Source organism: Onychostoma macrolepis, chromosome 24 (genome assembly GCF_012432095.1).
Source record: "Onychostoma macrolepis isolate SWU-2019 chromosome 24, ASM1243209v1, whole genome shotgun sequence".
Taxonomy (NCBI): domain Eukaryota; kingdom Metazoa; phylum Chordata; class Actinopteri; order Cypriniformes; family Cyprinidae; genus Onychostoma; species Onychostoma macrolepis.
In genome coordinates, this window is record NC_081178.1 from 22,664,916 (window position 1) to 22,718,663 (window position 53,748).

Below are 53,748 nucleotides of genomic sequence, written 5' to 3' on the forward strand. Positions count from 1 at the left end.
CGGTACAGCTTCAGGAGTATGCATTCATTAGTTCTTGTCCAAAAATCTAAAAATGTTGGTGTCATGCAGAGAAGGAGAGCACGAGTCTTCCTTCAAAAAAGCACAAAATGGCTCTCAAAGCTTTGATGATTCAATTATAAAGACAAATGTTCAAATCATAAAATCTGGGTCATTGCACATGATTACATACTGGTCTTGACACAGTTTTTAGTATATATTCTTTGGAAAACTCCTTCAGCCAGAAATAAATACTGTTTACAGAAAAAAGGCAGGCTCTTCAAAGGGCACAGGGTTGCTTCAATCAGTCATCCAATTTTTGGTTCCTCATAGCGGTTTGTGGTAAAGCATCGCGACACTGGCCTGTAATGCTACCTGAGCAATTATAATCCACGAAATCTCGTGACTGAATATAGTGCACACAGACCAAGCTTCACCCATATTTGACAGGAGCATCCGAGAGGAAACCTTCATGTCAGTATCCTGCTGGGCCGACTGGTTTGGCTCTGTCTAATCTTGTTATTTTGAGGAAACCATAAAAGCAAGTTGATCTGATTGACTTAAAAAATTCTTCCTTTTCATAACAAGACTGCTAAATTTGATCCTCCAAAAGTCTTTTCAAAAGAGATTATATTATTTCATCAAGTCTAAAATCCATGTTGCTCCCTGAAAGCAGTTCTTGCAAGTGAATATAAGCTCCCAGTGTCCCATAGACATGGGTGATTAAATATACATGGAAGTGTAATGGACTATAAAATATCATTTGCTACATACAAACAGTACAGGTAGCATTGCAATAGAACATTACAGTAAACTACCTGTCTGCAGTGAGTGTCATCATTTACCCTCAGTCTTCACACGAGTACCTTTCTACTCTGGAACACAAACAGGAGACATTTACGACAAAATATCTAAACTGCTCTTCTCCGTTCAGTGAAAGCCAGCTGTTGAGCAAAATGTTAAATGCAAAGAATAGCGCGTTTCCTATTTTCATTTGAGAATAGCTCAATCTTTTTTATGTTCCATGAAAGAAATAATCGATTTAGAAAACCATGAGGGTGAGTAAACGATGCTAAATGTTCCATTTTGGGTTGAACTGTTCATTCTGATAGTTTCCAGAAATAGTGGATGCTGTTACAGTCTTTCTAGTTTGCAACTCAATATAATTCTGTTAAAAAACAAGCGTTAAGACATAATGAATGGCATATGCGCAGTATTTGCTTTGATGCACTTGGCATTATCCTGTAGGACGCAGGATGAGAACTGAATATCAGAGCCCAGGAGAACTGAATCCTCAGCTAAATAATTCTCTTTATTGCATTCCAGATCAGAGTTCAGTGTCTCATGTGTTTTCATCACACTAATACCGTTTTAAAATGTTAATTTCTTCACAAGCCGCGGTCAGATCAAAGCCTAGGCTGCATTGATGACATGCTTTACTGAACACTCTCTGCTAAATGGTAATAAATAGAAATTCTTCTCAAACCTATAAACAGCTTTTGTATGACGTAAAGCCATGTTCTCTTTCATCAGCATTCATAACTCACAGCCCATTAGGACGCATTATTTCCAACTTGTTGACTCCTAGCTTGAGGAGAAAAGTTCAGTTTTTACCAAATATCCTTTTTTTTTTTTTTTTTTTCAACAAATACTGTTTTAGTTAAGGGTTTATGCAAGACACGATTGTGTGGTTTCTGTTTCTTTTCATTTTTTTTTTTTTTTGGATTAAAGACAAATTCAATCAAAACGTTGAATTATAACTAACAGCACACAAATAACAGTACATTGCCTACACAATGATTAGACAAATATGTGCAGTTTATAAAATTGTTTTGCACTAGATAATATAACACTGGAATTAGTAATGTGTCAAAATAAATATTAAAAACGAACAGTGCCCTGCGAAAAATACATTCTGTGTTAGTCAGACATCAACTATAACAGGCATTCGTGAAGTGTTACATACAGTAGATATTTTTAAATTGCAAACCCAAGTCATAAAAAAAAAAAATTAAATATGGACAACACTTAGGAACTAAAACGTTGAAGATGTTGCGCGTACTTAAAGATCAACATTGCCCTCTTCTGGAGACACTGAGTACTACAAAATATAAATGAATAAAGCTCACAAATTCTTAAAAAACATATTCCTATTTTTAAGTTTTTTTTTGTCTACACTAAAAATCAAACAGATAAACAATATATAAGCTAAGTAAATCATACAATAAATAACAAATCACTAGATTTTCATGACTTTTCTTTTTTTTTAGACCTTTTTGGCTGTTTGCAACATATGTTTGCATGCAAACTATGTATATTTTTGGGAATTATTGATTAAAATGAAAAGTGTTGAAAAATACTGTTTCACAATAAAATATAACTTTGTATCGTAAAGGTGTATATTGGTCATTCAGCGTAGGTATTACTGCAAAAATTAATATGCATAGTCGTACAGACAGCTCTTAAAGGAATAGTTCACTATTTAAATTTAAGTCTCTTCTTCACACAAATCTGTCATATGGCTTCTTTTATGGTGTCCATTCACTTTCAAACATGCTTTTAAATTGCTCCTTTCATGTTAGATGATGGAAGACCATGGAGGAAAAAAAAATGTCATATGACTTTGGAATAAACAATGGCAGATTTATTATTCGTTCATTTATTTATACATAATTGTTTTGGGGTGAGCTATTCCTTTAAATGCAATTCATGGCATTAATAATTTTCTATTAATCTGTTAGGTAAAAATAAAACACACTTTAATCAGTATTACCAGTTCAACACACACTTGAATCTACTTCACAGTTTCTAAAATCACCGTTCTTCTTCACTGCTGGCTTCATATTCACATGCATTCCGTTGGATTTCACAGATGTATGATGTGCAAGGGTAAACATCTTCTCTTTTCACCCGTTTCCACAGAGCTGGACATTACGTAGCACCTAGTTGTTCGTCTCAAAAAACATGAAGTCCTGAAAAAAATGAAAATAAATCAAATATGTCATTCATAAGCTATACTATCAAAAATATTCTATGTACGCTCATACTCACAATGAGAAAGCAGGCTCCGATCATCACTGCCTTCATTCTCACATCAAGATCCATGGGGAACTGGATCCCAAAGTTGTCTGAATCCGTGAATGCCTCCCGGAGAAGTCCTGTCCACTGTTTGCTGATCTTTCCAATGCTGACTTCATCCATGGTCAGAATCTTCAAGGGAACACGATAAGTAGTAAACACCATTTAAAAATACTGAAATTGTGGGAAACTAATAAGTCAATGCAAATCCATGCTTATTTACTTGAAATATTGCATCCGCTGAACAACAGTTCCCCCTAGTGGGCATTTATAGAAAGAGCCGGATAGCCAGTAGACATAAATAGAAAGACAGAAAAAGTACAAATCTGAAGATCTCCAGTTAAATGCTATTGTTTTAACAGAGCTGAATTATTAATCACATATTTACATACTGACATATTCTTCATTAAGATGCTTCAGTAGTACAACACAAATAATAACAGTTGTCTATGGATGAACCAACGGTTATAATTATGATTATTATTATCATAATTATTAATTTATGCAATTTTTGTAGTATTTTCCTGACAATTAAGCACATTTCCCCATACAAATTGTAATGAATTTATTACAAAAAAAGGGTATTAAGAAAAATATAAAAGAAAAAAGGTACTGAGTTTATATCTCACAATTCTTTTTTTTGTAATTGCAAGAAAAAAAGTCATACATGTAAGATAAAAACAAATTCTGAGGCAGAATTACGAGATTTAAATTTAGAATTCAGAGAAAAAATAATAATTCTGGTTTAAAATTCAGAGAAGAACCAATTCTCACTTTTTTCTGAGTTTATATCTCACAATTCTGTCTTTTTTTTTTATTTTATTTTTTTTAAATTGCGAGAGAAAAAAGACAGAATTGTTTGTTAAAAGGCTGCAATTGCCTTTTTAATTTTAATTTTGTGGCCGAAAAAAAAAGAAAAACAGAATTGTGAGATATAAATTCATAATTCAGAGAAAAAAAAAGTCAGAATTGCGAGATACAAAAGGCAAAATTGTGCAATATTAACTTGGAATTGTAATAAAAAAAGTGAGTGTAGTGTTTTTTTGTTTGTTTGCTTATTTATTATTATTATTATTATTATTTATTTTTATTAATTTTTTTTTTACAGCGAGTTTATATCTTGCAATCCTGAGTTTAAAAAAAGGGGAAAAAACTCAGAATTGTGAGGAAAAAAAAAAACAAAAGTGTAAATTGTGAGATAAAATTCTTCCATAAAAACTTGCATAAATTAAGGATACAACATATAGTATAATGTTGTATGAATACATTGCAAGTTTCACATTACAGTAAATACAATTTGAGAAGACCATGTGCCTACTTGAAAATAATACTAAAAATAGGCTATAAAAATAGGCTTTATGTTCTTTAGGTGAAGTATAATTAGTTTTGTTTTTGGTAAAACATCAGTCTCAACTCACCAGCCTAAACAAAGCTTTCAAGGGAATTAAGGGCTGTGTGATACAGCAACAAAGCCATTCATTTTCAGTGAGAGTTACCAATTGTTGTTGTCTGTGACCGTTTGATCACAAGGTGCTTGAGTTGTTATACCTCAAAGTCCACGTCTGGCAGGCAGCTCCAGCCACAGAACGGCCCCTGGAGCTTGAGAACCGGCTCTCGGTGCTCATTCTCTATGGTGAACTTGGGGAAGAAAGGGTGCCACTGCTGTAGAATATATCCCACTGTGTTTCCAGGAGGAGCCTGGATCTCCAACTGAGACAGGAGAAATAAAGAGAGAGAAGAGGGTGAAAACAAGGAATAAACAAAACTGCTCCCTTAATCATACATATTCCAATATTTTCTCTGTGGTCTATATCAAAGCGACTCTCAGAACTAAATTCGCTTTTCAGAGCTGTTTTTGCCATCCAGGCAGATCACCTCTTGCAGACAACATGGGAAGCAGCAGGACATGCATTTCAGAGGACGGCTGACTGTGATGATCTCCTGTCCGAAGTTATCCAGGACACGGATGGTGAAGGATCGCAGCGGGCCGCAGCACTGACGGGTGAGACAGTCGTTCTCCTCCACCGCGTAAAACACGTTCTGACCCATGGAGTTACGGATCTCATATTTATTGTTGCTCTCGAAGCCTGCCAAAGCTGCATAAACCATACAGGTCTTATTCATTACATACCACATATTTGTGACCCTGGACCACAAAACTTAAGTCGCTGGGGTATATTTGTAGCAATAGCCAAAAATACATTGTATGGGTCAAAATTATCCATTTTTATTTTATGTCAAAAATATTTAGGGTATTAAGTAAAGATCATGTTCCAGAAAATATTTTGTAAATTTCTTACTGTACATATATCAAAACTTCATATTTGATTAGTAATATGCATTGCTAAGAACTTCATTTGGACAACTTTAAAGGCTATTTTCTCAATATTTAGATTTTTTTGCACCCTCAGCTTTCAGATGATGTATAAATCTCAATTAAAAAAAAAAAAAATGACACTTAAGACTGGTTTTGTGGTCCAGGGTCACATTTAGTATTAGGGCAAAAATAGGTATGTCTGTAAAAAAAAAAAAAAAAAAAAAAACTGTTATACATACCTTCAATAAGCTCAACTTTCTGTTTGATAAGAAGTTGATCTACCTAACGGAAAATAAATAAGATAGATAGATAGATAGATCGATTTTGAGTTATAGAAACATATTACATTCATAACCATGATCACATGATCACAACCATCATAGGGCAATATGCATTTACTTTTAAATTGTAACGTCTTTAGATATGAGTTTATTTTGTGCAGGATAAAAGATGATGATGATGATGATGCATGTGCTGTTATAGAAAATATATATAATTAATTGCTAATTCGGTTGTTATAGAACAACATGTATTTATTCACAGATGCTATCTTACCCGACTACTGGGGTAAGTTTTCCCCCAACCTGGGGCAAGATTGCCCCCTAAATATACAGAATTCATATATGACTTTTCATATAATTCTTATTAATATTTATTTATATTTAAAGTGTCATTACAGTAGACAAAATTAAATCAAATATTGTATTTTAAATTGTATTTTGAATTGTTTCAATTAATTAGCCTATAGGTTTTAATGAAAAGCAAAGACGTCTGAAATATATATCTAAATCATGGAAGTACTGAATAATAACCCCATTATGTATTAATCTTAATTTAACTCCACAAATCTAAAAACATTTATGTGTCCACAAATCTCTCATTATTAAATCATCAAATTAATGATGAAAAAACTATGAAAATTTATCAACACACACACACACACACACACACACACATACATATATATATATATATATATATATATATATATATATATATGTATATACATAATAATTATTAAATAAAATGTTAATTTACCTGTGTCAGGTAGTCTAATCCCGGTGGACAGCCTGGTATTCCTGGATTGGGAACCATATACATATTCGTCGGTTGCATGGCTGCCTTATCCTTATTGTGAAGACGATAAATATTTGTATATTGGTCAATGAAATTTTAGCAAATAACATGAACATGAACTTAAATTGTCTTAAAACATTGCAAATGATTTTGTACAAATTAAATGTAGGGTAGAGTGGGGGAAAACGCCCACCTACTGTTTTTCTCAAAATAACCACTAGATAAAGTCAAGATAAATTTTTATTGTAACTATGAACTACATTGGCAAGAGTGATGCATAAGTACTCAACATGGAACTTACACTGGTGATGTACTGAAGAGAAAACACATTTCACAGTAAATGATCTAATTTTCAGCAGTAAGAAAAAAAAATAAAAAAGTGTTTAAAAGCTTGATGTTTTGTAGAACATCACAGTTATATATGATATGAGAACAGTAGGGCCTGTAGATAGGAAGTATGTGTTATTTAAGAAAAATATTATTATATTTTCAGAATGACACATATATATATATATATATATATATATATATATATATACACACACAGTGCAGTGAAAAGGTTTTTGTCCCTTTACTGTTTTTTATTTATTTATTTTTGCATATGTGTCACACTTAAAAGATTCAGATTATCAAACAAATTTTAATATTACACAAAGATAATGCAAGTAAATACAAAATGCAGTTTTTAAATGATGATTTCATTTATTAACAGAAAAAAGCTGTCCAAACCTACCTGGCCCTACGTGAAAAAAATATAAGTGAACCTGTCTGACAAAGCGAAGCATGCTTAAAGAGCAACACATCATGCCACGATCTAAAGAAATTTAAGAACAGATGAGAAACAAAATAGTTGACGTATCAGTCTGGAAAGGGTTATAAAGCTATTTCTAAGGCTTTGGGACTCCAGCAAACCATGTCAGAGCCATTATCCACAAATGGAGAAAACTTGGAGCAGTGGTGAACCTTCCCAGGAGTGGCCGGCCTACCAAAATTACTCCAAGAGCACAAAGACGACTCATCCAGGAGGTCATAAAAGAACCCAGAACAACATCTAAAGAACTGCAGGCCTCACTTGCCTCAATTAAGTCAGTGTTCATGATTCAACAATTAGAAAGAGACTGGGCAAAAACAGTTCCAAGGCAAAAGCCATTGCTGACCAAAAAGAACACAAAGGCAAAAATATCTTGATTATCCCCAAGACTTTTGGGCAAATATTCTGTGGACTGATGAGACGAAAGTTGCACTTTTTGGAAGGTGTGTGTCCCGTTATATCTGGCGTACAACCAACACAGCATTTCATAAAAAGAACATCATACCAACAGTCAAACATGGTGATGGTAGTGTGATGGTCTGAGGATGCTTTGCAGCAGCAGGACCTGGATGACTTGCCATAATTGATGGAACCATGAATTCTGCACTCTATCAGAAAATCCTGAAGGAGAATGTCCGGCCATCAGTTTGTGACCTCAAGCTGAAGCGAACTTGGGTTATGCAGCAGGACAATGATCCCAAACACAGCAGCAAGGCCACCTCTAAATTAAGGTTTTGGAGTGGCCAAATCAAAGTCTGGACTTAAATCCAATTGAAATGCTGTGGCATGACCTTAAACAGTGCATTCATGCTCTCAAACCCTCCAATGTAGCTGAATTAAAACAATTCTGCAAAGAAGAGTGGGCCAAAATTCCTCCACAGCGATGTGAAAGACTCATTGCCAGTTATCACAAACGCTTGATTGCAGTTGTTGCTGCAAAGGGTGGCACAACCAGTTATTAGGTTTAGGGGGTAATTACTTTTTTTCACGTAGGGCCAAGCAAGTTTGGACAGCTTTTTTCCCTTAATGAATTAAATCATTATTTCAAAACTGCATTTTGTATTTACTCGGGTTATCTTTGTGTAATATTAAAATTTGTTTGATGATCTGAATCATTCAAGTGTGACAAATATGCCAAAAAAATTAATAAAATAAAAAACAGGAAGAGGGCGAAAATTGTGTGTGTGTGTGTGTGTGTATATATATATATATATATATATATATATATATATGACTTAATTATTGTAGTTACTCTGTTCTGAACGTCAAATCCTTTGTTTTTCCATCAAATGTATTCTAACTAGTTGGTTGAATAAACATATTTGGACTTTAGCAATATTTAATATTATTAATTTAATATTTAACAATCACTTTAAGTTAGCATCAGGTAGCTAGTCAGGTAGCCAGTTAGCATCATCTAACCCAATTTTTCAAATAGGCTATTATAATTTTGTAATTTATAATTAATGATTATATTATTTTTAATTTTAAGCTAAAACTGTCTGTACTCTGATTTTGCTGTAAACGTATCAAATTGTTTTGTCAGACTGGGGACATTTTACCTCACCCGCACGGGGGCAATTTATCCCACCTGTGGGGCACAACACACCTTGGTACAAATTTAATTTTTGTTAAAAATCCTACTTGGTTTATAATGTCATTGTCAAAACTATGGGAACTTTTATGAACACATTTAACTTTTGTTTAAAAAAAATAAAAATAAATCGCTTAATTAGTATAAAGTCATCAGATCTGTATGCATAAGCATTCAAGAATTAGAAAATAAAGTTTTGTGACAATAATAATTATCAAAAATATATATTTTCAGCAGTGTAACATTTAAACATTTATCCACTGAGAGAAAATAGAAGTCGTCTAAATTTAGACGACTATGTCTAGAAGACATAGAACCAGGCAAACATACAACACTATTTCATTCTAAATATACTGTATGGTTTTATGAATAGCCTGGAAACAAGAGAGTTATATAATTCATCTAATTTCTTAGTCTTTAAATGAGTATAATATAGCAACACGACCTGAAGAAACACAACAGTTTATGTCATGCAAGCAAGTGCGTTCAAGGCTGATCTGCCTGTAGTGACTGACCAGATTTTTTCCTCATACAAATAAAAATCAAACGCATGGTTTATAAGCTGCATGATGCTCGCGGTTGCCTTAAATCTGCTGTACAAATCTATTTACAGAAGATCAAAACTCACCTGCGTCTTCTTATGATAAGGACTATAACGGGCTGACTAAGAGTCTCGGCCCCATATTATGCACCACATCTCATTGGCTGGCATGATGCTCACGTGCTCCAAAGCTCTCTTTACGTCAATACGCTTCAGTCGAAATTTCCCGGAAGCGAATTAACAAATCCTACTATGGTAAGCCTTTTGCTCATGAATATTAATTACGTAATGTACAGTCACCGTGTAATACTATCTGATTGGCTGAAAGGCAGACGTTTGTAAGTGAGCGCCAGGAAAGTCTTGACTCATGAATATTAATTCGGTTAACGTCAGCATGTGCTAATTAATATTCATAATGGCTGGTTTTCAGCATAGTAGAATAAATAAATAAATAAATAAATAAAAATCTATTGCAGGAGGCAGTAGAGATGTTTGACACCTCCGCGAATCATAATGAGATTTGTTTCATGAGTTAAATGGATATACCACAGAACTGAATTTTGACCTAGTCATATATCGTAAAGTAAATATATTATATGTTATATTAGGGAATTGAACGCGTGCGTTTATCGCCAAAACCGTGTGTTAATCCACCTTATTTTTCAAAGCTATTTCCTGTTAATGCGCCAGACTTCTGAATCATTAGCCTAAATAAATAAATAACAAAGTGCAGTGAATTGTGTTATTTCTACGCCAGAAACCACTGTGTGTATAATTACAATCATAAAGTAAAATAATATGCTAACAAAGATCAGCTGCAATATTTAACAGCCTAACAAACTGTTTTTGAACAGCTAAAATAAATCAAACAGTTGACACCAGGTGAAAATGGCCTACGTTAAAAATAAGGTGGATAGGAACAAACAAAAAAGCCTACTTCAAAAACTCCCACCCTTTTTTCTACAACCATATTCTCCAAAAAATACGTCCCTAGCTTAAAGTCATTGCAACACAACAGGTAGCCTGTTGGTCAAGCTAGTCAATGGAACGATACAGCTTCAGGTGAAATCCCCGCTGTTATCATTTATAACTGCAAGACTTTTCTGCCGGGATACACTGAAAGGTTGATGAACCGATCAATTTGTGTGCAAGAGTTCATCAAAGAGGAAGGTAGATGGCAAAAACTGCTGTGAAGTCTGGACCATCACTTTACAGTATACCACGTGATAAACAGACCTTATCATGGCAGAGACTGCAAAATTACTGTAAGCCAATCTGAAAAGGTCAACTAGAGAACCAATTCAGTCAAAATCAGTTAGTCGGTAAAGGTAGTTGACAGTATAGTGCAATCACTCACAATTTGTACAGTACAGTTTACAGTTCTTGACCGTAAACTCTGCTCTACTCTCAGAATTTAAAGAATCGTCAATCATCACAAATTCATCAATCACACCTTTTTATACACACTAGAACAATGGTTCTCTACTTTTTTTTTTTTTAGCATTTTAATTAGAATATTTTAGATTATTTTAATTATTTATTTATTTTTGTTTGTTTATTCATTCATTAGTTTGATTTTAGTTGAATTATTTTAGCCACAGTCCCCTGGTTAAGAACCACTGACCTAGAAATGTCAGAAAACATCTTAGTTGCAGAGGCGGACAAAGTACACAACTCCATTACTTGAGTGAAAGTACAGATACTGCTGGTCAAATATTACTCCGTTACAAGTAAAATTTGTAAAGACAGATTTTTACTTAAGTAAAAGTACAGAAGTACTTGCTTTTAAAAGTACTTAAGTACCAAAAGTAAATTTCTTTTTTTATGTCAATGCACTGTTTTATTATTGTTGTATGTAATACTTGCAATACCTCTGAAGCAACTTAAAATACATTACACCTACTGAATACACTGACTAGCTTGTAGCATCTTTGGAATAAAGAGCTTTTAGAATGTTAAAACCTATGGGGAAAATAAATAAATAAATAAATAAATTATTATTTAACACCCCCACAAAAGCAGGATGGTAATGATCTCACACAGCTCTGGCAGTGTGTGCACACATCTATGTGTAGCCATTCATCCACATTTGAACAGAGTGGACAGTGAAATCCTGTAAATACAGAGTGATAAGGGGGACAAATTACACCTGCTTTAAAACCCAGCAACTGTAGCTGTATAACTTTACTACAGAAACACTGCTTTAACAAAAAAGCAAAACAGCAAGACTTATTTGACATCAAAACAAACATTTAAAAAATGCTGTCTAATCGCTCTCGCGGTACTTTGATGTCACACACAGAACGGTCTGTGCAGTGCTGCTTCAAGTCCAACACCTGTTGTGTTTAATTAGGACACGCACAACAGTTCTTCTGTGGCTTTATAGGTAATATTTTCAAGTACACAATTTAGCAAAATCAGACAATATTGTGTCTAATATACTGTATATATACCACATTATTGTATTATTGTACATTTATTGTAAATAAATATCACATTTGCAACTGGTCAGTGTTAAAAAATGCTGGGAAATCACTTCATGTAGCCCTACAAGAGTGATTACTGATAAACTGTCTGAAAAAAAGAAAGTCACGTTTTGGAGAAGAAAAAAATCACCCACTGACTTTCAAAGCTGCTACATAGTAACGACTTTCTACTTCGAGGACCTTGATAGAAATGTAGTGGAGTCAAAAGTACAATATTTGTCTTTCAGATGTAGTGAAGTTAAAGTCATAAGTTTCCAGAAAAAAATAATACTCAAGTAAAGTACAGATACTCAAAAAGTGTACTTAAGTACAATAATCAAGTAAATGTATTTAGTTACTGTCTGCCTGAATTCAGCCCACAGTCTGTGCTTTTAAAATTTTGGATGGCTTAATGCTAATATAAAGTGACACAATAGTGAGTGCCACACAATTTTACAATATTTTAATTTGAGTCAGTTCATGTCTTTTTTTCTTTTTCTTTTTTCTTAGGTATGTGATGATAATAAAAGTGGTATAATACATTTTATGTTATGTCATGCTATCATTTAATTAATTAATTAATTAATTAATTCATTAATTCACTCATTTTTTGAGGTGTGTGATGGAAAATATGGCAGTATCTGTATCAGTATCAAAATAAAGTGTTACACTACAGTGGCCACAGGAGTGCAGTATTGAGCTAACACACAGCCATGGCCACAATCAGTGGAGAAACTGTCCAATAATTGTGTGAGTGATCTGGTTGTGGGACTACTTGGTTCAAGTCATGGCTCTATCTGAAACTTTCCCGTATGCCCATAGTGCAGTATGTGAGGCAACTGGCATTTGCACTTGTGTCCAACACTATAATGAACATTATCGAGTGTACTCATTCACCTGAAAAAAATAGTATACAATTGATGTACACTAAACTGCTAGCTACTAGACAATACGCATGCACTGTGAGCTTCACACCAAATGAATTTCCGCATCTTGTCTGAAGTACTTCTGATGTTGGAATTTGCTCACTCATTTCCATTCACTCATTCAAATGGACTATGTTAGAGGAGTAATGTAGGGAAGGGTGAAAAGAGGGTATGGGGGTGATTTAAGATACATCCCAAAAGTGTGTCTGACTCAAGACTAGTTTGACCAAATTATTACAAAGAATAAAACTATTACCACATATATTTATTATAGGGAGGGAAAAAACAAACAAACAAAAAAACACATTAACCCTTATAATTGATGCAAAGAGGATTCCCCCCCCCCTCAATGCTAGTTTATGTTATTTGTATTTATTTATTTATTTTTTGTTCACACAGAGTATAACAACTTTCCAAAAACATTTAGAAAATTTGATGATTTTGAAAACCTGTGCTAATTGAAAGAAAACAACTTGAAATAAGACTGAATCCAAGATATAGTGATACTATACCATAATGAGAGATTTACAAGCAATTTTTAATTGCTTGGAATGCCAAATTAGGTAAATGCCATTTGTTTTTTAGGTCTAGATTCAAGTTGGTTTAAAGCAGTGCTTCTCAGCTGGTAAATACCAAAATAGGATGACAAGTCTGTTGCAATAGGACAAAAGAGAACTGAAATATGGTCAGGCTATTTAGTTACAACATGATTTGTGTAGTCCACAATGTCACCCAGCAATTTTTAAGCATGCTTAGACTATTACCACCTTAGTTACTTACAGGAATAGGCTGCATTTAACCATGACTCACATTCGGAGCAAACACTGTTTGCCTGTCCTACATTGTACTTGGTAGGGCATGATAACTTTTCAAAATTATGAGGTCAGAGAGTGTTCTATTACCGAACAGGGAGAATGTGGATTAAACCTGTCTGGCTAAAAATGATCAGTAAAGTAGGCTAAAAATCTTCTCTGCTGGTGCTGAAGATGTAGACAATGGCAACTTTTAATCCAGTGTATTAAATTGTGGGAATCTGTCCCTGTTTTTAGCTCAAAAGACAAATCCTGCATCACTTCCTGGAAAACGTGAAGGACTTTGGTGCTAATTTAAAAAGGTTTAAACTTTCACTAATAATAATAATAATAATAATAATAAATAAATAAATAAATAATAAAATCTTGCAGATAATAAGCATGCAGATCCATTTGCAAGCTTTATTAGACAGAGACGTGGTCAAAAACACAGGCAGGGTCGAAACACCAGCAAACAGGTATGGCACGGGCAAAAAACAAGAGCAGTCCAGTGAACAGAAGGGGTCGATCTGCGACGAACGTGATCCAGAGAGCAAAACAAAGAGAGATAATCCAGGTACACGATAATAGTCCAGCCAGGGGCAAACAGAGTCCAAACGACAAGACGAGAGAGAGATATATCCAAGGCAGGCTATAAACTTAAGGGAAGGCAGAGAACAGACAAGAAACGAGATACACAGGCTAGGATCAAGACACAAATGACTCAGGCAATAAACAGGATAAACTTGACTCAGACTCAGAAAACATGGAATAGCTCCCTAATGTAGCTATCACTAGGAGAGTGATAAACGCTAAACAATACTTGGCAGTTTGAGAAGGACCTGAGTGGGTGTAATATAGTGTGTGTGTGATTGGTTACAGCTGTGTGCAATCAGTGCAATGGATGATGGGAAATGCAGTCCAGAGTGACGTGCAACAGTCTGTGTGGTGTGATAATCATTATGATGGAAGGGCGACCTCTGGTGGAAGTCCATGAACCGGATAAAAATGGTTGCAAACAAAGTCATGTGGTTATTTGACAAACCAGCGCTGGGTAAATATTGGACAGAACACATGCTGGGTTATTTTGACCCAGCTGGTTAGGTTAAACATTTTTACCTACCATGCTGGGTTGTTTTATTTAAGTCAACTAATGTTTAAAAAATATATTATATTGCTGGCCAGAGCCGATCCTCCCTATACACAGGGAGGCCCCCTTGCTCTCAAAGATGTTTTAATTTTAGTTTAATTTTTGAATTTGGCCAGCGGTTATGAAAACATGAATAATCATTTATTTTAATGCGGTGAGCTGTCACCCTCTCTACGTAAAAATCAGTCAAATCCTGTAAGGTGACTGTCGTACAGTCTCTTGCTCTAGACAAAAAAAAAAAAAAACAAGTTGAAAGCGTACCGAGCTGCGGAAGAGATTTCTCGAGCGCTTTCCCTGAGCGTGATTCGAGACGGAGTGAAACACGGACAAATGCGTTTCATCCATTCTTTCAAAACCTGCCCATAAACAAACAGTTCTGAGATTAGAGAACATATTTTAACATCACATTAAATTTAACTCAGTATTATAACGAAATAAAATTAATTTATGTTATGCAGGGCAAAAGTCGTTTCCATCATGCAAAACTACCGCTGCTGACGCTGCTTACTGATATCTCGTCCTTATGTTGCATTGCGTAAAATAATACAATTTACAGCACAGTAAAGACTTTATAAATTAAATAAAATGTTTGCAAACCTTTATTTAGCTTAAGAAGTGCACCAAATTGGTGACGGCGGTGGCAGCGGCAGCGCTGAGAACCGCTCTCTCCCGTTGGACTCAAAAAGCCCATGCTCTGACTGTAACTCAGCAGCTGCATTGCTTCTTTGAAGACCAGCTCAACAGTGGTTGGGTAGAAAAGAAAAAAAAAACTGCATTAAAAATGACCCATCAACTTATTTACAGAAAAACTGCAAGAACCTGGGTAAAAAAAATAACCCAATAAAATAACCCAACAAGGTTATTTTTTTTAGAGTGTACAAGTTTCAGAAAGTTTTTTCATGACGCCATGAAGGGTGGAACTCCTTGTATGGGCAGTTCTCCCGGAAGAACGTGCCCGCGCACACATTGACCAGCGCGAGAGCAAGAGCGCACCCATCAACGTGCTTCATTCAGCTGCGCTGCATGGGACTTGATTGGGAAGAATTTCTCCAAAGAAATATGTTTTTGGTTATGAGGAAAATATATCCTTGTTCAGCTTCCCAAAGAAGCCAGCGTTACGTGGATGCTGTTTGTTTTTCTGGTGCAGCAACGGAGTTTTGCAAATGTATTTGTTGATGAACATTTTATAAACAAGGCCCAGTTCAACGCTGAATTTGCACATCATATGATACTGAAACGGCCCCAGCAATAACAGATCCCTGCCATAAATCGGAACTGCAAACGGTAAGTGAAACGGCATCAAATGTCTGTGTTTTGTTGACAATCGGCACTCAAGTGCTCATCACCCTTTAACTCCACCCACAGCATGCCTCCAGGAGCTCGGCTGTTTTCAGAGAGAATCGTAAAACTGTATCTTTCTAAATATGCTAAAACTAAAGACTCTTTGGAGATATGAAGGATTCAATACTACTTTATAGGTACTCAAGATTAACATGAGATTGGGTGAATTGAGTGTGTTATGAAGTTGCAATTTTGAATAAATTTGGTCTGGTGAGTCAATGATTCACTGATCCGTTCATAAAAACAGTTTCTCCCTGCGTCCTAATGTGCATACTAGCCACCCTGTCTGCCCTAAATAGTATTGAAAATTACTAATATCACATAGAATTTAGGACACAGGCTCTTACTTCGTTCCTGAATGAATCAGCCATTTTGAAAGAATCAATTGAATAAATGACTCAGCGACTCACTTATTAAGACAGTGGCTGCATCCGAAAAACTGGAAAATGCTGCCTTCAGATAGATTCTTTTCTGCCTTTGATATCCCACAACCCTGTGCGATCCATTCTGTGACAGTTAAGATAAAAAATAAAGATGGCGTCTGAGAGTTGCGGTCGGTGGTCAGTTTCTGTGTAAGTGTACGTTTTTGATAAACGTTTTCCACTTTTGATGTCATTTCTAGTGGGAAATTACTATTGCAGTAATTAAATATTCACCCAGTTATCACCAAAGCTCTCTATATTTTGCTGTAGATCATTAAACTGTTACGCTGCCTCAGAAATCTGTCCGAAATCAGTTTTGTGAGGTGCCTTCGTGCGCAAATGCTGCCTGCAAGTCATTGCCTGATAGGGCAGTGAGGCAACAAGTCAGCTGCCTAAGTTTTTGGATGCAGCCAGTGGCTTGCCACCACCTACTGGCAATTTTAGTTTCATATTTAAAAGTATCATTCTATTTTTGTCTCTCATTTCATATTTCTGTATTCCACTTTTTATATTTAAAACATTAGTGCAAATATATATTTATATTTAAAAAACAACTGCCAAAAAGTGTATAGCCTTGGCTTTTTTTTTTTTTTTTTTTTTTTTTAAATAAAGGCATTTAGACAAAATAGCTTTTAAACATTATTATTATTGTATTTATTTTTATCCTGTGTATTCTGACACATACATGGATGTCTCAGCCCTGATAAGGCCAACACAAGGTGGAAGATTTGATGACCGAGAAAGTCCTAGTAGTAACGCCCAAGTTGCTTCTTTTGTGGTGAACAGGTAAGTGAATTAATTATTGTGCAGACCGCTCTCAAAAACTCACTTGTATTGGTGTAATTTACATAAATCTCAGAGACAATAATGCTGAATCAGAAGTCATTGTAAGTGAAGCGTCCTACACCATTGTGGTATTGTTGGTACATGAATAACAGCAACGCTAGTGTAAGCTGAAGAACTACTGAATGCACCTTTAGAGGAGCCTTCTGAATTGTTTTTTTTTTTTTTTTTATAAAGCATATGAAAAATTAAGCTACCATTGACTGCTAATTCTCCCCTCTAGCTCAAATATCATTCATGGTTGTGCACATAGCCTATTATAAAGCATATTAATGCACCATCAAACTATTGTATCAATGTGTCTACAGCGGGGAAAAAAATAAAAATAGAGCCCATATAATCAGTGATGCTAATTACACTTCATGCAGAGCAATGCCACAACTTCAGTAAACGAATGCCCCCATTACATTTCTGATGTACTCCATGTGCTTGTGCTACTTCCGACAACAGTAGAAATGGATTCAGAACTTCTGCTTTGCTGCATGCAGTGCACACAGTCGATGTAGACACGCTGTATGACCTCAGACTTGGAATGTAGTGCACAGGTTGTTTTTGAATGGAAAAGAACCAGGTGAACATTCTTCAGAATATCTTCTTTTGTGTTCCATCCATAGTTGGAAATACATTTTACAGGTGTAGAAAAAAAACAACAACAACAACAAAAAAAACATTAAACACTTAAAACAATTCAGAAATAAAATGTTCCATGAACAATGTATATGTGCTAATGTTTTGAGAACAAAATACCAAATAACCAAAGTTCTGAGAACATTCCTTGATAGTAACCAGCAAAAAACACAAAAGCATCAAATTTAAAGTGAGCAGTCGGTGAGAAATCACCAGTCTGTTCTGTTTACAACTATATTAACGTTCACAAAAAAACACACATTTACATATGTGGAATTAGATCTGTTTAAACATGTAAATGAACTACCCAAGCTCATTAAAGTAAGTTAAATGAAGGTGTCCTGAAATACAAATATTGATCCCTCCGCGTATCACTAATGAGAACATATGAGCATCTTCAAATATGAGCATATTAAACTATATTCAATAACCATATGCACACTTGCTTGCAAAGTGCCACTAAATATTTTATTCCATTTTGTATTCGCAGGTGCATAGACAAATAAATGAATAAAAGTATAAATTATTAATTAAGCTGTCAAGGTATCCTCTGTATGTTTGCATCATTTGGAGTAAGATTCCCTCGCATTGGTGTCGCGGAACAATCAAACAACATTTACGCACTGTGTTTGAGATGAACCCAGACACCAACTGAACAAACACACAAAGTCATTGGGTGTCATTAAAAGCATGAGAGGTTGTCTGAGCACACATTTCTGCACTGATCCCATAGCGAGTGTGTGTTTGTGTGTGTTTATTGTGTGTATTTGAGCATATGAGGGTTCTGTGCTTTATTCACTTGGGTAATCTGGCGGCCAGTCCTAACGAGGTTGTCACAAACCCCTATAATGAGCCTCAAAAAGATGAATGTAAAAATGTATCCATTACTGGGCCTTCATCTTCCTGTTCATTAGCTTAGCATAAGGTTACAATACATTACTCTAGCGCCTAACAACACCTCTCGCTACCCTAAGGAAGAAAACCTCCATTGAGTGAGTAAGTCTAGTCTCATGAAACAACAATATGCACATTTGGGAATTATCATAACGGTGCTATGCAGATATGCTGTCTCTCTATTTCTCATCTTTCTATTGTATCTCTTCTTTCTTTGTCTTGGTGTCTTCTTTTGCTGAGCGGAGACAGTATGGTTCGTTTTGGCAGGCGGCCTCTGTTTCCACGGCAACTTTATAATTGCTTTGGAAGCAGTCCAGACGCTACTGGATGCCGAGGAATTATTGATGTCAAAAAGAAACATGTATGAAATGAGGAAATATGTATGCAGCCATATGGTCCTGTGCACATCCGTGTACAATGAAATCGTAGTGTTGCCTTTGCGATGTTTTTCAAAGACAATTAAAATGTCACAACACATGCTCTATAAAATGCTTAAATGATTGGGTGTATTATAGCTCCATTAGGGCATTTTACATGTCACAATATTACTTCACCTGATCTAAGTGTGAAATCAAATTCTTGGAGTTCTTAATGACTGCTGAATCTTTGAAGCCATAAAGGTGACAATCTGTGTGTGGAATAATGAGAATACTGTATAAACATGCACCCTTTTGTGCCAATCCAAATTAAATTCAATCAGATTTGTTTAGAAAAATCTGTATTGTACTGCACTGTGCATGTACATGAGATTAAAAAAAAAAAAAAAAAATCCTTGAAGTTTTTATTATGCTTCTATAAATAATCTAACATAAATTTTATAGGTTATATTAAATAATATTTAATATTAAATTTATAATTAATTATCAATTGAATTATATTTTTCTGTTAATTAATTATATATATATATATATATATATATATATATATATATATATATATAGTTCTATATAATATACAATTATAATTTAATAATACACTGTTTAATAATAAGTAATTTGATAATAATAATAATAATAATAATAATACATTTAAATAAGTATGAACTAAAATCAAATGAAAAAAAATAGATTAAAACTTGAATTAAAAAATGGAAATGTTGCATTGAAACTAACTGAAATAAAATAAGTTTAAGTCAAAGTACTAAAATTCCTAAAACTGAAATTAATAATAGAGCTAAATAGAAATATATAACAAATACTAATAAAATGACAAAAGCATGTAACAAAATTACTAAACGTTAAACTAAAATTTAAATGAAAATATAGAAAATAAAAGCTAATTTAAAATATTATTAAATACGATGGAAATATACTACTACTACTACTACTACTACTATCTAAAATAACACTAATGGATCAGTGATTATTTTAATCTTATTTGATTGACTTCAATCAGTTAATATTTTTCTCATTCCTATTAAACTATCGGAATATTAGGCCACATGTAAGCATATAGCTACTGCAAAGGTTTCTGGTTTGAGTAATTTCCTCAAGAAGTAGGACAGTGCTGGTTTGACGAAGAATCTTCTAAGTTGTATCACCTCCTCTGTAAGATGTTCCTCTTCTGCCCAAATGCTGCAAGAGTCATAGACACATTAACCAGGGCTCTGGTGACACTCATTAAAGTAACATATTGTGTCCCCAGGTGAATTAGCAGGCAAATGTTTTATTGCTATACATAGGTGTGAAAATATCGTTATAGTGTGAGGAAAAAACACGCAATCCCCTTTGTCTCCAATACTGTGGCTGTTTTCTCATTGTGTTATGAAAGAACATGTGCTAATAGGAGATGAAACTGACTTCCTGGCTTGTCTTTTTTCCTCTCTTTGCTTTTGTGAGGCTAATTTATGCTCTGTGAGTCCCTCTTGGGTGAGAAGAGGCTGAGATTGGTGTGAAGTTTGCTGAATGGAGCAGGGGCCAACAGGCTTGCCAAACACACACGCGAGTGCTAACAGTACAAAGACAGTATTCGCAGCTGTGGGCAGAAGATGTGGGCTACGATAGAACTGTGCTAAATATTTTAACTCATCAAGATCGCGGGTCAAGATCGTGTCACTGCCATATGATTAGTAGTGTTTGCTAAGGCAAGCATTTGTTAGCATTTCTGAACTCTGAACTAATGCTGCCTTCACGTGCTATCGGAATTATTGTAAATACGAGTTTCCTTATCAGAAATTAGACGTGAACCCCTCTCAAGATGTATTTACTACTTAGAAACTCGGAAATAATTTTGATACCATAGCTTCTGATTTGGGCGGGCCATAGCTAAACTTTAAATATGGTGGAGGGGACAACATTGCTGCCATCTACGATATTCTCACAACTACATCACTGTGTCTTAGGCCTGGTTCTACGTGGGTGCTAAGCACCCTCAAACGAAATCATTAGCATCAGTTAAAGCTGTAATAATGGCTTTTTATTGCAGATTTGGCAAACTATCCAGCGCCTTATGGTTTGTGCTCTGAAGACCGATTTCTATTTCAACATGTTTTTGTTGCATTGAGCAATGTAGCCAATCATGGACATATCTGTTGATTTCTTGAATCAGAGGTGTTAGAATCCACTCACCGCACAAATCGTGAGTTTTTGGTCAGGTTCAGCACAAATTGTCTCATAAGTAAGTGTAGATGTGATGTAAATAAGATATCCGTTGTGCAGCATAGAGAACTTCATTGATTGTAACGTATCTTTGTGAGATTGCTATGAACTAAGATGGGTGTGGTTAGAGCACCCTCACTAATTTAAGAAGCACCCTGAGTGATTTGTCTTGTCGCTAAAGTAGTGTATTTATAGGCTATATATGAACAATAATTTGAAGCATATTGTATGTTTTATAAACAGTGAAATATGCATATTTGACTGAAATTCTAGAATTGTCATTTTAGATTTTATTATTTTCGACTACAAAGCACTTAAATGCGGCAAGCTCATAATGATGACTTCATAAATGGGAAATAGGACATTTCAGATAGCACATGACACATGAAGGCAGCATAATTCTTAGTATAAATTTTAACATGTAGCTTTAGCATCAGTTTGGCTCACTATTTTCACCTGGTGGATAATAAAATAAGTAAAAAAATACCACTGAATAAGGGGGCATTTACACTACTTATTGTGCATTTTGGTGATACCATCTTCTCTGTGTAAAATACGAAAAAGCTAATTTGTGAAAATGGTGATCTTATGTGTGTGTATCATTTTTGTGATCAACTTTCTTTTTTTTTTTTTCTTTTTCCCAAATCAACTTCCACTCAAACAAAACAACAGGGAGGGGGGAACAACAGACACGCCATGAAGTGAGCAGAGTCCCACCACATGCATTTCTGCCCAATGTAGACCAAGAGGGCTGGACAAATGGCCGATTTCAAAATAAAAAAAATAAAGTTGTGCCATAAGGGTGTCACAGTGGACACAGACACAGACACAGACACAGACACAGACACAGACACAGACACAGACACAGACACAGACACAGACACAGACACAGACACAGACACAGACACAGACACAGACACAGGTGAGTAACAAGTAGACCAGACGAAAACTAACTAAACAGGCAGGAACTAAATACACAGGACAATTACTGATAATGACAAAAACAGGGCTGGACAAGACTTAACTAATAATCACACTTAACAAGGACAGGAACATGACCAAATAAGGAAACAAGAGGCGGGAACACATGACACACACGACAGAGGACTGACAAAGGTGAAAGGTCCTCCCATCATACGTTCTACCCTTTTTAGAAAAAAAAGTGAAGTCCTTAGATGTAGTATTCTGGATTCTCCAAAGATCGATTACATTAAGTTCAGTGATAAATTTATTCAATAACTTAGAGGATGGGTTAGCTGTAGTATCAGGGTGAGATTTATCCAGTGCAGGATTTAAAACAGAATTAAAATCACCACCCATCCAGACAATCAATCTGCTCAAGTAATATATTGGAAATATTAGTGAAAATGCACTCATTCGGGCAGTAAATGGAGACCAGTGCTAACCTGTCATTATGTATTTTACAGCGTATAAAAACAAATCTACCTTCATCATAATTCCCGGTATGTTCAATAGTTAAATGTAACTTCCTATCGACTAAGATAAGCACCCCCTTAGTTTTATTATGAGCACAAGAGAAGGCTGCCAGTTTGTAATACTTGTTTTGAAAACGTGCCACATCACATTGTTTTAAATGAGACTCTTGTATCAGGGCACAGGAAATTGATTTACGGTGTAAATATTCTAATATAATGCTTAATAGGAGAATTTTGGCCATTCACATTCAATGATAAGATATTCAGAACATGCATTGTGTGTTTGAAATGCCAAGATTCTGTCTACGTGAAGAGAAACAAAATCAGTGCCATACTGCCAGTGACATGTAAACATTAGTATGTATCCTAGATACCAATCCACCTAGATGCATAGTCATTTTAAAAGAAAAGCAGAATAAATAAAATGATTGATGTCTGTTGAAGAAAAAAAAAAAAAAGGAACAACAAACAATTGCGTATAAAAACCAAAGCAGACCACACATTACAGAGAGTGTAGGTCTGCATAAACAACAGAAACAAATGTTGATGCGTCACCAGTCCACTTCAACACAAGACATGTCCCCAAAAGTCCCACTGAGCCAAAAACGTAGTGTTTGAACCTGCTCTCCATCAGCCTGAAGAATAATAATAATAATAAAGAAAAATAAAGAAAACAAATCATTATTATTTACCAATCATCGGACAAACGTACAGGGCAGGGGCAAGATTCCAAAAAGAAATGAACAAGTGTCCATGGCCACGTTGTTATTGTCCTCTTCAGGGCAGTTAGGATCAACACAGACCTCATCGTTAATTTTCTCTCGTTCAGCTGAGAGGATGGAGACGCTAGACAACGCCTTCCCGCTGCTTTGTAGCGCTGCAGAATACGTCTTGAGTGAAGTAACAAAATCCCCTGCCTTTTGAGGAGAGTCGGACATCATTTGCTCACCTTTGTGCTGTAGTTTAATTACCGCCGGATAAGTGAGGAAACACTGGAGACCAAGTGCTGTCATCTTCTTCAAGACTGGATTTAAGCTCTTTCTCTGGTGGAATCTTAGATTTTTTTCTTTATTGGCGATTGTTCACTCTCTCTTTACTGGCTGTCCTTGACTGCTGGGGTATTCATAGTGAGCTAAATAAAATGTGGTTCAAAATTTACTGTCAGGATGTATACAATTTCTGACAAAGTCAGCAGAGTGAAGGACTATATGTGCATTGCCGCAAAAGGGTCACATCATTTCTCTATTTATTTATTTATTTTTACAAAGTAACATCGCTAACAACTGGCCTGGCATTCATTATACAGAGTTTAAAGTCATTTTCATAGATTTGTATGAATGGATTGTTTTGACAACATTTTTGTCTGTACATGAAAAACGCAAAGGAAAAACCTTTCCATTTTTAGCACATCATTGTCATGTAAGTGTGGCAGGAGGGGCAAGTTTTCTTGCGTCATTATTGGTTTAACCTATGGCCAGCGCACCTGGACTATAAAAACGGGAGCATATGTGCTACCTGGGGTGTGTCATTGGTGAACCACTGTGGTTCGCTAAGGCGCTTTTGTCACTTCCCGGAACTGGATGAGAGTACTTGAGACAGTAAGGAGAACGCGCTTCTAGTTGTGTTATAGGTTACAGCATGTTTAGTTACGAGCGGTATACTGTCTAACGTAGGCTTTAGAAACGATTTGTGTGGAGAGTGCTTCTGTCCTTACTCTACGAGTTTTATTTCCGTGCCGCTCGTTGCGGTCTATACAGGCTGGGTGTAGACGGAGAAGAAGGTAGGGAAGAGGATTTGTTAATTTCTCATTAACTGTTCTAGTTAGGTGATGTACGCTGGTTTAATTGGGGAAAATGGCTAATTCTCTCCCTTTCTCAGCTGGGGAAAACCTGACGCAGTTGTTGGATCTGTGTTTTCTGCACTGGCCTTTGCTGGAAAAGTACAGTTTTGTTGGCTCTTGATAAAACCTTAATCCCCTCGATGATCGGTAAGTATTTGTTTCTGTATGTAAACATTGGGATGGGAGAGAACAAATATAACAGAGTAACAGTCTCTTTGTTTATGGGTTTGGTGACAGCCTGTAACTGCATTCCAGTCGGGGTGCTTCAAATTAATTTACGACTGCAGTGCTGTCCTGTTTCCAAATTTAATTTTCCTTTAATTGTTTTTTGTTTGCTCTTCTCAGTTGTAATTCTATTTTTGTTTCTGAAGTTTGAATGATTTAATTAGTTTATAAAGTTTGTATTTTTGTATTTTTGTTTTCCTTGATTTTCTTTTCTATATTTGTATGTTGTTGGAACTGTGGTTTTGTTTCAAGTAATTATTTATTTGTTGACTCGTTGTTTGTAAAATTAGGTTTATTTGATTTGTTCTTTTTGACTGAGCTCATAATCCAACCAGTTCCCAGAGTGGTTGTTTATTTGATGTGTACCCTCTTTGTCGTGGCAGGGCCTGAGCACCAGGGGCAGAGGACTGATTCTATTTTAGGTGGCGGTATCTTCCTCACCGTGTGCAGTGACTTGTTTTAACATTTGGTTGTGTGTGTGTGTGTGTACACAGTGATGTGAAGTGATTCACCTGTGGGTAGTGTGGCTTGACTATCCGCCTCTACTGGTAAGCTCTAGTCCCTGGCCCTTGATTTGTTTCAGGACTCTGAGTGGCCAAAGTTCTGAAACTGATGTTTCAGTATTTATTAACCTTGTTTTTATTCGCAATTTGTCAATAAAGAGATCATTTTTGTATTATTACCCTTGTCTCTGACTCTAACTGGTGATACGAATCTGTGTATGCCACTGGGGGTGGTTCATTTTAATTCTGTGGGTGGAATTCCTATAGTGGCGTAGTCGGGGTGAAACTGGCCTCTTGTTCAGTTCCCATTGTATTTGAAATATAAAATCTTACTTGCCCTCGTTCTCTCATGCCACATAAGCATACCCTAACAGAAGGCTCTTTTCACTTGTAATGTAGCATGTAAGCAGCCATACAGCAACCACTCATAATTCCTTAGTTAGCTTTTAGCAAAATGCTAAAAACGCCTAAACACATTAGCAGTTGCATAATAGGCTCCAACATCTTAGCAACTAGGGTTTGAATCACAGTGGTCTGACTCTTCTAAATGATGCGTAACCCCCTGTTAAAAGAATGTTTACAATATTTCAGTAACTATACAAAAGAAAGATTAAAAAATAGGGTTTGTTAAATAGTCAAGAAGCTTGAAGAATTAACCATAAAAACAATGAGCTTCTTTAATGCTTTCCATTAGGATTAGTACATCAATAATATAATAAACAACCTAGGCTTATTGAAAAAAAAAAAAGTTACCTTTGAGGACACTTACTGTACTTAAGTACAGTTCAAGTATCTGTACTTTACTGGAGTAGTTTTATTTTGAGTAACTTTTACATTTACTTCATTACATTCACTACAATATATAACGTGCTCTGAGATGCAGAAGCGGTGTCTGATTCATGAACAAACTGATTCTTTTCAGTGAACCTGTTAAATCGGTTCGCCAATCTAGAGCCCTGCATTTCGTCCCGGCCCGACGGGCCCCGACTTTTTTACGTCCCAAGGGCCGGGCTTCGGCCAAATTGATCAAACATGCTATGATCAGCCTGCTGGTCTGCCGCTGGCTGCTTGGTCGTTACTTTAAGAAATAAATAACTTGTTTAACGAACAAAAAATGCTCCAAACGTTTTTCAAAAATAACTTAATAAAAAAATAAATAAATAAAAAAAAAAAAAGGAAAAAAAAATATATATAATCACTTTGCCATTACATACAAAACTGAACTATTTTAATAGCTGAAACATGAGCCGTTTTGGGAGAAGGGCTCGGGTCGGACTCGGGCCGGTAATTCTGATAAGCTATCGGACACGGGCCGGGCTAGGGCCTGAGCATCTCGGGCCAGGGCCGGGCTAGGGCCTAAATTTGAGGCCTGTGCAGGGCTCTACGCCAATCGCACCAAACGATTCATTCACAAATTGGAATGATTTAAGCTGTTCTCAAGTCGACAGCTCACTGATTCAAATGATCTGTTTAGAGCGAGTCTCCAGTGAACTGAACTGACATTTTATCCTACCCGTCAGATTTTCCTACCAGGGCTTACTGCGCATGCGCAAATCAATATTGTTTCTTTTTTCTCATGCTGAACAACAATATTTAATGTATCTGAATTACTGTATGGGTAGGTTTAGGGTTGGGGTAGGTGTAGACATTAATAAAACACAATCTAATAGGTAGAACAAATTATTTATTGTTGGTTTCCGGTAGCTGTATCCCTTCTAGCCACAACCGCAAATTTAACACATAATTACTGTATTTGCATTACTGTAAGGGTAGGTTTAGGGTTGTGGTAGGTGTAGACATTAATAAATCATAATTTGACAGGTAGCATTTTTCGTTGTCGAATTGTACTACCTACTGTTTTAATGGGAGGTAGCAAAATCTGACAGGGTAGCACAAATCGACAGAACACCGGGAGATTTTGTGCTGCGAAAAGTAAGACTGATGCTGTGAAAAGTAAGTTACTAATGTTGAATTTTAGGATTAATTATTGTAACTGAAAATCATATTTAGGTCAAAACTGTCAGTTGTTTGTGAATTAAATCTGCTGTAAAGCGTGATCTATTTAAGCCCGCTGAAATGCTTGAATGCACAAACGTCAACATCAGTGTCTGTATGTTTTAGGTCAAAAAATGAAACCTTAAAATAACACCGATTAAATAAGATAACTCATGCATTCAAATTCCCCAATGCTGTAACGTTAGCAGTTTTATTAAAATGCATTTAGCCTGATGTGACGTCTGTTTTTATATTGTTTATCAACAGTACACATTGTTATATTGTTTGGATCATTTAGCCAAGTAGACAGATATGAATCTTTATTCATAACCATACTGAAAATAAGTAAATGTTGTTAGCTGATGCTAACTGTCTAGCTAACAAGCTTGCTGGTGCTAAGTTGAGGTCATTTTTAAATATAAAGTCCAAATATTTTTATTCAACCACCTAGATAGGCCGGAAAAAGAAAGGATGTAATGAACATGGTAACTACAGTAATTATCAAAATGGGAAGTGATGTCCTCTGGGGGCATTTGGCCAGGGGTGTTTTTACACCACAGACAAGGTTTGAGAAGAAAAAACAAAACATAATGACTATATAATTATATTTTCCTTAAAATGTTCTTCCTAACTTCAGGCCTTATTCTCATGTTATATATCACTGTGATGTTCTGCAAAACAACAAGCTTTAAAACACTATTTCTCTTACTGGTGAAAATTAGATGGTCAAATCTCAGGTATTCTCTCAGGTACATCGCAGTGTAAGCTTCATAGTGAACTTTGCTATCACTCTCATCAACGTAGTCCATATCAACAACAAATATATATATTGACTCCATATAGTGGTTATTTTGGGAAAATCCCAAGTATTTTGAGCAGTAGGATTATAAAAAATATGTGCTAATATAAAGTTGTCACAGATCAGTCAGGCCCTTCACTCCACCAATCACAGCGCTCCACCTCTCCAGAGTTCTAATCACACACACCTGCACCTGATCACAGCCTCATCAACATCCGCTACAAAAGATCCTCACACACTCACTTCACTGTCTGATCTCGTTTCTCAATGTGGACTCTGACAACGCTGTATCCTGCTATCAAAGACGCAAGGCAAGGCAAGGCAAGGCAAGGCAAGGCAAGGCAAGGCAAGGCAAGGCAAGGCAAGGCAAGGCAAGGCAAGGCAAGGCAAGGCAAGGCAAGGCAAGGCAAGGCAAGGCAAGGCAAGGCAAGGCAAGGCAAGGCAAGGCAAGGCAAGGCAAGGCAAGGCAAGGCAAGGCAAGGCACACATTTCATACACAATGGTAATTCAAAGTGCTTTACATAAAAGGAAGTGAAATAGTCATTAAAAATAATAAAAATCACAATAAAAACAAAGTGATTTAAAAATTGATTTTAAAAGAATTTAAAACCTTTAAGAATAGAAAGTGATTATACATAGTGCAATCAGTTCGGACGTAGCACAGTGCTCATTCAACAAATGCACAGCTAAACAGATGAGTTTTGAGTCTGGATTTAAAATTGGCTAATGTTTTAGCACATCTGATCTCTTCTGGAAGTTGGTTCCAACTGCGGGTGGCATAATAGCTAAAAGCAGACTCCCCTTGTTTTGTGTGAACCCTTGGTATTTCTAGCGGACTCGATCCTAATGATCTGAGTGGTCTGTTAGGTTTATATTCAGTGAGCATATCTCCAATGTATTTACTTTTATTTATTACCAGTCTTGCCCTCCAGATCCATCTACTGCCATTGCAAATCCTCCTCTCCCTCGCCGACCAGAGACAAATGACCCTCCAGAACCTATGCAAACAAACTCCACCCGTTTATCATTGACAGAACGGCAAAGACGAATTTCCTAATGATTGTGCCTCTACTGCAGAGATGATGGACATCGAGTGCTGGAGTGTCCCTTACGACCACCCCGTGTCTTGGTGAGTTCAGTCCTCACACATATGCCTAAACTTAAACCTCTCTCGACACGAGCTCTGCCTACTGCCTGCTCACATGTTTACAGTCACCGTCCTCCTCGACTCTGGTTCTGCGGGGAACTTAATCTCGGGGAACCTCATCCAGCAGCTCTGCATCCCTACCTCCGACACCCCGAAAAATTGAGGCACAATCCATAACTGGCCAATCTCTCACGAAAAATACCATTCATCTCTGCACCGAGCCGGTACAACTACAGATTGGTCAACTACACAGGGAAGACCTTCAATTGCTGGTTCTGGAGGGTTCAACAGTGGACAGCAAATCCGCCGGGCTGTCCGTAAAACCTCCAGTATGTACCCAGGACCCAACGGACTCCACTAATCCATTCCACCCACACATCACTTGGTACTGGCCACCCAGGGGCCAACGCAACTCTCTCGCTGCTGCGAAATCGCTTCTGGTGGCCCAACATGGCCAGGGACGTCAGAAGGTTTGTGCGAGGCTGCCCGGACTGTGCCATCTCCAAGAGCTCCCATCATCTCCCAGCAGGCGAACTTCACCCTTTACCCATACCTCAACGTCCGTGGTCACACCTAGGAGTCGACTTCATAACAGATCTCCCAGCATCCAACGGAAACGCATGCATATTAGTCATCATAGACCGATTCTCCAAATCCTGTCGTCTCATTCCTCTCACCGGCCTTCCAACAGCTCTCCAAACAGCCAAACTCCTGTTCAACCACGTATTTCGATATTATGGCATCCCCGAAGACATAGTATCCGATAGAGGACCCCAATTTATCTCCCGAGTGTGGAAGGCCGCCTTCTCCCTCCTAGGTGTGACCGTCAGTCTCTCATCCGGATACCACCCACAGTACAATGGGCAGACCAAGCGCAAGATCCAGGAGATGGGATGCTTCCTGAGAACCTTCTGCCATAGCCGCCAGAACTCCTGGAACCAGTACCTAGGCTGGGCCGAGTACGCCCAAAACTCGCTACGCCAACAATCCACTGGACTTACCCCCTTCCAGTGCGTACTCTGTTTCCAGCCTCCCCTGTTTCCCTGGTCAGGTGAACCATCGGACGTCCCCGCCATCGATCACTGGTTCCGGGAGAGCGAGAGAGTCTGGGACGCAGCACACCATCAGCTCCAACAGGCAGTGCGCAGACAGAGGGTGACAGCCGATGCCCGAAGATCAGAGAACCCAAACTACCAACCAGGGGAAAAGGTCTGGCTGTCAACCAGGGACATCAGGCTGCGCCTGCCTTGTAAGAAACTCAGTCCCAGATTCGTTGGCCCCTTCACCATACTGGAACGTATCAACCCTGTCACCTATGAACTCCAACTACCACCTCACTACAAAATTCACCCTACGTTCCATGTATCACTACTTAAACCCTTCTCTCCACAGGGCCTGACATTGATGAAGAGACCCCTCTCCCACAAATCCTAGACGAAGGTGCAGTCTATCAGGTCAAAGAAATCCTGGAATCCCGGCGTCGTGGTGGAAGACTAGAATACCTTATCGACTGGGAGGGCTACGGCCCTGAGGAACGCTCTTGGGTACCCAGAGACGACATCTTAGACCCAACACTACTTGAGGAGTTCCATGCAGCACACCCGGATCGCCCAGCACCCCGAGGTAGGGGCAGACCACCATGACGCCGAGGTTGGCCCTCAGGAGCGGGCCGTGGAGAGGGGGGTACTGTCACAGATCAGTCAGGCCCTTCACTCCACCAATCACAGCGTTCCACCTCTCCAGAGTTCTAATCACGCACACCTGCACCTGATCACAGCCTCATCAACACCCGCTACAAAAGATCCTCACTCACTTCACTGTCCGATCTCGTTTCTCAACGTGGACTCTGACAACGCTGTATCCTGCTATCAAAGACCATATCCTTCCAAGAAAGTATACTTGCCTTGTTTGACTTACCTCCTGTATTCTTCCTCCTTGTGTTGTCCTCTCCAAGTAGAGTTCCAAGTCTTGAAGTGTCAACCTGGATCCCCTTGTCTCGTCTTCCAATACCCCTGGGAAAAGAGAAGTTATCACCATCGTGTCACGACTACCCGAATTACTCTACACAAGATTATCCACTCACCTCTCCAGTCTGCTCAATACATCTGTTTAAATAAAACCCACTTGTTATTTACCTCACCTCAGTGTCCGAGTCTATCCGTAACAAAAGTAGCCTATATATAAAATTGCTAAATCTATCTATCAGTACTTTTTTACTTAAGTACATAAAAATCGAGTACTTTTGTACTTTCACTTGAGTAAAATTGAAAAAGCAGCACTTTTATTTTTACTGGAGTAATATTTTTATTATACGTATCTGTACTTTTACTCAAGTACTTGATTTGTGTACTTCGTCCACCACTGGCGTTGGCATATTACTATGCTTCTTGCACATTTCATGACATTTCAAAGTGAAATGTCCAGGGGGTGGTGCTAAAATCACATTCAGTTTAATCCGAAACAGATGAACATGAATCTAGCAATATTTTGTTAGCCTAGTTATTGTATGCATTGTGGCAATTCAGAAATGCAATGTCCGGTGTGTGGTGCTCTAATGCTCATTTGACACCAAATTCAATGCCAAAGGTAACTGATAGTGTTAACAAATGAAATCTGAGCCATCAAAACAGTTTAGCTTGCCTCTACAAGTATTTCAGCTTTTTTATGTGACTCATGTTTCATACACTTCACATTTCAAGTGCAATACCGTACCGAGCAAGTTTACTATGTTAGAAAATCCATACATATGGAGCTGGTTTTGTGCAAGTGTCAAAATGTGTTAGTTTGCAAATCATGCACTATATGGTAATCATGTTGATATGATAACAATATTGTGCAAGGGACTGCATAAAAATAAGTCTTTGTTAATCAATAATCTTCCACCAGGGGCGCCATAAGAGAGGGGAAAGTCAGGATGATTCCAAGGGCCCTGATCAGAGAGGGGGACAAACGCAAAGCCCCAAAGGAAACGTGATTTTTTTTACCGAGGGGGTCGCTTGTCCCTGCCCCCTCTCCGGAACACGATTTCTATCGAGGGGGACCATAGCGGTGCCCCTGTCTGCCACTGCAATCATAATTTGTGTGAAATCATAATTCGTGTTTTTGGTGCTTTACTTCCACTAGTGTTTATTTCAGCTGAAACTGCTGTGAATTGTATGTGTAGATATGTTAACTGATGGCGAGCCAACTGTGCTAAGGACACTATAAGCCATTTGCGTTGAACAAAACAAACTTTAACCTACTGTGTTGTCAAAATGACTAACAGAAAAGTTGTGTTCAATGAATAGTCAGTGTATAATTTGCAAAGTAGTGGCAACACTTTAGCATAAAGCCAGGGTTTTTTCACAGGCAAGCACCACTCGCATTTTCTTCTGTAAATGTAAAAATGAAGTTATTGTCCTGGAAGGAAAATTCAGTAATATTATCGGTTTGGTTGTTACTGCTCTGAAGTAGTATAACTGTGAATCCATTCACAGAGACAGGTACAAATGAAGTGAGGAAAGTATCAAAATACTCATGCTACTCTGAGCCTGCCAAATCCAATGGAAAGGAAAACAAGCCAAAAGCAGATCACCTTTGCAGAGGATTCAGTGACTGCAGGGGACCCGCTGCGGCACGGGAACGCTGGCCATCAGGAGCGCACTGTCAAAAAGCAGTTATCGACTGTCAGCCGCAGCTAAAAATGATTTCGGAAAATGGGGTTAGAAGTTCAGCTCTCTGCTTCTCCCCATCCCTCTCAGGCGGCTGGAAGGGGAAGCCCTGTCACCAGGACTGGCCCTGTAGTGATTTATTCATCTCCGCACAAACTCCACAAGCCCACCACATCATGATCTTGTCTTTAGGTTTTTTTTTTTGGTTTTGTTTTTTTTTACAAACCACCCTTACTGACACCCCTGTATCAATGCTTTCAGCTGTTTTGAAAATCTGACGTCTTCATTCTGCCTGTGCAATAAACAACAACGATAAGCGTGAAAAGGGGCCTTTGTACTTGCATAAGCACCACCACAGTACCATTCTTTATTAAATATCTCTCCCTTTTTTTCTTGGATTTTTCATTGGCAGATGCTGATATCTAGACCTTAGGGTGGCCTGATAAAACATGCAGTGTAGTATACAAATAAAATGTACACCAAATTGTGCTTATTTTGTAGAAAATTTGCTCAGAATTCATTACTGAAATGAAGAAAAGTTGTAATCTTTGGAAAAGCTGGATTTTAACTGCTATTGGTCAGTTAATTTCATTTCTGAGAAATGTTACCATATGGCAACAATTATAAGATTACATTTTGGAGTATTGTAGTCTTTCTTTAAAAAAAAAAAATAAAAAAAAATAAAATAAAATAAAAAAATTCAGAAAGAAAGATAGAAATAAGTAATTTAATTAATTCATTACATCACTCATGCATTTATCTCATTTATTTATTTGAAGTTTGTATTTATTCGGAAGACCTATAAACTCTAAATGAATAATTATTTTGCACTTGTTTTCTTAGCCTTTTTTTTTTTCTTTTTTTTTCTGTGGTATTTATGCCTAACATCAATTATATTGTTATAAATACTTTAAAATAAATAACTGCATGCCACTATCTATAAAAAGCTATAAAGCAGTGCTGTGTAAATAGTTTATTATTAGTTTTGTTCCAGCTTAACTGAGGAAAAATATATATTATGTCCAGTGCTTTGCAATGCTTCTTAGCTACTACTACTAAATAATAATAATGCACTTTTGTGGCAATTCTTTTTTATAAATAAACATTTAAAGTGTTCTTGCGATGCACCTTCAAGCACTAAATCGTAACAAACCTTAATTGTATGTAGGCAGAGAATGTTCAGACATTTAAGCGAAACATTAAGCAGCATATTAGTGTTTTTATTTTGCAGGGAAAATCATCCCTAAAATGCAAGTGGCTTTCCTCACAGGCATGAGCTTCACAGCCGTCATTCCCTGCTCCCAGGACAACTTGTTTCCGTGATAGAGGATGATATTTTGGCGTTAGTTCAAAGGCCATTCTCTCTGTCTCTCTCCCATGTTTCTGTTCAGCCAGAGATTGCCGTGGTGGCTCTTTCTATGCCATCTGCAAACCACGCTCCATCCCAAACACAGGGGATCACAAAGGTGTTATTTTTCAAAGCAGGCCCGTGCGCCTCCTGCTGGGCCGGCCCAGCCGTTCTTCAAGGGAGAGGAGGGAAACTTCTGAGGGCGTGTGGCCCTCCCTGTCGCCCGCCTCCTCCGGGGCAGCCCTTTGAGGGGGTCATAACTGTGGCCTGTATAACATGGGTTACTGCTGATGCTGGTTGGTCACACTTGATGAAGCCTTTAAAGAATTCTCCCTTTCATGCTTGGTTTCTATTAAAATTCTGCAGTGGCAGGTCAAGGCCTGGCTCCCAGACGGCTGGGCTTCCGTGCGCCTCAGCTAGGGGGCACTGTCTAACCATGTTTCGCCGGTTCGACTCTCACCCACTTACTCCAAGATAAAATGACTATCCACTCTCCATTTTAGCTAGAGTCGGTGTGGAAGTGTGAAGATCCTCTGTTAGTGCTTCACAAAATGAGAGTCTCTTTCCTTTAACATGAGAGAACCTCCAGGCCTGTTCAAACTCACTGAGAATCTGCTGCGCTCGACACAACTGGTGTGTGGAGGGCAGGATGTAATATGGAGCCATTACACTTATATGTTCATGAAGGAAAATATATGTGTATATTTATAATATGGAAAAATGTCTGCGCACACAAGTGATATCCTGCAGTGTAGACATGCAACTACACTGTAAAAATTAAAAATCATGTTTATACTGAATAAATATTATTAAACACTGTACACTTATTGCACATGCTTAAATGAGAACATATCAAATATTTTATAGGATTTTGGGTAGAAAAAAAAATATTTTATATATAGTGAGTGTAAATGTTTGTTAAAATTGATTGCTATTAGACCCTTTTTTAGATTAAAATGTCTTTAATTTGACATACATATTTTATACGTATATGACAGAAAGATAATGTAACATGCACTACTACTACTGTTAATAATCTTCTATTTTAACCTAACATTTATTTCATGTTTTAATATTTAAAATCCACTGCTAAAATTAATTCACAAGAAGAACATAATTATTGTAATGTTGTTGTTGTTATTATTAGTAGTAGTCGTCGTTGTCGTACTAGCAGTATTTTATTTTATAGATTCTAGATTCTGTTATCCTCAACACTATATCATACTCATACGCAACCCTGGAGCACAAAAGCAGTCATAAGCAGCACGGGTATATTGTAGCAATAGCCAAAAATATATTGCATGGGTCAAAATTATCAATTTTTATTTTATGCCAAAAATCATTAGGATATTAAGTAAAGATCATGTTTCATGAATATATTTTGTAAATGTCCTACCGTAAATATATAAAAACCTAATTTTTGTTTTGTGATATTCATTGCTAAGAACTTCATTTGGACAACTTTAAAGGCAATTTTCTCAATATTTAGATTAGATTTTTTTTCAGCGCTTTCCAGATTCCAGCCTTTCAAATAGTTGTATCTCAGCTAAATATTGTCCTATCCTAAGCTTAGTTATCCAGCTTTCTGATGATGTATAAATCTCAATTTAAATAAAAAATAAATAAAATAAAAACATTTACCCTTATGACTGGTTTTGTGGTCCAGGGTCACATATTACACTGAATAACCATTGGAGACCAAAAATTGTACATTAAAGTAGTTTATAAATAACACTTTAATGTATTATTAAATGTGTATTATTAGTATTATTAATATATAAAAATATACATAAAAATAAAATTACAAATATAACTTTAAACTATAAAAACAGATTTGAGACACTTGGTTATGCACTGATAATAAAATGCAGTTTGCAATACTCTTGTTATTTTTTAAATAATATAAAAATAAAATTATACATGATATATATATATATTTTTAAATAATATAATGAAGCAAATATCTCACAGTACAGCTTGCTAGAGTTGTAAAGTGAACTTCCCCAATCTGACAGAAATGTAGCAGTGGATCAAAAGATAATAATATAGCTTAATCGTGCGTCGTCTGTGCCAAACATGTGCTCTTCAGTCCAGCACACAGACAGAAGAGGCAGAGAGACACAGAGCTGTTTGCCAGCACAACGCTTCACTATTATCCGAGTTTCACCACTTTTCCTAACAGCACAGCAAGACAGGCAGAGGTCGGCCCCAGCCTGGCTCTCCTGAGACTGTCTCTCTCTCTCACACACACACACACACACACACACGGCAGCGAGCAATTGCTGTGCTGTTTACACTGACATACTGTACACACACTGCAATGTGCTGTCAACACCCTCTAACATCACCAGAGTCCATTTACATATTTACACACTCAGCGTGAGGCAAAAATGATACTGCGCTCCAAATGAATACAAATGTGAATTGGTAGAACTTGTTTTTTTTTTTGTTTTTTTTTTTTGTTTTCTAATAGGTGAATACTTTAATTATATATATATATATAGTAATGATATTTAACTAGTGACAATATTACCATAACTGAACTGCCAGTGTAATTTTATATAATATTATATTGTTTATTCTTTTCAACATTTATTAAAATACATTTATTATACATTACAAGAAATGTTTTTTTATGTCTGTATTTATATTTTATATTCACAAGGTGATGTATACTGGTAATTTCTTATTCCTTTTGTTTATAGGGAGTTTGTTCATATCCTCCACAAATCCTTGTTCAAAGTCATAAAAGCTCATTTTCTTTAGAGACATGACCTTTCACAACATTTTGATTTTTTTTTTCTTTGAAGAATAGTTTATTACCCTGTTTACAAAATATGATATATATTTTAATGAACATTCATAGAAATTAATCTAAAAGTTTTTTTGTTTTTTTTTGTAAACTGCATGGCTTCTTTACTGAAATAGTTTCACTATATAAATCCAAACATACAAAATGTACACACACACACACACCTGACATATAAACTTTGTGAGTGTATACTGTGTGTGCGTGTGTGTGTGTGTGTGTGTATACACATACATACATACTCACTTAAATATATGTGTATGTAAAACACACATCTCAGATATATGAACTTTCACAAAAAAAAAAAAAAATTCTAAAAGTTGCATTTTGTAAACAGGCTGATTTACTTAAATAGTGTCGCTATATAAATATATATAAGCCACCACTATAATACTCATATTATTCTCATAAAGTGGCCCGATGTGAAACCCGAGAGGCTGAGAAACTGACAGTTTATTCTGCTATCGCTGGATGTCAGGCATCCATCCACCAGTGTTATTCCTTAATCCGATTCATTTGGCCTCAGCGTGGACTGGCGTTGTGTGTTTGGAAGGGGTTCATGTGCATGATGGATGTTATTGTCAGAAATGCCAAGGTCAATACACAACGCTCATGCAAAAAAAAAAAAGGACTTACTTATTTCAAAAGCACCTCCCATGTATCATCCTTGCAATCTGACCTTGCCTCCTTCTGTAATAACATTCTGCGAGAGGACAACTGCTGGGATCATTCTGCGGTGCTGGCGTCGGTCTGTAAAACGGCTCTTAGGCCAGCTGAATAGGCCTGTCACACACACACACACACACACACACACAGGGTTTAGATTTTAGAGATAGGCCAGTTTTGGTGTGAGATGAAGAACAGTAAACTTTTGCCATCATTATGGGTGAGAACGTCATATAACTTGATGGTTTTAGCCTTAAATGTAAACGGCTAACAGCTAACACACACACACACTCTCTCTCTCTCTCTCTCTCTCTCTCTATCTCTCACACACAGTATTTTACCCAGCATGTCTTGTGAAAACATCATGCATAACTTTAATGGACTTGTTTCACAGTATGTTAGACTTTCTGGCCAAAAACGGGATCTCAGTAGTGGTCAACACTATATCAGATTGATTGACAGTGTCACTCACGGTTAGCTTAGCAATACATTAGCTCCTTGTATACGCCACTTCTCTGTTAACACTGCAATTCCGTGGTCATCTGGAAAATTCATAGCCTGCGTCAGGCCTCCTTATACAGCAGCGGTCGGCTACATTGCAACACAAAATTACATATTTTCCTTTCATACATATGACATGAAACCATATCTCTAGGTTATTATCATGCACTTAAAAAAATAAAAATTAAAAACATGAAAAATACTAAAAGTAAGAAAGAAAGAATGAAAGAAAGAATAATTACCTTTACAGTAAAATAATATGTTGGCAACACATTTTTTGGTTTTATGGATTGAATTTCAATTTACATTTAGAAAAAAATAAAATAAAATAAATTACAGTGAAAAAAAAAAAAAATGATCCCCTGCTGATTTTGTACGTTTGCCCACTCACAAAGAAATTATCAGTCTATAATTTTAATGGTACGTTTATTTGAACAGTGAGAGACAGAATAATAACAAATTGATTTGCATTTTAATGAGTGAAATAAGTATTTGACCCTGTTGCAAAACATGACTTAGTACTTGGTGGCAAAACCCTTGTTGGCAATCACAGAGGATCTGACGTTTCTTGTAGTTGGCCACCAGGTTTGCACACATCTCAGGAGGGATTTTGTCCCACTCCTCTTTGCAGATCCTCTCCAAGTCATTGAGGTTTCGAGGCTGACGTTTGGCAACACACTCTTGCATGGAGCAGCAGACCGAGGGAGATTGACAGTTATTTTGTTTCTTCCATTTGCGAATAATCACACCAACTGTTGTCACCTTCTCACCAAGCTGCTTGGCGATGGTCTTGTAGCCCATTCCAGCCTTGTGTAGGTCTACAGTCTTATTTTATTTATTTATTTTTTTTATTATTATTATAACACAACTACTATATACTGTAAAAATATATTCCTTCAAAGTTATTAATAAAACAAAGTTCATCGGAGTGTGTTTTACAAGAAAATACTGTTTCAGTCTTTCTACTCTGAAATGTCATATTAAATTCAACGTGTTACTTGCTCTTTATTTGTTATTGTTTGTGAAATTTGCTAAAAAAAAAATTTCTACTGTTTTTTTTTTTTTTTTTTAATTGTAGAAGGTACACGGTCAGTATCATACACACCAACACAAAACATGACACTATAAGAATGCAAAAAAACTAACGGTAACACTTTATTTTGATGGTCCCTTTTGAACATTCTGTTGACACTAAGTAATGTTGCAACTACATGTCAACAAACTCTCATAAGAGTATTAGTAGACTGTCTGCTTCATATCTACTAACTCCTTATTGTGTTGGTCTCCCAACATATATTCTACTGACTATAAGTAACTTTGCAAGAACGTGTCAACTTAATCTAACCCTAACCCTACCAGTCAACTAATACACTACTAACACTCTAATGAGAGTTAGTAGAAATGTAGGTGCAACATTACTTATAGTCAATAGAATGTGTTAAAGGGACCATCAAAATAAAGTGAAACCAAACTAACAAAATTAAATTAAAAAATAAATAAATAAATAATAATTTAACAACATAAGGTGTAACATGAAATAAAGTAGAAGAAATTTCAGTTAAAAAAAAATAAATATCAAAATCAAACATGAAGTGTCATGCAGAGGATTCTGGTAAAGTCAATTTGCATTTTTATTTTATGATGACTTGTTCTCCATCACTTCCTATAAGTGTAAAACTATAAGTTTAACACTTCTAATTTCCCATTAGATTTATTCGTTTTTCATCATATATACAAAGATAACTTTAACTGGTTTTTACCATAGCATTTTCACAGTGTTATACTGTTAAAATTATGACCTTTTTTACAGTATATGATGAAGCAACATTACCGCCCTGCTGTATGGCCCCAAATGAGTGATTGTGAGCAAGAATCAGTGGTCTTAATAAGAGACACAATTGCTTCTTTCTATCCGGAGGGCGTTGGGTAGGCCCGTGCGAGATCAAGCCACTGGGCCGCATCCTTCGCCCGTGTCGCCCCACGTAAGATTGACCTCTCCAGCTAATTGGAGGAAACACTCCAACAGACAATTAAATGGGCCACTTGTGAGGTTGAAAATGGAAATCTTCTATTGAAATTCAGCTTGGAGCGCTCTGAGTGCTAAGTTTCCCTCCAGGACAAAAGAGGGAGCAAACTACCCCGGTCTAAGAAAATGACTTCAATTAGCCATAATGTTAATCACCATAGCTCAGAACAAAAAAGTCAAGCTGGGAAATCCCTTGATGGAAATTGTTATAATTGCCCCTAACTACAGGGAAGAATATTTCTCTGCTCTTAATTACATGTGACTTAATATTTAAATATACCATTTGCCAGGGTTTCAAAGTATCTTAATCATGCCCATTAATTTTTAATATCTAACATTTGGAGTGGCAGCGCGCGCAGATAAACACCTTTTACAGTTTGACTGGTTACAAGCGGCAGGTAAGAGTAACAGAATGTCAGCCTTTCATTATTCATGAGGCCTCGCTGACAGAACGGGAACGCTCCGACAGGAACAGGTAATTGTGCCATCCACCGAGGTGGTAGGGAATAATCAATAGAGGCACTTTCCGACTCGAGAGGAAATCCATTCAGCTCTGCTTCATTCACTATAAATACGTGAGGGATAAAACCCTTTGCATGAGTTTATTTTGCAAAAATCACCGGCTGACTGTACATTATTACGGTATTATACAGCTGCTTATCCTATGCATTAATAAATGGACTTGAAGTATTGATTTGAAGTTATTTTTAATATGAGGAAACGCAGAGCAGGGAGTGATGTGAGAGACTAGCACATGCTGGGAACTGGTTGCCTGGGACAACGGTTCATAGTGCTCGTTATACAACAATAGCGTTCATTATTTAACAATATTTGACCACTGAATGTTGCAATTCACCAATCGCAGTCAAGTATGCTATAGAGCTGTGGAATAAAACAGTATAAGATATTAAATGGAAAGTGTAATTAGTGCAGGTTTGCTTATAGCACGCTTTGTGGGAAGTATACATTGCATGATCAGCTTCTGACAGATGAAATAGTTACTAATAAAATGAAAATCTGTGAAATGTGCTCTTTCTATTCATGGTTGTTTCATAGGGGGAAAAAAAAAAAAAATAAGCAATTTTTAAGAAAAGTGTATTAAATTTTAAATATTATGTGGTTTTACAAATATTCTAAATAATAATAATAAAAAATAACATATACTTTCCTTACTCTTTCAAGGAGATCATCTTAATTATAATCATAATCAATATAGTGATAAGTTTTTATTTCAAATACATTTTTAATGTAATTTATTTTTTAAGATATTTTTAATTCATAATCATCATTAATTGTTTTTTTATGACTTGCACAAAATTTTACATTGTACATGGTCAAATTATTTTACCTTTTTTAAAAACTGCTTTCACCTATGTTATCCTATTATTTTAAGATATTTTAAGTCATATGGTCAGGGTCATATTTTAAGATACTTACTTACGTATGCATGTATGTATTTATTTATACACTTATACTTTTGTTACACCACATGATTTTGAATTTGCGAACAAGTTAACACTTTATTTTAGGGTCTCTTAACTAGTTGCTTATTAGCATGCATATTACTAGAATATTAGCCATTTATTAATAGTAATTAAGCACATGTTAATGCCTTATTCTACATGACCTTATTCTACATCCCTAATCCTACCCAACACCTAAACTTAACAACTACAGCACTAACTATTAATAAGCAGCAAATTAGGAATTTATTGAGAGAAAAGTCATAGTTGATAGTTAATAAGTGTTCCCTATTCTAAAGTGTTACCGTGAACAAAGTTGTTGTTTTTTTTTTGTTTGTTTTTATTTTAATTGTTGAGCAGTGAAGCAGTTTTGTTAGTATAGGGACCAATTCTCGCTATTTACTAGTTGCTTATTAGCATGCATATTATTAATATATTGGCCTGTTTATTAGTACTTATGAAGCACATATTCTGCATGACCATATTCTACATCCCTAATCAATACCTAAACTTAACAACTACCTTACTAACTATTAATAAGCAGCAAATTGGGAGTTTATTGAGGCCAAAGTTGTAGTAATAGTTTTTTAATTGCGAGAATTGGACCTTAAAATAAAGTGTGAGCAATATTTTTTATAAGAAATAGTGCAACAATTATGTAAAACAGCTTGTTAAGATTTTCTTTGTCTTTTTCTTTCTTTCTTTTTAAACATTTTATTCTTTAATGAGACTTTTTTTTTTCTTCATTTTGAGGACAGTTCATTTTTATACGTTTTTCTCTTTCATTAACTAAAACTAAAACTGTTAAAAAAAAAATCATTACTTGAAATAAATATAAAATGAACTGAAATAAAACAATTAAAATAAATTGAATAATATATATATATATATATATATATATACATAGTTTAAGTTAAGGTATTAAAATAACTTGAACTAATGCTACAAACTAAAACTTAATAAATACAGACATTAAAAATAAGTAAAATTAAAATAAACTGAAAATATGAAAATAAAGTGTATTCCAAAAAAGTAACAAAATCTATAATAAAATATTAATTATATTAAAATAACACTAATACATAATTTTAAACATAGAAACGTCTTCTATGTACTTGAGTTTAAAGAGAGTTGTTGTTGTTGTTGTCTTTTTTTTTATTTATTTTTATTTTTTTATGTGAGTTCACTGCCATGTACATAATTTCTCTAGAGCAGTGTGCTGAATGACCCACGAGCGGATCACAATCAGATATGTAAAGAACAATGGGCACATGTACTGTGATGATCTCTCTGTGTCTTTCTCTCTCAGGGGTCATTACTGCTCCTGCGCCTGCTGGTCATTAGAGGATCTCTGAGTTCTTTAAGCTCTGTAGCAGGGGTTCTAACCCCAGAGTCCTGGCTAAAGTCCAACGGTGGCTCTTTCTCAATCTGGCCACCTTAATCATGCCCTTGTCTAATTGGCTAAATTAGTCAGTGCCTCTGCACCCCAGCTGCGTCAAAGCTCGAACCTGTCGGCCTAATCCAAACTCTGTGCTGCGCCTGTAGTTTAACGAAGGGCTTTCACACAAGGTTGGGTCTGGGTAATTGAAGGTCAGAACACAAATAACATGTTTTGCAAAGGCTATTGATGAAGTGCCCTACAATTCATTAGAACGAGCTTTAACAATATGAGGAAAAATGGCGTAAAATCATATTCGTCTAAACTTAGCGGTCGAGCTAATGCTAAGCAAAAGACAAAGGTCAGAGTTTCACGGGCGGCCCAGAGGAGTTTCGGCCCCTCGCACCGTTTCCCCTCGGCTGTTGTCTGAAACTCGATGGAGCACTGCTGCGATAAACTCGGCAAGGGTCTCTTTCTCTCGTCTCTCTGTTTCTCAGTGTACGTCTGCGGTTGCCAGCGGGCCGGTCTCTCAGTATGTGTGCGGCCGTAGGGAGCGTCGGGGCCAGAGCTGCTGCTTTAATTGGCTCTCATTTAAACAGTGGAAAGGATAGAGTCACCTGACTTATTCATCAGTCCGGCATTTCCACCGTGATTTCTTTTTTTCTGCTGCTTTCTTCGTTGATCCATTCTTTATGTGCGCGGCTCTTGGCTCGACATCTAGAGCCGTGTTTCTTTGATGGAAAGCACATGGTCAGATATTACCCAGTAGTGTCGGGGAGAAAGATCTCAGCAAGCTCAGAACATTTCACAGTGTTGCATTATAGTTGCGGATTGTTACCTTTGCATTGCAACAATTGAAATATCATTCATGATATGTGTAACCAAAAACCTAACAAGCATTTTATGTATTTGAGTTAACAAAAATGATGGCTACCGAACCAAACTTATTTTTGAGAAAACTCACAAATACGTCTTAGTTTTACAAAACTGAAAGAATCTGTTTTGGAAAGGTTTTGATACCTGTGTGCCTGTTAGCGTTTCTTTAATTAGATTTAAAATATAAATATAATCTGTTTTTACAGTGAATACAAGACGAGGCCAAACTGCATTATTTTTAGTTTGGTTTTAAAATTACACAAAAATATTTGCATAGTATTTAAAAAACAAAATTAAAATACAGTTATATTTTATTTTAAGGTGCCCTTGTTGTGGTGTAATTATACATTTAAGTACTGAGTAATATCAATTAACTGCATGTACTTACTATATGGTTAGGGTTAGGATTAGGGTTTGGCTTAGGGATACTTGCATGTAATTATGCATAATTTATTGTTATTATAATAGTAAGTACGTGTAACGTGTAACAAGGACACTTTTAAAAAAAAGTAACTGAAAATACTAATGTTACTAATATATATATATTTTTTTATTAATTTATTTTATTAATTGCAACACAATATTTTATCATTGGTTAGGGCTTTTTAAGGTTGGAAAAAGCAATGCATGTGTAATACTGTACCAAGTTACAGTAGAAATGGGAAAAATGCGGATGTGTTTTTTCTATGATATGAAATTCTGTATTTATTATGTTCATATGATCAGCTGTCCTGTCAAGTGACAATGAATGAATGAATACAAATTTAGTAATGCTCGCAGAGTGAAATAACTTTTAGTAAAGACATTTTTCCCCCCCAAATTTGCCTTCTCGCCCACATACTGTAGGAAGCATCACAAAGACAGATTTATTTTAACATAAATAATGCATTGTGTGCAGTTTTTCATGTTATTGTCATGTTTTCATGTTGTGTCTTTTTTTTTTTTTCATGTCATTCCAAGGGAATAAAACAACTCTGTCTCTGAAACAACTTTCCTTTTCACCTGACAAATCAGTCTTTAGCAAAACATAACCCATTTCCTCCAACCACCTGGACACATTCTAGTATAAATAGCCTCTTCACAATCCGATAAATTCTCAATGGATACAAGATTTGTCCTACATTTTTCCCCATTTGAAATCTTTCTCTCGAAAATACAAAATTTTAAAGAAAATAAAAGCTGTTTCATGTTGACTGCCATTTCCACTTAAGGCTGGAATACACTACAGAGCTACCAGTTGCCGAAAATCAGAACCAGTCTGCAGATTTGAGTTGACAGATTTCATGTATAGTGTATGATGAACACAGACTCTGGTTTTCTAGCTTCAGACTGCGAATCCATCCAGTCAGAATATACCAAAAATGACATTTTGAGACAATTTTAGAATACATATTGTTTTCATTTGTCATATGTCTCAGGCGCATGTTTCTGTGGGAGGCTGTTGTGTTTGGAACAACTTGACGGTCTGGTAGTACTGTATGACGCCCTAATGCTTCTCTGTAACCGTTTACAAAGTCAGCAAGTGTATGAACCCTAGTGTTTTAAAATATGCTCAAGTCATGTAGTGTATTCCAGCCTTTAGGAAGCTTTACCAGCTATTACCCCGTCACGTTGAGGCCTTATCTTTCAAAATTCAAGACATCACCAGTAAGTGGCGTTTGGGGGCAGAGAGGAGAAGAGAAGGAAGGAAGAGGATGAGAAGAGTGGGGGATTACACCATTCTCTAATCAAACTCGCCTCAGTGCTCTTGTTCAATCAGACACCTGCTATTAAGTTGATAAATACGCTTTTCACAGTGAGGGGCGGCACTCGTTGAGTAGCCCTGGATACGCTGCTGCCTTCCTAAATCCTCGCGGGCAGGGTTCTAGCCTTTATACACCTCTTTTCCTATTATCTCACATTTCACAGACAGCACCAGAATACGAGCAAATTCCTGGCCAAACCAGGACGTCACACCATATCAGTCGCACACCACAATCGGCCTGAGTGCATCCGAGAGCAGGGGTGGCTTTTGCAACTCCATTAGTACTTTGTCTTCCCCTTTTCCCTTTTTATTCCTTTAGTGGTAATGAAGGAAAAACCGTAGAGTGTCTCTTTATGGGGCGAGATGCAACTCGTCCCCCTTAATCTCTTGTCTCGGCTTTTCAGCGACGGCGGGTGCCCTGCGCTGTGGCGGCCCGAGAGGATGCCCACCCGCTGGGAATCTTACTCAGCGCCGCGTCAGGCCCACCACCGCGCCTGATAAACACTAAATAGGCACCGTCGCAAGAGAGTCTCCATGTGTGTGCGAGTCTGTGTTTGCCACATTTTGGGTTTTAAGGGTGCTGCAGGTACAGAAATGTCACTCGGCTCCATTGTGTAGAGAGGACCATTGTGTGAGAGCATTAGCTGTCCCGCTTCTGCTTTCCATCTCCACAGGAGATCTGACACGTCCCCTTGGGATCCACCACCCCTTGGACACACGACACCACCGGCGGTGGCCGTGTAAAGCCGCTCTGGTCGCCTGTGCCGTGCAACGCGGGGTTGCTTTGTACTGTCACAGTTATGAAAGACATGAGATCTTCGCGGTGGTGATCCGTGTCGTGCTTTATCTGATCGGTGTGAACCGTCGTCTTGGGCTGGTAATCTCGCATACGTCTTTACATGTAGATTTCTTATTAAAGTACAAGAACGGTTTCTTGTATCTGATCATAGGATTAAGCTCTTCTGATACAAGAACAAATTACAATGATCTTCCATCGCGATCCAGACACCTGAATCGGCTCTTTAAAATGCCGAATGTGCTTGTCTGCACCGTGCATCTGGATATATGCCTGCTTATCTCCATCTTTTTATCCTCATTTGATGAGTTACTGGTGCCATTATCAAATGAAAATGTAACACAAGCAATTTTACTAAAATGTAATTTCATTTATTGCAAATAGTTCTGTGAATAAGGTGGAAACTGCGGTACTTTTCAAAAGTTTGGAGTTGGTAAGATTTTTTTGGTAACATTTTATTTTAAGGACCAATTCTCAGCATGCATATTATTAGCACATTGGCTGTTTATTAGTACTTGTCTTATTCTGCATATTTTAGGACCTATAATACTACCCCACCTGCAATTATCTTGCTAACTATTAATAAGCAGCAAATTAGGAGTATATTGAGGCAAAAGTCATAGTTAGTTAGTTAATAGAGAGAATTGGACCTTAAATAATTAAGGTATTTTATTTTGGATTTATTTATTTCTGTCTCTTATGCTCTACATTGCATGCAGGGCTGCATTTATTTGATCAAAAAAAAAAAAAAAAAAAAACTATAATATTCTGAAATAGAATTACAGTTGTTTTCTTTCTTTCGTTCTTTCTTTCTTTCTTTCTTTCTTTCTTTTTCTTTTTTTATGTAATTTATTCCTATCATGTAAAGCTGAATTTTCAGCATCATTACTCCAGTCTTTAGCGTCACATGGTCATTCAGAAATCATTCTAATATGCTGAGTTTTACTCAAAAAAACATTATCATTATTATTAACATTATTCTTCTTATTATCGAATGCACAACTATTTTTAATTATGTTATGTTGAAAACTCATTTTTCAAATTTTTTTTCAGGATTCTCTGAAAGAAACTTGCACTAATTGATCTTAAAATTTATCAATGCCTTTGTTTTGTCTCAAGAGGGACACCAGTATTTTTATCTAAGGCACGTTAAAAAAATAAATAAATAAAGGAAAAAAACTTAAATGTCCTAATATTGAACTATGGCCTAATCCTGGCTTAGTCTAAGCCCTGTCTGTGAAACCAGGCCAATGTGTTTTAGTTGATTCTCATAAGCATTGCCTTTAATTCTGACCGAAGTTATTATTAGAGGTTCAATCAAGCATATACACATTTTAAATGGCCTTTTTTTGCATATTGTAACTTTTTCAGTGACTGAACATAATTACTAGATATCATGATACAAGATAAAGTCAGATGGACAGTAGTATTTTAGAAGTATTTCATTATATATATATATATATATATTAGTCCACCCACCAGTATGACCAGTGTAATTTTATAAAGATGAAAAGTAAATAATTTACAATTATTTATTTGTAAATCATCTTACAGTATTTTTCCAATTAAGGACACTTTGAAAAAAGTATTACTTGCTATACTTATACTCCGTGTCACTGAAACGATCCAGTTTCCAGTGATCCTTTAAGGTTGTTATTACTTTTCTTCAAGAATACTGAATAAATATTTAAATTTGAATCGATTTCAGTCAGAACCCACAACTGAAGCTATAGCAGCCAGATCAATTCACGTGTTGTTTCAATCGTGCTAGTCTTTACATTTCATAGTAAAAATGTTTTTTACTCTTAAAACAACCTCCAAACGCCGTTTGGAAAGAGGCAATTTCCCCTGTATTCGGTGAAAACATAAAAACAAGAATATCAAGTGTCTGTTGGTCCTCTTCAGACGTTCTTCACATTCTCCTGTTGCTTCAAAGCCAGAATTCATAACTTTGTGGTTAAAGTTCAAACCCTTTGGAAAAAGAAGACGATGAAGGAAAAAAAAAAAAAAAGGTGGAACAACACTGTATTGGAGTTCAGAAGCTGGAGCTGGCATATGTCACTGATTGAGTTGCACAGTCAAAGGGAGGAGGCGTCTGGCCCATCAGGAGTCTGTTGGCTGGATCTGCTCTCATACTTGAGTGGAATCCATCATGCTTGGAGAGGCCTAACTGGAGCGAGCTCGACCCAGTCCGGGCCAGACTTCAGATAAGTGATCAGCGCCGGGTCTCGGCCACTATATCACCAGCACTGAATGAACAACCCCACGTTGACCCATCCAGGGGAGGAAAACACATGTTCTCCGGCTCGACTCTGGCTGGCTACCTGCAGAGAGGGCTGGGAATTCCTCCAGCAGGAGGCCAAGGGGGTTGCAGAGGAAGAGGAACGCTATCCCTACCGCTCGCTGGGTAACCATTAGTGTGTCCATGTGTGTATATGTATGTGTGCATGGAGAGGAGAAATACACGATGCACATTTCAACAACAGCTATTCACCCTGAGCCCAACCCGTCGCTGGAGTTTAATTGATATTTTCTGTATGAATTATAGGAACAGGGTTGATGGGAAGGAACAGGGTGGAGATGTGGGATTGTCCTGCACAATTTAAATAATTTCAGAACATTTTAAATTTAGATGTGTAGATAGATACAAGGGCTATTATAGTTTTGAAAATGTCTCTTTTTATTTTGATTTCAGTTTTAGTTCAAATTATTCATAAGGAGTTTTTGACTATTTTTAGTTTGTTTGTGTTTCGCTTCAATATTAGTTGTATTTTTCATTCCTTATAACAGCAACACAATTTATAATAATTTATGCAGTTTTTGTAGTTTTCATTCGTTATACCAGTAACAAACTGGTTGGGTTGAGTAGGCTTTTGAAATTTTAGAAATTATTATTATTTTTTTTTTTATTCGTTAATTTTAATTGTTTTCATTAATTTATAATAATTATATGCATTTTCTGCATTGTTTATAATTATTTTGCAGACTCCTACTTTTAAATAGTTTTAGTTAATACATAAAAATATTTGAACTCATTTTTATCTTTATAATAGTTTTCCTTAACAATAAAAGCTGTTAGATATACAATGCAAAAAAAAACAGCCTACACAGCCTACATGTGGGCACTTTAAAACGCAAATCATGTGTTCCTCTTTTGCTCTGCTCAGTGAGGACCATCGTTACCCGTTGTTTTTTTATTGTCCGTAAAATTTTTGCCACCCTCCCAACATATGTGGGAAATATAGCTGCTTTGTCCATCATCGCCTCCATTTTGGGATTTCTTTTTATGGGATTTCACTTCCATTTCATATCGCAGTGGCTTAGATCAGTGTATTACATGCACTGAATTTGCAGAGACCCCAAACATGATAAATACCTGCTGGAAAAAATAATATTTCTATGTGTCTGAAGGAGTAGAGCAGCCATTAAAGCAGGAGTCCTGGTCGAGCGGAGAGGCTGTCTGTCAGGGGGTGGGGCCAAGGGAAGGGGCGGGGTATTGAAATGAGCCCCATGAGAGGGAACGGGGAGGGGGCGGTACCTTCGGCCCCAGTTATTTACTTTGACCCTCAATCAACGGGGTGTACTCGCAGGGCACATGCCAAACTCCCCAGGCGGGCGGAGCGGCTCTGCCCCTTCCTTCACCTCGACATGCATGTTTCCATCCCAAACACATTTACAATTCCTTATAATACTTCATGTAGAAATCGCTACTTCAGTGACGGTCAGTAGTACAACTAACCCAAACCAGCAGCTCAATCCCATCAGATGTAGCTGTTTATTCCTGGATATACACACATTTATATGGTTAGCTTCGATTAGCATTAGTTTTTGACCCTGTTGACCCTATCAGAACAAACAACCAGATTCATTTTTAGATTGTGACCGACTAACTGAGGACCGCTGGACTAACAAGCATCATGATATTCTTGAATAACCTCAAACACAATGACTGCAAATGCACATTATTATAGAGTTTCTTAGGAAGAGGTTAATTGCTTAGGGTACGGCGTCTACGGCAAGGTTCGAGGAAAATCGCACATCTGACGCCGCGCTGGGTAGCTGGAGGACACAATTATCCAAATCAATTTCGGCAACAAACTCGGCTATTGCAGGGGCCATTAAAATTTAATCCTAAATAAACTTAACATTTGTAATTCGGCGAGACAATTTCATAAACGTGTGTAAAACTATCTGATAAATTATGCATGGCTTCAACTTCGACGCATAAATAAACGGGCAATTAAAAGCAGCATTATGTAGAGGGAAACGGAGAGCGAGGGAAACAGTTTTAAGATGTTAATTATTCAAATGAGGGACGGAGCTCAACTCTACCTGCCTGCCATTGATGTGATCAAGGTGATTAATATGGCACTATTAGTACAGTGATCCTATTGCAGTGGCAAGGGACGGCCTTGATTTATTTACTTTGTACAATTAGGCTATGTGATTAGGAGTGCAAACATAATTGGATTTTCAAGACCCGTACGCATGTAATTAGAGCTGCAATGCATCTTCCTTTGTGATCTGAGCTGACGGGCTACTGGGTGAAGGCTGAATTTAACCCCTGTTAGTGGCGGAAGGAGACTTGCGAGCATTGCCTTGAACGAGGATCAGAGAGCCGCTTCGTGCCGCTTAATTGATTGTACAGTCTTGTCAGAGTGTCACGGAGGCAGAAAGAGAGCGATATGAAAGCGTGGGAGAGATAGCTGCGGGGGGAATTGCGTCCGCCGCACGTATCGCCCTCGCCGCGGTTAGCCACGACTGGATGCGGGCGGGTGGAACCCTGTGTTAGAGCAGACGCCAACCGCCTACGTGTCATTTCAATTACCACCTCGGAGGTGCAGCAACCTGAGGAGACGAGGAATCAATGTTTTCACTCATTTACTCGTCCTTAATTAAAACACCGTGGACCTGCAGTCAGCATTGTTTGCAAAGCTTCATCTGGCCCTCATAAAATAGGCCAGTTGACGTACTGTGGTACAGAGACGGTAATGTCATGGGATTGAATTAGTGCGATAAGTATGTACAGTGGTGTTTACAAGATACTCCAAGGTTCTTCAAAGACTATCATGGTACTTTGATATATACCATCGTATGCCATGGCAGACCTAATCCAATGTAATATAAAGACTACCACTGTACTGCAATGATGATTTAATATATACTGTGTATTTTATCTGCATGCTAGGCCTTCCCCAGTGTAAATAAAAAATACTAAATGTTAACCATATTTAAATACCACGGCACACACATGGTACTGGTACCACTGAAGACAAAATAAATAAATAAATAAATAAATAAATAAATAAATACATACATACATACATACATACATACATACACTGTAAAAAAAATAAAATAATCTGTAGCTGTGGTTGCCAGAATAATTTTGTAAAAAATACAGAAAAACTGTAAACACATTTACGGTCAAAACTGTAATTTTTACAGTATAAAACTGTAATTTACAAACAAGAAAATTTGAATTTAAACTAGTAAATTCAACAACACACACTGCTATTAAAATCTGTTTTGTACCTTTAACATACTGACAACCACCATAATAATGCAGGCGGTAAAAGAGAAAGCTACATGAAGAATCAAAGATCATCAGTAGTAGCTTCGCCACAAGCAGAAGTATATACTAATATATAGAAGGTGCACAGAGTCATTCATGCAAAAACAAAACACCATCATGGTGACACACGATACTTAAATAATGCAATAAACTTTCATTAAACAACAGAAGATTTAACATAAAGCCCCAATGTACATAACTGATAACAAAAACTATTTAAAAAAAAAGCATGATTATTTAAACAAAATACTTTCAAATGTGGAGTGTAACGCAGGGAATTCTGGGAATATCAGTTTACAGTTTTTGACTGTAAATTATAAATTTCTTTGTTATTTTTTACTTCTAAAAACTGTACAATTAACAGCATTTTACTGTCAGATTACATGAAATGTCTGGTTAGTATGTCTGGTTAAATGTCTTTTTTTCCCTGTATATAGTACGGGAACTTACTGTTAACCTTCTAACATTTTTTTTTTCGTAGCATTTTTACAGTTAAAATGACAATTATTTTTTTACAGTGTACATACATACATTGTTATACTATACTACTCCAAAGTAATAATAAAAAAACAAACAACAAAAACAGTGATTCAGTGCCATGTCAGAAAATAAACGGTAATACTATGGTACTTTAATGTTTATCATTGTATCTACATGGTGTGCCTGCTCCAAAGTAATTAAAAATGACATGGTACTGAATGATTACAGTATTTAAATAGAATAGTATAACCATGATATATGCCATTGTACATAACATGATGCTGGTATCATGTCACAAACAAACACATAAACAAACAAATGAATGAATGAATGAATGAATGAATAAATCAATAAAATGGTGCTACAATATTTATCATCGCATCTACCACCACAATATAATAAAAAATAAAAATAAAAAAAATACTGTGGATCTGAATGTTTTCCACATTTATATAATATTGTATTTACAATAATATACCTATCCTAATGTGTTTATATATATATATATATATATATACATATACATACTATGGTACTGAATATTTACCATATTTAGACACTTTTTACATTTTATTTATTATTTACATTGAAGGCCTACTGCAAGGTAACTCCAAAAATACCATGATATTGCTATGGTACTATTGTCAAACAAACAAACAAAAAAAGTAAATACCATGGTACAATGTCCAAAAACATAGTATTATCATAGTAATAATATATATATATACACCATGAAAGTGAATTAATGTACCATTTATTTTAAAAAGCTTAAAATAGTACCATGTTGTTACCATGGTAAATGCCATCCTACTGCTTTGTTAGCATGCATATTTGCTTGATTAAATTTTTTTAAATGAATAAATAAAAAATAAAAAAACATAAATAATTAGTCTTACAGTGAATTGCATCTTTTGTGGTAGTATGCAGCGCAGGAAGTGCAGGTTTGTGACCAGCGGTTGCGGGATTGGACACATTTTGAGTTTAAAGAGGGACGGCTCTGAGTCAGCTGGGCATCCAGTG

The 53,748-nt window shown here is 36.5% G+C and overlaps 1 protein-coding gene and 1 long non-coding RNA gene across 2 annotated transcripts; one reads left to right on the plus strand and one right to left on the minus strand.

Annotated features, from left to right (window-relative positions):
• Positions 1 to 2,619: 2,619 nt before the first annotated feature.
• Positions 2,620 to 9,654, minus strand: si:ch73-206p6.1 (phospholipid scramblase 1). Its single transcript, XM_058764593.1, has 7 exons — positions 9,503 to 9,654; positions 6,431 to 6,520; positions 5,632 to 5,674; positions 4,951 to 5,171; positions 4,624 to 4,785; positions 3,049 to 3,207; positions 2,620 to 2,969 (listed from the first exon to the last, which is right to left on the minus strand). The coding sequence occupies exons 2-7, from the start codon at positions 6,506 to 6,508 to the stop codon at positions 2,940 to 2,942; spliced, it is 693 nt and encodes a 230-aa protein (XP_058620576.1). The 5' UTR covers positions 6,509 to 6,520; positions 9,503 to 9,654; the 3' UTR covers positions 2,620 to 2,939.
• A 14,667-nt stretch (positions 9,655 to 24,321) lies between these two features.
• Positions 24,322 to 25,623, plus strand: LOC131533625 (uncharacterized). The gene is made up of 3 exons (XR_009269174.1): positions 24,322 to 24,687; positions 24,786 to 24,894; positions 25,356 to 25,623. It is a non-coding gene; the product is annotated as an uncharacterized LOC131533625 (long non-coding RNA).
• The last annotated feature ends 28,125 nt before the right edge of the window (positions 25,624 to 53,748 follow it).

Excerpts from the sequence above, each read along its gene's own strand:
- si:ch73-206p6.1 (XM_058764593.1), bottom strand. The coding sequence starts at position 6,508 with ATGCAACCGACGAATATGTATATGGTTCCCAATCCAGGAATACCAGGC. Across the intron at positions 5,675-6,430 it reads GATTAGACTACCTGACACAG|GTAGATCAACTTCTTATCAA; the intron begins GTAAATTAACAT and ends ATTTTCCGTTAG. Across the intron at positions 3,208-4,623 it reads TGCCAGACGTGGACTTTGAG|ATTCTGACCATGGATGAAGT; the intron begins GTATAACAACTC and ends GTTCCCTTGAAG.